Source organism: Fistularia commersonii, chromosome 29 (assembly GCF_037954325.1).
Source record: "Fistularia commersonii isolate RoL2024-O1a breed Wild chromosome 29, RoL_Fcom_v1.0, whole genome shotgun sequence".
Lineage (NCBI taxonomy): Eukaryota > Metazoa > Chordata > Actinopteri > Syngnathiformes > Fistulariidae > Fistularia > Fistularia commersonii.
This window is the reverse complement of record NC_141312.1, coordinates 1,575,410-1,636,357: the sequence shown is the minus strand read 5'-3', so window position 1 is coordinate 1,636,357 and position 60,948 is coordinate 1,575,410. Positions and strand designations below refer to the sequence as shown.

Below are 60,948 nucleotides of genomic sequence, written 5' to 3'. Positions count from 1 at the left end.
AGAGCGACGAGAAAAATTTTATTTAACTGATTCTTTTCCCGATATTAGTTTTTACGAGTCGGTGGGAAGGTTTTTTTAAAATTATTCAAATTATTTTTTATTTCCTTCTAAATTTTTTTTTGTTCTGCTCCGCGAGTCCCGGGCCTTCTGAAAACTCCCTTAAAAAAAAAAAAAAAAAAAAAAAAAAAAAAAAAGTGCGCGTGGGTAAAAATAGAAAACCTACGCGATGATATGAAATATGAACACACGCGTCCGATTTTTCAGCGCTAATCTTACGGAGGGCGTTCATTGATTTCCCACCCGACATCCGTCAGCTCCTCCGGCGCAGCTCGGGTTCGGTGGAACTGATGGGCGATAAGAAGAAGGAGGCGTCGGTGTCGGCAGGAGGAGGAGGAGGAGGAGGAGGACATCCATCTCAGGTCATTAAAAGGCATCTCGGCCTTCAGATGGATGTCCTCCCTCAGACGTGGCTCCGATATCCCGCTATCAGCCGCAAACAGGTGCCCGGACCATAAAGGAGGCCGTGAAAGAGAAGCTGCCCCGGCGGCGAAGCGGACGGAGGAAACAGGTGGGTTATTGGGGGGAAAACGTTGAAAATCCAGGAGGCGAGCGGCCGTCTCGCCGAGCACCGACGTCACGGAATCTGTAAATCTAAGCGCCGGAGATCCGGGTGGAGGAGAAGATCTCGGATTCGCTCGTGAAAACGTCCCCGAGAGTGATTCGGTTTCTATTGAGTGCGGCTCTGGAAGTTTCGGAGGAGCGGAGAAAGAAAATGGCGGTGAAAACGGTAAAAGATGGGGGGGAGAAGCGGCGTTCCTGTCCTCTGGACTGGAGAAGATCGGATCTTCACGTCAGAAGGAGGTGGCAAACGGGCCGACGATGGAAACCGCCGTTTTCCAATCAGACTAAGATCGCTACGAGCGAAGGATTTTCAACGACGAAAAACGACGATTCTTACAAACTCAACTCGCCGATTTTCTCTTTTGATTCCTGATTTTTTGGCGAAACTCCCGCTGTTTGGCGATTCGTTACGCTTTTTATTGCTGATTTCTGGAAGGTTTTGAGGTTTCTGGACAAATCTTCTTGACAAGGACCTCTGCTCCCGCCGGACCGTAAATCCGTCAAAATAAAAGATACTTTTTCATTCAAAATCATCAGGAGCGTTTACAAAAAATACGAGTGTTGATTATCTTGTAAACAATATAATGATCATAACAAAGGATTATATACATAAATGCCGCTTTGCAAAATCGCCACCAAATATAAATTCACTAATAAATGAAATGTCTCTAAAAAAAAATTAAGAATACGTCTCTAAAAAAATGAAAAATACCCACGTCCAAAAGTTTTGTATAATTATATAAGAATTAAATTTATCATAGACCCCTGTATATCCGTCCCTTTACTTATTTACTTATCTATTTTTTCATTTTTTTTCCTAATTATTTCTATCCTGTTATCATCCTATATTTTAGCTGGATAAATATACCTTTATAAGTATGTAGGCGGCGTAAATATATTCGCTCTGGTTAATATGTTTTTGTGGAATCTTAATCTCAATCTTTCTATTATGGTCAATAAATATAAAAAAGATTAAAAAAAAAATTAAACAAAAAAAAAAAAAGCATGGGTGAACGTGAAAAACGAGGTGATTTAGCTACATTAGCGAACAGCATCGCATCGTCAGCATACACGCATTTATCCTGCAAGGTTAGCGCTTTATGCTCTCACGCTGAGGCGTATGCTAAGCTAAATGTAGAGGAATTTGAAAAAGAAATACATCCAGGAGCTGCTTAGCATCGCTTGTCGGCTCACGTGACGGCACAGATCCAGCGTCCCCTTTCCATTATTCACTCCGGCCCGCCGGGGTTTGTCTTTTTTTTCCCACCTGTCCGCCTCCTGGGGGTTTAGCGGAGTTCCGCTCCCGTTCATAACGAACGGCGTCTCGTCGGTAAACCCTAGCGACGCCGCTCCGTGACGGGAGGGATATCATGCCGGCTGCGCGAAGACTGGATGATTCATCCTGAGATTGCGACGGTGAGTTTCGCGGGTCTAATGCCGCTTGATGCCGTTTGAAAGGGAGCTACCTTAAAACCGAGATAATGCAGACTCCCGCCGCCCTGCGCACGGCTCTCAGATGGATGCTGGATTAAAACTAATTGGCTCTTCTGCCCTTTTATGACTGAGAGAATGAAATGAAACGGACGGCGAGCCTTTTGCGATGACTTTAGGCCCGATGCCCCGAATGAAAGCGTGGCATGTTGTCTTCAAAGGAGCGCTACCTTAGGCAATCAGTATTTAACAACCTTGAAATTAATTGAAAAAAAAAAAAAAAAATGGCGCGCGCACACAGAAAATGGTTTCGCAAAGAAAAGAGGAGAATTTCAAAGCTTCTGGTGTCATTTCAAAAGCTGCATCAGCAAGAGGAGAGCTTAACCGAGGAGGGCTTAGGAAACCAAGGGGCGCAAAGGCACAAATTATTTCCCTACGAGCTCATGACATACGATCCTCAACTTATGGTGATGTCATAGAAGACCCGTCCGCCATTTGCGTGTTATCTAAAAAACATAAATACCCCGGATTCCGGACGCATTTACAATTCAAAACCAAAAACGCACCAAAAAAACATACCGGCAGCCGCCCCAGTCATTTATATCCCCCCAAAAATTTACACTTTCTAACAAGTCCTGCTTCTGCAAATCAGGAAGCGCCCGTACGAGATCATTAAGGCTTCTCGGAGGAGCTAGCTCGCCGCCGCTGAGGGGGTAAAAAAACAAACACTTCATTATTTCGTGCAACTGATAAAGATATCGTCGCAAAAAAACCCCGGACTTTTCTCTTTCGGAAACGACTTCCTGTTCGAGATTTAAATGTGCAACAACAATCTGGGGAATCTTTGAGCAACTAGGCAACTATTCACTCCTTCATCATCTGCAATGCTAATCCTGCAGTCAGGGATGCTGGAGTCCAGAAACATGAACTTATTCACCATCTCATCCACACGTCTGGATGATTCGGGGTCTCCAGTGAACCTCCTGGAAGAACATGGAGACGCACCGAAATCCCATCAGAATTAAAGCGGCAACCTTGTTGCTGTGAGGCGGCAGCGCTAACCGCCGCGCCACCGAGCACCAAATACGGCCGAAGCCCTCGGATCCAGCGAGACCCAGAAGTCACGCCGAAGTCCAACCACGAGAAGACGAGTCTGCACCTTCTCTGCAGAAAGCCGAGCACAAACGGGAACGTCGGTTTTCCCCCGTCGGCCGAAACGGCCGGCACCCTCAGATGAACATCTTCACAGGGACGCCGGCGTTGGGAACGGCGATGAGGAGAAGCCACGGAAAATGCGCCAACGCAGACCTCGCTGTTTGGAAATCACAAACCCGAGACGGATCATGCCATCAGTCCGCGCTTTGAAGATCCCAGATAAGACGCGAGCGATAAGACGTACGAGACGCTCGGCTGAGCGGGATGCTAATGTGTTGTCGCGCTCATCAGCAAGCAGAAGACGAACCAGGCAGAGCCATTGTCGTCGCCTCCAAGATTCTCCTGTCCGAATGCTAACGTGCTCCTAGCGCGGGCGAGCTGCGCTAGCAGCTCCTTTAGCGCTAAATGTTGCTATTATCACAGTTTGTGCTGAACCTTTCGTGGATTCGCCCCAAACACCAGGGTAGCCTAAGTGGGTGTGGTTTTTAGCTATTTGCCTTTGGACGTGCAGCCAACAAGTAAATATTAATTTATTGCTTTGTATGAATAAACACAAAGCTGTGCAGAAAAAGGGATGCTATTCAGCCGGTCCTCTGGGGACTGCTGATGGAGCCGTCTAGCGGTTGTTGATAAATGTCGGGTAACTGAGCCGCCGCCGCCGCCGCCGCTCCCCCGAAGCGCCCGCGGCAGCCAGTCGCCTCCTCGTGGCATCGATTGCAATTTACAGACGTCTTCAATATTTGGGTCCCGAGCTGACGAATAGCCGTGTCCTCTCCCACCGCTCGATCCCACAGGGAGGCCCGGGGTGGCCATTCGCCCCAGAACAACCCGAAACCGAAGGGAATAGATGAGTAAAATAAAATAAACACAGGGCGGCGATGGTGAAGGCTTGTTTGTGAATGCATGTGTGTCACTATATGACGTGTGAACCAGTGAGTGAATGATTGCACGTATGTCCCGGTATGACGCGTGAATGAATGAGTGAACGGTCGGACATCTCGATACCACATGAATGAGTGAGCGACAGGTTTTAAGTTTGTTTCCATTGGATGGATGGATGAATGAATGAGTGAATGGTCATATTTCTATAAGTACTTATGGATGAGTGAGTGCCAAGTTTTAAGTTTGTTTCCATAGAATGGGTGAATGAATGAGTGAATGGTCATATTTCTATAAGTACTTATGAATGAGAGACAGGTTTTAAGTCTTGATATGATGTGAATGACAGGGTGAATGCATATGATTTGTCCCCATATGATGGGTGAATGAATGAGTGAACGGTCATACTTCTCTAAGTACTTATGAATGAGTGAGTGACAGGTTTTAAGTCTCCATATGAGGTATGGTTTGTCTCCATGTGATGGGTGAATGAATGAGGGAATGGTTGTATGTCTATATGACATGTGAATGAGAGGGTGAATACATGTATGAACTGTATGATGTGTGAATGACGGGGTGAACACTTGTTTTTCTCTATATGACGTGCGAACAAGAGGACGAATGCTTGAAAGTGTATGAATGAATGAATGAATGAATGAACGAACGTGCGAATGAATAAATGAATGAACGAATGAATGAATGAATAAATGAATGAACGAATGAACAAATGAATGAATGAACGAACAAATGAACGAATGAACGAACGAACGTATGAATGAACGAACGAACGAACAAATGAATAAATGAATGAATGAACGAACAAATGAACGAATGAATGAATGAACGAACAAACGTATGAATGAATGAACGAACGTATGAATGAACGAACGAACGAACAAATGAATAAATGAACAAATGAATGAATGAATGAATGAATGAACGAACAAATGAACGAATGAATGAACGAACGAACGAACGAACGAACGAATGAACGTACAAATGAATAAATGAATGAACAAATGAATGAATGAATGAACGAACGAACGAACGTATGACTGAACGAACGAACGAACGAATGAATGAATGAACAAACAAATGAATGAATGAATGCAATATCGGCTCCTTTACTTGACTGGTCCCCGAAGACACCTCACGTTTCCTTTTTCGTCGTCTCCGCCGACCGCACAACCGCACAGGAAAGAAAAAGAGGAAGCCTCTCGGGCACTTTCCACGCTAAAGCGGCAACTTTCCCGCGTCACACTCCCCCTGCAGTCATTTTCCTCGCAGTTTAATGTTTGACCTTCACCGGGTGGAGCCTGAGTTTAAACACTCGGGGGAGGGATTTCACATGTAGTCGCAGCCAGCCGGCGCTCTGAAGCCCATCGGACCGGCGGGGGAAGCCGCTCTCGGCTCCAGACGCGACACTCGACCGTTCGGTCGACGTATTTGCACATCCATGTTGGGTTTATGACGAAACGGGAACATTTGGACACGCTAAATGTGATCCGTGGTACTTCTTTATGTCATCAGTGTGATATTATTCGACGTCGCGTGTCAATAAACCCCCTGTTTTTTGCACTCCTGCTATTTTTGCACCGCTTTTGTATTAAATACTGACCGGAAACCTTTGCTACTCTTCCCTCTACCTACGCCTACATTTATGTATACATTTTGTTTTTTACGCCTGTCAAACTCCAATAAATTGCATCTGTGTTTAAAGTTTATCGTGCACTTTATTATTATTTTGTTAATTTCCTGTCACCGTGAGATCGTGAGGAAGGTCTTCTCCATCCCTCTGCATGTCTGACTTTGACTTTTACCGCTTTGATTTACACCCTTTTCCCACTTGCTGTTTCTCTGCAAATCACTCACATTAACATATGAATGACGGGGAAAGGAGAAGGAAAACGCCACGGACTCATCCGGAGTCCGAGCCGTCCGCCCGCCTTGTTATCTTTTTCCCTCACGGTGCATTCGAGGACGCGGGTAAGACGGCTAATCAGCCGAGGCATCTTCCTCGACGACACGGGATCTGCAGACAAACACCGACTGGAGCGGCGCCGCTTCTTCTTTCACACCGAACTTATCGCGTCTTCAAGAGCGGCGTCAGGTAGATGAGGAGATAAACCCGGGCTCCCGTCGACAGCGGCCGCAGAACCTTTCCGGTCATCTGAGACGCGTGGGGATTTTAAAAGGCACTTTGGATTTTTACGAATCCGCCCGATTGCTTAGCGCCTCCGGGGACACGTAAACTATAAGCGAACAGCGGCGGGATATCGAAGGCGGCGAGACGCATCGGAATCGGCGAGGCAGGTCGAACCACGAGAAACAGGCAGCTCTGGTCTCATCTTGTCAAAATAAAATTAGCGGGCCCCGGCCTTGTTAGCGAGCCTGAATTGCTAATGTCTTATTTACATTTTGTCATTTGGACTTAAATTTGCATTTTCCCTTATTAATGCGAGCCGTCTTTCCCGGATCTTCTTCTTCTTCTCCTTCAAAAAAAAAAAACGGGACCCCATCCAGTTCCCCTTGAGACGGAATCCCATTAATTAAATAAGAAGACGGGCTACAACACAACAGTTATGTAACGACCGTGCAATGTTACGGGTCCGGCTTAAATGATACGTCCTCCACGGAGAAACATCATAAAATAAAAGTTTCACAATGGCGACCGAGGTAGACCTCGGCGAACGACGGCTCATTTCAATTTCGGCGGGGCTTAGCTGCGAAATAATTTCATCATGCCGAAAATAGGTAGACTGGAGTGGATTTGCATCGCGAGTCATGTGATGTATTAAATTCGGTCTATATCTGCATTTCCCAGGCACCCCGCTCCTTTGCAGAGGCTGCAGCTTCTGCACTTTATGGAGGAAACACAGTATTTCTGCTATCTGCATTTGGCAGACTCTAAATCCCCCTGTGTTAAAGAAAAATCCCCCCCGGTGTCAAAGGTTATCAGCCGTCCCGAAGTGTCCTTGACAGTCTGCATTCTTCATCGGTGAACATTTGTTTTACAATTAGCCGGCTTTTCGCACTCCGAGGCGCCCGGATCAGACCAGACTCCGAACGGAGGCCTGTCGTCAACAAGCCTGCAAATTATCCAAATACCTACCCGCAGCTTTCAACTAGGACAATTTACCAGCACGACCAGGGGAGAGTGTGTGTGCATGTGTGCAAATATGTGCATGGGTGTGTGTGTGTGTGTGCGTGTGTGTGTGTTTGAGGGGGGGGACTTGTTGGTTTGAAGTCGAGACAGAAAAGAAAGGCAACTCAAAACACCGGAAGCTGAAAGAATATCTCGATTCCAAAATAAAAGCACGGCCGTTCCCATTTTCCACGTTGGGTTTCAAACCAGCGCGATGCTCCGTGCAGACCGAGTCATTAGGAACAGATGGTGCAAAAAATATATAAAGAAACTCCGCTTCCCCAGCAGCGTGGGGAGAAAAACAACACAAATGCAAACACCAGAAAACAGATTTCAAGAAAAACAACACAAATGCAAACACCAGAAAACAGATTTCAATCATGGGGATGCAGGGGGGTAGAGGAATATTTGCATTACCCAGCCACATAGCAGTATTTCCATACCACAGCGTTGCATTGAGAAAACATTAAAACACGTATAATTTCAGTAAATGGGGTGATTTCTGGTAAATAAGTAAAAAAATAAAATATAAATTTTAAAAAAAAAAAATCCCGGTGTTTTATTTTGTAGGAGCTAACCGGAAGTGTCTTACCTGCTGCCGTGTGTTGTCACCGTTGTGGGCGGGGCTTGTGGAGCCGTCGGACTCGGGCTGCGGTGCGGCAGTGATGAGGCGAACCTCGGCGGGCAGCCTGCCGCAGACGGCTCACCTCCAGCCGGCGTGACCCGCTCACACCACCCGCTGACCACCGGACGGCAATCCGCTTTCGAGTCAGTTTTTCGGTTACAAATCACCAATCGTGGTGGGAGGGAAGAGCGGGGAGACCCGGTGCCCCGCGTCTCCGCCACCTCCCGTGGATTCTTCCTCCCCGGAACGAGCCGGTGCGGCTCCGGAGCTTTGGGGGGCGGATTCGAAGGTGTAGCCGCGGCGGCGGCGGCGACGGCGGCGGCGGCGGAAGGGTTATCCGGTCCGCCTGAGGCGCCCCGGTTGCGGCTTCCAAGCCCGCTCGGTGGGCGAACAAAAGGGGAGAAGAAGTCAAGTGGAGCTCGGAGCTTTTTCCTCTTCTTCTCCGTCTCCTCCTCCGTCCTCCAGCCGGGGACCCAACAGGTTTCAGCCATGCCGCTGACGGAGCTCGGTGGTCGGTGAGAAGCCCCCCCAAGCACCGCCACCCCAACCCTGGTGCGGTTGTTTTTTTTATTTTTAAATCATTTTTATTTCATTTTTTTTAATCAATTTGTCTACATCCACCCGGACGCACTCCGTCCACCCGCCCAGCTAGCCACCTCATTAAGAAAAGTTGGGGCACCTGGGAGAAGTTACCACCCGGCGCTTCCGGGCGGCTCCTGCCGAGCGGAGTGCGCCTTCGCCGGCCGCGGCGGGTGAGAGACTCGGCGCCGGGACGCGACCACCACCTCCCACCATCCACCCGCTGGAGCCGTGAATTGAGATTTCTACGACGGCGGCGGCATGGAGGGGTCTCCCCGGAGCGCCGTCCTGCTGCTGGGCTTCGCCGCCCTGCTCTGGACCCTCCGGACATCCGCGGACGAAGGTGAGGCTGCGAGGCGGACCTTCGCTCCCCGGCCGCCGAGCGCCTCCGGCGGGCGCCCGGCGGCCACCGGGCCGGGGGAGTGCTATCAATGTAAAACCCCAATTTTAACAATTTATTTAAAAAAAAAAAAACCGCATGCTTTATAAATTATAGTCTAAATCTGACGGGATTAGCGTGTTTCTCTCGTTTATTTCGTAAGTGTTTCAGTCACCCAGTCGGTGCTGCGGGTTTTGACCCCATGAACCCGCCCGGAAGTCCGGGGGCCTCCGGGGGCCTCCGGGGGCCTCCGGGTCCTCGGCGCCGGGAGAAGGGCCACCAGCGTGGTGCTTAATTATCATGGAAAACGTCATTTGTCGAGGTTTTTTCGGGTTTCTGTGCGACCTGCTGAGCTGCAGCGAGGTTTATTATTATTATATGTATTTTTTTCATTATTTTATTCATGCATTGAAATGCCTTTCCTGCTGCATGGTGTGTGTGTGTGTGTGTGTGTGGGCTCAGGTTCATCTGGTAGTTGCTGTTTTGCACATGTAGCCCCCCCCTCCCCTCCCACCCCAAGACATTTACCGAAAACAAAACACAAACCAGGCGGCAGCCGCTTTGGCCCCTCTCCAGTGTTTTCCTGCTCGTCGACGCCGAAGACAATGCCTTCGCAGGGAGAACAAAACAATGAGCGTCGGGGAGACCGTCCCCTTAAAAACATGTCGATCAGTAGCGGCGAGGGACGGGAACACGGGGAGCATGCATGACTGCACATGTTCTGTGGCAGGAACTCAGATCTGTCATGTGTGGAACCCCTCCTCCACGGCTTGGAGTGGAAAACATCTACCCCATCTTCCATCCCCACTATGCCGCCGCTTGGGAACACCCAATTTCTTAGCACGTCCGCCCCTCTTTTTTTTACGGACCTGCGCGGCCCCAGCTGCCGAAGGCTCCGGTTCCCCGCAATAAAAGTTCTGTTGACTTAGTAACTCGGCCGAGAAGCTGGTCAAGTCCCCCCCGAGAGCGTCTGGAGGGGGTTCCTCTCTCGCTGCCGCTGCACATTTTCCTCCACCGAGCTGGGTTTTAAGTTTTTGGAGACGGCGGCGGTGTGCAAACAGGTGTCGCCCCGGGACGAAGAACCGCGGCGCCGTCTTCCCGCCATTGTGTTCTCCACCTAGCAGGGGGATCGTGGAATGAAGCTACGATGAAGCTCGCAACTGCAAGGGAGGGGAAGGGGGGAGGCTCTCCTCTTCTTTCCAACCCGATCTTAAAAAGCCCGTTCAGCCAACACCAACACGCTCAGCGCGGATCCCTCTTGATCAGATAATTGCTTTGGCTGGGAGTTAATAGCGAAGCTCCAGGTGGAGGGTTTTAATGAGGGACGCGCATGGATCGGCCTCTCGCTGATAAACAGCCGCCCGGCTTCGCGTCCGAAACCGGGAGTTACGATAGCGCCGTTTCCGGATCGGCGCGTCCCCACGCGGCCGGACTCGCCGACAGCCATTCCGTTAAAGTAAAGCGGCGCCGATCCGAACCCCGATATGTTTAGCAATGGAATAAACCCCCCAAAAATGTTTTGTTTTCGAGTCACTAATTCTCTGCTAATTGGATCGGAAATTTCCCCTCTTAGTTCTCCGCATGCTTTTATTGCAGTATTTATTTATTTATTCCTCCGTTGCCGGAGAGGTGGCGGTGGCGGTGGTGGTGGTGGTAGGGGGGGGTTCAGTTAATTAGCAGATGCAAATGGAACCCGGGCAATTTTCTCATGATTTTGAATATAATCAAAACAAATTTGCCGGGGAGACGGGGTGGGGAGAGTGATTGACACCTTTGAGAAGAAAAGATCCAGGATGGAACATCAGAGCGAAATTTATTCATTCATTCACACGTTGATCGTCTTCACCGCCTCTCCTGCTCAGTCGGCGTTCGCCCTCGACCCGACCGCCGCGGCGCCGCGTTTACAGACGTACAACCGCTCACCCTCTCATTCAAAAGTCATATAGAGATAAAATTCACCCTTTCATTCACGTCATATTGTAGAGACTTGCAACCATTCATCTGGTTCAGGTTGCATGGGATCAAATTCATATTAGTACTTGTAAATCTCAGCCATGTCAATGGTCACACACACACACACACACACACACTGGACTTAATAAATTACCCATTCTATTCCACTTCCTGTGCCCCCTGCACATACCGTCACTCTTGAGATGCCTCTTCCTCCTCCTCCTTTAGCTCCAACAACACCCTCACCTTTGTCTTAGTCCGTCGAGACAAATGCGTCCATTAGGACAATTAGGTATTCAGTTTTATTTCATCTGGCCGTTCGGCCGCTGGAAGGCGGAGGAGGTTCCTGCCGGAGCCGCCGCTCCTGAATCACCTGTGTGATCATCTGAGCCCACGGTAAACAGGAACTTTAAAAGCCCCGCCAAGCTCTTTGTCGCGCGTCTGACGGCGAGCCGGTGGAAAGACTGGGAGGCTAATGGGGCCGCCGCTTGATGTGTTGATTTCAAGTCAAAACGAGGAAGCCCCCCGTGTGTGTGTGTGTGTGTGTGTGTTGTTGCTGCGAGGCTTCTTTGTGCCTGAAGTTCATACCCGCTTTGAAAATCCGTTTCTTCTTCCCGGCACCAACGGGGGATTACACGTTTCACGGCACGCCGCGCCACCACAGCTGTTAGCCGCTCTCTATTTACAAGTCGTATTCTCGCGTAGTTCGCTACAAGGGAGAGCAGCTGACGGCGTGATTCGTTAAGCGGCGCCCGTCTCATTGGCGGCGCCCGACGCGTCGACAGATATGCCTTTACCTTGATAAGGAGGTGAGGTGTCACGGCAGCTTCTCCCAAACTTGAAGATCTTCTGCGCTGGTCTCACCTTAGATGCTCTTTTCGCAACATCTCGGACCTTTTCAGGAACGAGGCGGTTTCTCAGATACGTTATCACAAGATAACCTATCCAGCGCAGTTAGCGCACTGCTAATGAATTAGATATATAACATTTTTTCTGTACCATTTTGTTGTGTGACTCAGTGAGTGACGGGTGTCCGGCCAATCACGCGATACGATGCAATTACGCTACGCAGCCAATCACGGCTTTGACAGTACTTGCGCACGTGCTCTGCCCATATACGCTATATAACAATAATAACAGCGTGGCGGACTTAAGTTTGTTTGTTTATCTAGGACAGTGTACAATTACATTAAGCACAGAGGCAAAGATGTTTGTACCTGATTGTAGCTCATAGCTAATTTCCATCTGTAGTGTGACGCTAACATGTTAGCCCCCTATCATGGCGAAGCTAGCAGTGAATGTGATACGTTCACTCACCAAACCAAAGGAAAAAAGAAATGCGGTAAAGATGGAATGGCTGTCGGAGTAGGTGCTAATAGAGGAACCAGCGGTGAAACTGGCTGAGATGTTTTTTTTTTTGTTTTTCGAGTGAGAAAGGTCTGTTCTGCAGAACGTGCAGCGAAACTAAAGTAGTAAGAGTTTTCTGATGGAAAAATATGGACAAGTTGTGATGCTACCTACGTTTTGGCTGAAATAAGTGCGGCGTTAGCTAGCGGCTAACGGGATTCTTCACACACCGTACTCATCACTTCAACCATCTGATAGTCTTATTCTTCTCGCGATGAAGAACATGATTCCATGTTGTCACCCCGTCTTCTTCTTCATCCTTAGCGGTTTGTTTTTGAGAAGGTGCGTCTCACACCGCCGCGTGCGGTGTAAGCATCCAGTTAGCTAGAGGCTAACGGGGTTTTGTGAAGAGTTCAACAATAGAGCCTGCAACCTCGACCGAAGGCACGCCGGTCCTTCTTCTCGCACACTAGAAGAAACTAGAACTTACATCTTCTTCGGCTCGCCAGTAGTTTGGATATCTGGTTAATTAAATACGAACCTCGCGACGCGTCTCGGCATGTTGTTTTTTTTCCGGCAGCGAATTTACCCAAACGTTTCGCCAAATAGCGGGGGAGAGAGACACGGGCGGATTGAAACTCGACTTCAGAATCAGCAGGATACTTCAAAAAAAATCAGAAAATAAATTACCCTGGAAATTGTCAGAAGTCTGCGAGACGCCGACTGAAAATCGGCAAGAAGTTTCAAGAATTTCCATTAATAGGAAAAAGAAAATGATCAGGAAGGCTCAAGAGTCAATGAGGGATCTGAAAATCCGGAAGGAAAGTTCTCAAAGTTTTGCTCACCGGGACAATTATCAAGAAGAAGTTCCTTCCAAATAAACAAGAAATGGCCTGAAGCCACCAAGAATTTACATTTGAAACTTCTAAATGATTGACTGTAACATCAGCACTTTCAGAGAGAGAAGTTCTGATGAGAACCATCCAGGAAGGAGCCTCCTTCTTCTTCTTCTCCAGGGAAACCTTCAGGTGTAGGACATGCATCCGTGTTCTGCATGGCCTGAAAACCAACCATGGACTCTCTGATGGGTTGATGTGTTTGCATCTTCTCCCTGCACTGCTTGGCCGTTAGCCGTTAGCTAAATGTTCCTCTGCAAGATCTGGAAACTTCTCCTCCGTGGCTCCATCTCTCGCCACTTCTGTCCATCGTCGAAAGCTACAGATGTCGCTCCACAGTCGGTGGGTTCCACCTCGCCTCGGAGCAGGAGCTGAGATGGTTCTGGGAGCTGAAGTCCACGTTCCTCTGCTGCTCCCTGACAAGGTTCTTGGAGCCGCATAAAGTTCCTGCATTGCGAAAGCGTCTGTTGTGATGTCGTAAATCACGCCGTTGGCGAGAGGAAACGCACTTTGCAGTTGCCTGGCGCCGACATCCGCGCTGATCCCGACACACACACACACACACACACACACACACTCAAAGATCCAGCTCCATAGGAGGAAGGAGAGTGAAGACACGTTGATGAACGGAAATGGGTTGGAGCTCATCAACGGTTTCTTCCACACGGCGCTCCCTGAAATCTCGAAGAGCCGATGCTTTAAAACGTGCGCGCGCCTCCGCCGTGCACAAATGGCGGCAACAAGTACCGAGGTGGAGGTGGAGGTGGAGGAGGTCGGATCGACGCCTCCTTCTCCGAAACCCCCTGAAAAAGGATCTTATCTGCTCTTTCTTTCACCGCGTCGCGATCTAAACTCTCCGTTTCCACCGTCAGGAAATGCAGAAAGGATGTTTTTATCAAGGAGGCCTTTCTTTTTTTTTCTTCCTTTTTTCCCCCTTTCCTTGAGCCCCAATCCCTTCTTTCACAGCCGTGTAGCCTTTTCTTTCGCTGCTCTTTCCACATCCTCCGTCTCCTTGATGTCTCCCCGCCGCTTCCCCCTCGCCGACTGTCTCCCCCGCCGCGGAAATGTGGATCGTTTCCCAGAAATCCTTTTAAACGGAACCGATTTTTATAAGAAAGGGATTTGCATTTAAAGCAACCCCCCCCCCCCCCTTACACCCCCCCACCCCCCCATGAAAGCCCATCATCCCCTGCACCTCAATCCCATGATTAGCTTCCTCAAGAGTTAAACAGGCATCCGAGTGCCACGAGTACCCTCGGCCCGTTGCCCCTCCGCCGCCAAGTGGATGCATATTGCAGCTGAGAATCGCAGGTGGGTGACAGTCTGGAGAGCTCCACCCGCCGCCGCCGCCGCCCTGCACGTCCTTGTCAGGCTCGCGGTGGAGAGCGCCGGTCCGTCCTCCACCCACATGCTACTCCCAGAGAGTGGGACACAATGGGGACGGGCTGCGGCGGAGTGGGAATGAGGCCACAGCCTATCAGCCGTAAGCGCCAAGGAGAATGGCACTTTTCGAGGGGCCGATTTTTCGGGGGGGGCTTTGAAGCGAGTCAAGGAGAGATGGGAAGACGGAATAGGAAGAGCGAAGTGTGGCGAGGCGGCGCCGCATAATGAGCGGCGTATGTATGTATGTATGCGTGTAAGCCCGTTTTTGCATTTCGGTAATGGCGTGCACCTGGGGGCCAGATGTGGGAGATAACACGCCGCGGCGGCGGTGGCGGCGTGGGCTCGGGCGTCTTATCGCAGCGGGGATTAAAAACCGAGGGGGGGGACAAAGGAAAGGCACGTCCGCCGTTTCTCTTCTGTTATGTAACGCTCCCGGGGTTGTAGGGAAGGCGTTTTTGTCGCGCAGCTTTTCCCGTCACCTTCGAAAATAGACTCCCGACGGGAGGAGCGCGAGCCGCCGCCGCCGCCCCGGACGTGGACGGGTGGATCCGAGGGAGGAAGCAACCTTGATGTAAGAAACGTCGCCGCCAAGACGGGTCGACCTACATCCAGCGGTAGAGTTTGTTTTTTTTTTCCAGCTGGAACACAACTGGAGCTGGAGCTCACGTTTGCGCGGAGCGCCAGCGTCTCCGGAGGCGTCCCTGCTTTCATAGCGCCGCTCTGAACTCAGCTTGAACACACACACACACACACACACACACTTGAGGTTTGACCGGAAGCTCCTAGGACTCTTGCACGCCGTCACAGCCAATCCCCACTTTTGTAAGTTCAATTCTTTCCTGGATGTCGTGGGGGGTGAAAAAAAAAAAAAAAAACTCGCAAAACGACGATACACACAAACACACACACACACACACACTGGCAGAGGAAGGCAAATAATGCTCTTTGTACTCGAACAAATGGCGCCGCATCCGAAGATGAGTCTATCTTTATCCCAGATATCGGTCACTGCCGCAAAAAGAGAAAACGGCGTGCTGGTGGGAGCGACGCATGGGGCTGATGAGAAGAGCGAAGCCCCGCGCGTCTGCGTTGTTTGAATAAGAAGCGAGATGCGTCTATTAGTGTGTGTGTGTGTGTGTGTGTGTGTGTGTTATTTTTCTACGGCGAGCCTGTTCTCTTGTATTTCTACATCGTTGCGTCAATCTTCAGATGGTTTATTTAGCTGGAGTCGGCAGTGTTCGCTTCAAGATGGCCACCTCCCACAGCAGATTAGTCATTGAACTGTGTGTGTGTGTGTGTGTGTGTGTGTGTGTGTGTGTGTGTGTGTGTGTGTGTGTGTACACACACGTGTTAAGAGGGAATTTCTTCCCTCCCAAAATACATTTTACATTCTGCTTTTAGTGAGAAATCTTTGATGGAGAACTTTTCTGGAGAACAGCACTCGACGTTTCTGGGGCTCGTCGCCGGCCCGTCGTAGCAGGAGACGGAGCCGCCGCGTTTTTTTTTTTAAATTTTTTCATTTTTAATTTAATTAAAGTTTTAAATTTTTTTTCTATTTCAGATCAGAGCGATCTGAGGTCATTTCGGCGCATAATTACAGTTTTATGTAGCTTTTGAAAATTGAGATTTGATTGAACGTGGCCTCTTTGTGTCGCCTGAAGCAGCTAGCATACAAGCTAACCGAACCATTTTGTTATTTTATAAACCGTCCATTTTACTCGGATGAGTAACAGGAGAGAAAAAATGTGACCTTCTGCAGTGGATGCAGATGCTTCTTTCTGAGATTGTGCAACACGAATTCCATTTTGCAATGGTTTTTTTTTTCGTTTTAGCCTCTTTTGTTTATTTTTTTTCCCCCCGCTGGAGTTAGCGTACGTCGCTAACTCCAGCCGTAAACACCCTCGATAAAAGGCGCTTTCCGATAACATTATGGCCCCAAAACGGCCGTTTCCATGGCAACCGTACCACGCTATGCGGTTCTCGATAAAACGAGAACCAGCCACATTTATTCACACCTGAATCTTTACCGCAACTTGAACCGCTTTCCGTCCCTCTCAATGTCGTCGTTGTTTTTGTTTTTTTTTTAAACACGGCCACCGTCTCATTTAGGAATTATCGCGACCGATTTTCAAGTCGGTGAACGGAGGACGGCGTCGCAGGGCCTCCGTGGATGCGGCGACCGGAAAAAAAAAAACAGCCGGGCGTTATCGTCAAAAAGGAGCGCAGGCGTTCCCACGTAATGGTGTTTACGTCCTTTATCGCTGGGAATTGAAGGAGCGTCCTTTATCAGGGTGCCCTCTGCTCTTGTCTTGGTCTGTGCGGAGGGGTGGGGATCGACGGGGGGGGGTTTCCAATGTCAGAATCTCGGCGGAGGGCGAGAGGAAACGCAGAACAAATAAGGGGGAGAGGAGACTTTGCCGCAGAGGCGGCGAAATGGCCGGCGAGTTTGGAAAATCAAAACCGTCCTTCGGGTTACAGTGGAAATGAAAAATCTAGTGTTTACAAAATCAATCCATAACTTCTTCATTTTGGAGCTGTCGTTTTAGCTCTCAAATCCTGTTGCTTTTTGTTTTTTTTTTTTCCCATTTGTTATTCAAAGGCTCATTGCTCGTGGAGATGCAGGATCTCGGAGAAGTTTCTGTGCACCCTCACAAAAAAAAAGTACTCTTTATTTATCTATATATACAGCTCAGAAAAATAAAGGGAACACTTGAACAACACAATGTAACTCCAAGTCAATCACACTTGTGTGAAATCATAGTGTCCACTCAGGAAGCAACACATTTTGACTTGTTTTAAGGACGTTACATCAAAGTTGGATCAGCCTGGAGTTTGTTTTTACACTTTAATTTGGAGTGTGATTCCTAATCCAGACCTCCACGGGTTGATACAATTGATTTCCATTGATCATTTTTGTGTGATTTTGTTGTCAGCACATTCAACTGTGTAAAGAGCAAAGTATTTCATAAGAATATTTCATTCATTTAGATCTAGGATGTGTTTTTTAAGTGTTCCCTTTATTTTTTTGAGCAGTGTATAGAGGTCTATAGATGCCTGTCCTGTGGTTCTTCTTAAAATAATCCTCCAAGCCAAGTTTAAAAAAAAAAAAAAATCATGTCAAGTGAGTTGATTTAACCCCCCCCCCCCAAAAAAAATCTTTTTTGTCAAGAAATGACAGAAGAAGGTGACTATTTATAAGATAGTTGCACATTTTTCCACCTTTCCGCTGTAATCGTTCGCTGGAGAAGTCTGGTTCCTCCCCAGTGGCTCGGCTTGTTTATTCATTTATTCATCTCTGTTTGAAGACGGCTCGCGTACGAGAAGCTGGCGAGACCTGCAATATGGTCTGGTTTGGAGAAGATGAAGATCTGGAGGTCGGTGGATGGAGAGGATCCGGGAGGAGGACGTCGAGTAGACGAGAGTAGATGGCGGGTTGGAGGCAGATGGCGGTTCGAGAAACCTTCCCCGATAACGGGAAGCGGCGGGAGGTCGGATTCTTTTAACGGCGGATCGATATTTCCACGGAGACCCATCAGTCACGGCCGTGGGCGGCGGCGGCGGCGGCGCCCCGAAGCGCCGTCCTCCTCATATCTATCAACTAATACCGGGATTAAAAACAGATTTCTGCTCTCGCCGGGTTTCCCGTAAAATCCCGCCCCTCCGGAGCCTGGGAGCCGGGAGAAAACCCGTGTTTGTTTTAAAGGGGAAATCGTCCGCCGTCTTGGCGATCCGAGAAGCGGTTGACACCGCGGGTCAAACCTCATTACTTGTCGACGGCGATATAAACAGGGCGGGACCGGCGGCGGGCCTCATATCCTCTTAACCTCCGGTTAACCTTTTATTTCACGCCGCCGTCGGAGCTTTCAGACGCTATTAAAGTACATATTTGAACGCGCGTGACTTGAATAATACCGGACTTTGACTTTTTTTTTTTTTTTTCTTTTTAAACCCCAATCCCCCATGTGGAAAGCAATTAATTAGAATTTAAAAACACAAACAGGGATCACAAATGGACTGGTGATTGCTTCTACCTGCCTGCCGTTTCCTTCCAGCGTGAGAAGAAAGCTTTTATTGAGCTATTTCTCCTGTAATTATCCAAATTAGTCATTTGGCCGTAATGAGTGTTTTCCCCGGACGGCGCGGTGGTTAGCTCTTCTGCCTCGCTGCAAGGAGGTCACCGGTTGGTTCCTCCGGGTTCCTCCCACGGTCCAAAAACACTGCTCAAAAAAAACAAAGGGAGCGCTAGAATAACACATCCCAGATCTGAATGGATGACATGTTTTTATCGAATAACATGGTTCGAATGAGCCGACGACAAAATCACGCAAAAATTATCAATGGAAATCAAATGTAGGTCCGGAATCAAAATATAATGTGGAAAAATAAACCGACGTTGTTATGATGTCCTTAAAATAAGTCCAAATGAATCAGTGTTGCTTCCGAAGTGGACACTTTTATTCACACAAGTGTGATTGACTTGGAGTTTCATTGTGTTGTTGAAATGGTCCCTTTTTTTTAATTTATTTTTTATTTTAGTTTGCTCATTTTTAAAATGTCATTTTGAAGATGATGGCGATTTTTTTTTTTATTTTTTTTTTAAGATCCAAATAAAATGTGTTCAAATACTTTTGGGTGACAGCACACACACAGAGGGGACGGCATTTTTGTTTTTCTGCCGGTGGATCATTGAAGTTTGGCTTTTTTTCTATTTATTTTTTCATAAATACACATTGATTATTTCGCTTAAAAGTAACATTCAGCGCTTCTTTCCAAAATATTTTGTTGCATGCAGAAATTTCATTTAGTTTTCTCTGCAGTTTTTCATTGATTTAAAAAAACAAAAACAAATATAATTTCTATGCTTCTCCAAAAAAATAAATTAACACATCCTAGATCTGAATGAATAAAATTTTCTTTTAAAATTCTTTGTTCCTTACATAGTTGAATGTTCTAACAACTAAATCACACAATCACTATCAATGGAAATCAAATCCAGATTCATTTATCAAGTCAGACTCCAAATAAAAGTGTAAAAACACACTCCAGGCTGATCCAACGTTGATTTTATGTCTTTAAAACAAGTCCAAATGAATCCGTGTTGCTTCCCAAGTGGACCCAAATCTTCTTGTCAGAACCGAAGAAGCCTCTGTGAAGAAGGCTGAAACGTCTTCAAGCCGAGAAATTCAAGATTTCCATTTTAATCATCGGTTCGGTCGTTGCTTATCGTGCACGCTGGACCAGCTGTGATTGGGCGAGAAGGCGGCGTGAGAAACGTTCAACCGTTTGCGGGGAGCTCGCGACCAGGAAGACGTTTCCGCCGACCAGTTCAAGGCGACGGGGTTCAAAAAAACGTTTGTCCGTTCACAATATTTTAATCGGAAAACAACCATTATACTTTTTAATACTGCATTTTAGTACAGTAAACCCTTGTTTTTCGCGGGGGTTACGTTCCAAAAAGAACCAGTGATAGGCAAAATCCGTGAAGTAGAAACCTTTATTTTTTTTTTACAATTATTATACAATTAAATACTCTATTACACATTGAAAAGAAAGAATCTGTGAAGTAGAAACCTTTATTTTTTTTTTTTACAATTATTATACAATTAAATACTCTATTATACATTGAAAAGAAAGAATCCGTGAAGTAGAAACCTTTATTTTTTTTTTTTTACAATTATTATACAATCAAATACTCTATTATACATTGAAAAGAAAGAATCCGTGAAGTAGAAACCTTTATTTTTTTTTTTACAATTATTATACAATTAAATACTCTATTATACATTGAAAAGAAAGAACGAACCATTTTACAGGCTCAATCATTTGTTTCACTAATAAAAGTACTGTACTTAAGAAATGTTTTTTTCAACAAATAACTTCTGTACTGTACTGTCAAATAATTTTAATCATCAATGTGAACAGAAGGCTTCAAATTGCGGAGATTAGCACCGCCCACCGCGACCCGAGTAATTGGATTAAATGGGAGAAAATTAAAAATGATTATGAAAAAAATTGCGGACAGTTGCAACCCTTTTTTGCATCCTTATTAAAACTTATCGCTGCTGTCGTCCTTATGTTTTTTTCTTCCTTCTTTATGGAACGAACGGAAGATTCATTCATTCCGTAATGCCGACCTACAGCCGCATAGCTTTTAGCTTCCCTTAGCATGTCCAGAAGGTTAGCTTTATCTGCCATAGATAGCATCTTCCGCTGCCTTTTGGGCCCTGCAAGGTGCTTTTGTCGCTCCAGAGCGTTTTGTCAACATTATGGGTTTGAGAGAAACTCCAAATTGCAAGAGAATTTGCACGTACGTCATGTAAATTTCTCAAGCTGTTTTACGTACGTGTGCATATTAAACTGCAACGTTATTGACGCACAGGTAGAGAAGAAGCGGAGTGACTTTTTAGCCAATCAGAATGCAGAACACAATGCACGATGCAAATCCGTGAAGTAGCGAAACCGTGAAAAGTAAACCGCGTTATAGCGAGGGATCACCGTATGAACGAAGCGTTAGCACTTTACTACAAGGCGTTGTGGGGGCGGAGCCTGTGTGTCACCTGGTGCGATGAACTCGTAACTTAGGTAGGAATCTTAATTTTCTTTTAAAGGCGTCTTTCGTTTCGCCGGCAGTCTGCTGCTGCTCGATTCCTCCCGAAAAATCTCCTCGCCGACTTTTGTTTTTTTTTTCCTCGAGGGCTAGCTCATGCTAGCTTGTGCTAGCTGATGTGTGAAATGGCGCGGCAGTAAGGCCAACGCGGAAATGCTTGTTTTTCAAAATAACATCCGGAGGGTCGAATGGAAAAAAGAAAACACGGTATTTTTTGCGCTATAAGGCGCACTTAAAATCTTTAAATGATCTCAAAAAGAATGTATGAATTCTTGTTGTGCTAACAGACCTCCAATCAACTTTATGTGGCGCGCTGCGCTCGAACATCCGTCAAAATGTTTTAGCGTAACGTCATGATAACTAATAACGTCATGCTTGAATACTGGCTTCAGGTGTCCGCTATCGCTGGTGGCTAACAACCAATCAGAGAACAGCATGCAGCACGCTTCCCTCCGACACTTTTTGTAATAGCGGTACGTACTGTGCCTCAGAATGTTATTGAGGAGCCCCAAAAATGGCACCTGTAAAGAGACAAGCGGAATTCAAACTCAATGCTATCAGTCGATGACGGGAACAGAGCGGCCGCCAAACTACTGAACTGTTTTGTTTTGCTTTATACGCCGTATGTTTCATCATGCGCCTTATAATGCAGCGCGCCTTATAGTCTGCAAAATATGGCATCATTCGTACCAAGAAAGATTTCCTTTGCGGACCGCGGGTCGGGGACTATTAAATAAAATCGTCTTTCACTTTTCCGATCCAGGTGGATGTTTTTCAGGGCGTCTCTTCCCGTCCCTTTAAACCGATGAGCCCAGTTTCCTCTGAATCCGGCCGACACGAAAGCGCCGGATGTGCCTCTTTTGAAGCACCTGTCAGGGACGTCTCTTGTAAAAGCGTGGCCCGGGTTGCCTCCCCGTCCCTGGCGGCGGCGGCGGCGGCGCGCTGACACAGCCGTTCCGCGACAGCTTGGTGTAACTTCAACGCGTGCCAGCGCGACGTCAACGAGAAGGGTGGAGCAGATGGCCGCCGCCGCCGCCGCACTTTCTTTTCCACTTTGCAGTTTTTCCCGACGAGCTCTGAATCGGCAAACGCGGCTTCCTGGCGTCTGACCCCTGGAGGCGTCCACTGAACATCTCAGTATTTACACAACGTCCGCTAGTTTTCCAATCACTCGGGCGATCCCGCCGATCGGTTGTCGATCGATCGCAGGGCGCATCAAAAAAAAAAAAGCATCCTTTTCTTGTCGTCCCAACCCGTCAACTGCAACGCCGGTGGAGAATTTTTTCTCAAATTCAGGCATTAGAAGCCGTTTCTCGTCCTGCGGAGCGTCAGCATCTACATCTGAACCCAACCAGAGTTTTTATGATCTTTATCTTTCTGTTCGAAAATGAGAACGTGTTCAACGGCTCTGAGATAGAGGTTCTCAGATCCAGTTGGGAAGCTAAAATTAAAAAGGCAGATTCTCCGGTTCTCTCTACAGTGGATTCTCGCTACTTCACAGTTCAGCTTTCGCACCCTCGCTACTTTTTTTTATTATTATTATTTTTTATTATTTATTATTTCCGTACTCGCGATTTATTTTTTTGCATTTATTTGTGGTATTTGATTTTTTTTTTTGGTGATACAATAGCCATACTCTAGCCTAAGGAGAAAAAAAACATGTCAAAATTAGAAAAAATATAGTCAAATTAAAATGAATTTCATACAATAAATAAAATCAGAGATCTCCTTTCTTAAACAATTGCGAACTCTTGCTAACATTAGAAAGACCGCGACATTAAGATTCAGTAAAACGGCAAAATGATGACGAGACAAAGCCACTGTAAAATTGGTGAGTAGTTTACAAAACAATTTATTAAAATATTAATTATGATTTTTGTTTCCATAAATGATTTCTATTTGCATTTCATATAATAATAATAATAATAATACATAAGATATACAATACATTGTATAGCGCTTTTCATGGTACTCAAAGACGCTTTACAAGTGAAAGACAGAAGACACAGGACATACACACAATATGATTTTTAATTTACTCATCTACTGTGCATTTTGTATTGTTTTTAATGTTTATTGTACGTTACAACGATCCAAAAGTGTGCAAAGCATAATCCAGTGGGCAGGTTGATAACAGCAGGAGGTTGGTTGAGGGTTAAAATATCTGTAAACACCATCAAAATGATCACACCTCTGCGCAAATTCACTTTTTGGAATTTAACTCTCAGCTCTAAAACCCAGTATGAAATGTTTGCAAAAAAAAAAAAAAAAAAAAATCCCCAAACTGTGGGAGGAACCCGGAGGAATCCGCACGGAAACGTGCAGTCCGAACGGACCTTCTCAGACCTTCTGGGACCATCTTCTCTTCGCCTCTGCAGGACAGGACGTTTAACCGCCGCCGAACCCGTGACGCCGTTTGTTTAACACGCAAGACATAAACACAGATACAAAATATGCTACTTTTTTTTTCATATCTTATAAACATCAATAACACAACACAAGTGTTTGAAATAGCACGATGACCTCCACACACACACACACACACACACGTGTGCACCTCTGGTTCGTCCAGTGTTTATCCAGCAGTGTGTACACCTCAGCCAAACACTCCGAGGTCAGGTATGCTACATTTACTCCTCGCTGCTCCACTCTGTTGATGTTCTCTGGTTCCGTGCCCGGTTTCTGTCCTCTGCTAACTGGGTCACCCCCACCTCCACCACCTCCTCCACCTCCTCCACCTCCTCCACCACCTCCTCCACCTCCAGCAGCAGGACAGAGATCAACCACGGCGCCTTATTGATATGCGTCCCTGCAGCCCAGAAAGCAGAGTGTCAAATATTAACATCTTTCAAGTCACCCACCTCCTCGCTCCGGTTCAATCCATTTCCGTTTTCTGAGGCCGCCGAAGCCGTCCACACGTGCCGCAGGAGGTCTTTGTCACGCGGCGGGGGTTTTGACGGGCTGCGGGGGCGGGCGGGGGTCCGGCGGCGTCGCGCCTGGTTACTGTGAATGATTAGCACGCCGGCCGCCGGCCTACGCCAGGACCCAGACGCAGGAAGGGGAAGGGAAGCGACGGGAAACCGAGGTTTAATCTCGCTAGACACAACTCCGAGAAGGACGCGCAAACACAACACGGCGGTGTGTAAACAAGAGCTGCGCAAAAAAAAAAAAAAAAACGGGAAGAAAAAGTTATTATTTGTATTCTCTACGCGCGCTGCAAGAGAAGCTGTGCGGCGGAGATTTTCAACAAAACGCCTCGGGGGTATTTTCTGTTACCTGGAAAATAAAGCTAAATGATCCCTTGCAAACAGAAATGCCCGGGATGGTCCTACACCGAGGGGAAAGCCAGGCTTGGAGAACGCTTGGAGATCATTTTAATGCCTGCTGATGTCGCGGCTGCACATCTACAGCTACTTTGGGAAGTTCTAACAAGTGGAAATTACCCTCCTCAAGGGGACCGTAGTAGCTTAGCATTCCAGCTCCAAGAAGATGGAATGGTCAAGACGGAGGTGGAGGTTCTCCTCGAACCCTGTTAGCCTTTAGCTAACTCCAGACTTGTTTTAGCCCAAATTGTTGACGTTCCCCTGCGAGCCCTGAAAGCCTCGGACCTCCTCTCTGTCCGTTTTGTCACCAAAAAACGCTCACCAGAGACCACCATACCTGGGAAAACGGTCCATCAGAGTCGGCAAAGGTGTCGAATGAGGTCCTATGGACTCCTAAAATGGAGTAGGAGCTGAAGATTCATGGTTCCCGGTTCCTCTGCTGCCCCAGTGGACCAAGAAAACGCTTCTAGGAGTTCCTTCAGTGGCAAAGACTACGGGCCGTCAGGAGTGGACGTCAAGGAACTTCATATTAGGCTAAATACTAACCCCCCCGCCGGTTGGTCCTCTTGTCTTCACCTGAAAGTTTTTTCCAGATGTGGAGATCAAGCGGCATTTTATAATCTTCTCCTTGAACCCTGTTAGCCCTTAGCTAACTCCAGACCTGAACTCCAGACTTCTTGTAGCCCAAATTGTTGACGTTCCCCTGCGAGCCCTGAAAGCCTCGGACCTCCTCTCTGTCCGTTTTCTCACCAAAAAACGCTCACCAGAGACCACCATACCTGGGAAAACGGTCCATCAGAGTCGGCAAAGGTGTCGAATGAGGACTAGGAGCTGAAGATCCATGGTTCCCAGTTCCTCTGCTGCCTCAGTGGACCAAGAAAACGTCCCCTGTGTGTCCAAAACCACGGGGCCGTCAGGAGTGGACATCAAGGAACTTCATATTAGCCAAAATGCTAAACCCCCCCCTCCGGTTGGTCCTCCTGTCTTCACCTGAAAGTTTCTTCCAGACGTGGAGATCAAGCGGCGACATTTACCAGCCTCGGTTGTCGGCGCCCCCGCAGCAGCCCTCCCTCCCTCCCCGACCCCCCTTTTTTTCATTATCGCCGTTTCCATCTGTCCCCATTTGCGTAGGTGCGCGGGGGTAATTGGCACTCTATCTCTTTAATTAAAAATCGGGTCTAATTGCAGCCGAAGCGGGGCAAACGTTCACAGGCCTGTAATTTCCCGGTGGCACCGGAGTCACGGTGAAGAAATCGGGGCGAGGTAGAGGAGGCGTGGGGGGGGGGATAACCCACACAAGCCAGGAATTGTGAGTCCCGGCGACGGCGCCGGCGGATTCAGACGGTCCCTCCGTCAAATTTGAGGTCAGATACCTAAAGCCCGGAAAATGAGCGTTCCCCCGCATCGGCGGGGAAGGGAGTCGAGGGGAGGACGGGTTTTACATTTCAAAAGATCGCCGTCCACAACACCGCCATTGTCTGCCTCCCTTTCAGACGGAGAACCCGACACCTCCCCGCCGCCCCCCCAACCGACGGGGTTTGATGATGAAAACAACATTTTTCGCAGCGCAACCGCAGGTATCTCGCGGCAAGACGAAAGGGGGGGCGAGGTCAGGGGCCCCGAGCAGGACCCGGGCTCGGAGCCTCCCGGTTTATCTGGTTTTGGTGTTTTGGGCAAAGCAGGAACAAGAAAACACAACATTTGAAGCTACTTTCTATTTTTTTTTCCTCCCCTGTGGTTTGAAGGTGTAGAAGGTCCATGATCTTTGGATTTGTGAGGAGGATGGAGAGGATCAGGAAGGAGCCCGGCAGAGGGATGTTAGATGTTGGGGAGACAAAGTCTGAGACGTTTCGGACGAGACTTAGATGAAGACCAGAGAGGAGCTTCATGGATGTAGCAATGGCGTCAGATGATTGGCTGTGGCGACTCCCGAAGGGAGAAGAAGGCCGTCGAAGGCGTTGCTACTGTGTCTTGAACCTCATTCTCCAATCAGAAGGTCGGTGGTTTTGATCCCCGGCGAGTCTCCGAACCCCCTGCTGGAAATGTGAGCACCTCTTTTTGCAGTCCAGTGCAGATCATTTTCAGAGTGGAGACCGTTTACCGGTCACATATTATTGATTTTTTTTATTTTATTTTTTATTATTATTATTTTTTTTTTTTTTTTTTAAATAATTCTTCAGAATCAGAACTTTGCCAAGTAGTTTTCACACACAAGGATTTTGGCGTTATTTAGTTGTGTCTAGACAATCTAGAATAAATAGTAATACAAAGAAAATGTCATTTAAATAAAAAAAAAACTAGAATTAAAATTCAAAACAGCGGGTTCATCTATTATTATTTTTTTTTTGCAGATTTTTCTGATATATTTTCTAATTTGAAAATTGGGGAAAAAAAAAAGCTGTACAAAAATCGCTAATGGCCCTCACCAGAGGACGGCCCCCGATTGGAGGAATCGATCCTCCAACTTTCCGTTAAACGGCCAATAACGAAAAAATCAGGTTGAAAACCCAGTATTTGGGTTTAAAACCGAGGAAATATCAGATGGAGGAAACGTCGGAGGGCTGGAGGATGATACAGTGCTTGGAGATCGAGACGTCTGGACAAGGATGCCCAAATACCGAAAGCTAATCGGATATCTCTTCTCATGAACGACTGCTCCGGAAGCTTCTACCTCGTCTCTTAAGATCTACCAATCAACCCAGAGTTCGGCCGCTAGCTGCCGCCGCCGGCCCGGGAAGATTGATCGCCAATGCTAACGAAAAACCCTTCATGCTAACGTCTGCAAGCAGGGAGGTCGTGGTTGTGGAGCAGAGCGTCCACTAGGGGGCGACGTCGAGCTCAGACTTCACCTCACGGTTGCGTTTCAGACAATAACAAAGATGCTGCCGGCGATAATTCCAAGAACCAGACGGCGGACATTCGATACGTGGCAGCTTTTCTCGAACCCGTCCACGTCGCCGATCGCAACGGCGCTGAAAAGGTGCTGAAAAGGCACAGGAAGCGAACGCAGCGAAGGCTCCGCCTTATTGGAGTTTACCGGTTCAGCACAAATGAGGCCTTTGTTTCCCCGAGCTTCACCTCAGGTAATGTTTAACCTAAACCCCAGACCGCTGAGCACCTCTCTTCAGAGTACGCCGACGCTTTTTCTGGCATGTTTTCTTCAGATATTAGCATTTTCCCGCCTGGATCAGCGCCCCGTCAGCAGCATGCGGATCAATTTGGACTATTTTGGTTTGAGCCTCCGCAGACATTGTACTGTAATTACCGCACAATTGTTTGTTTGGGGTGTAAAATACGGCCAGATGACGAATCCTCATTGTTCCTGCATTTTTTTTTTTTTTTTCTGGAGGGTGGGTGGCCATCGCTGGAAGAATGTAAAAAGAGGGGGCGGGGGGGGAAGCGCCGGCTTCCTCCGACGAGGGAGGGAGGGCGGCGGCGGCGGCGGCGGCGGCGGCGGCTGCTCGGGGCTCGAATCCTCCGGAGCGAAAGACTAGAAAGGCCGCGCATAATAGAAACACTCAGCATTGCATAGAAACACTCACGCTGCCGCATCCTGTCTCATAAACCTTAATGATAGAGCAGCGATAAACAGTGATTACCATCCCGGGGTGGAGGGGGGGGGGGGGGGGTCCTCTCCCTCCAATCAACATGAAAAAAGATGCAGGTGTGCATATGAAAGAGTCAGGCCGACACTCGCGAGGGGATTATGAGCGTTTTTTTTTTTTTGTTTGGAATTATTCTGAAGTGAACTCGAAGCCGTCTGAATGCAGGGAGAGGCAGCGGCCTGAACTCTGCCACCCAATTATCCTCTCGATCTGCCTCCTCTTCCTCTCCCGCTGCAGTCGCTCCTATTTTTTTGCTCTTCATCATCACCTAGAATTGTTGTCGGAAAAGCGCGAGTTTTATTTTTGTTTGTTTTTTTTTTTCGACGCCCCCCCCCCCCCCCCCCCCCCCAAAAAAAAGGGGGTCAAAGGTCATCTCATTTGGGTGAAACCATCCTGGATGGCTTTTTTTTTTTTTTTTTTTTTTTTTTGCACCGCTTATTTTTTTGACCCCCCCAAAAATGGGTCAAAGGTCATGTTTTTTTTTTTTGTTGTTTTTTTTTTGTTCCCTCATTTACATTGCGTTAAAGTATGCAATTATACGCGGCTGGTATGGAGGAGATGAACGCCGTGCCTGCTAGAAGCCTAATCTAGTTCCCACCGCACATAATTATCCTTGTTTTATTGAGATTGTGATACACACCTCCTCGTGTGTGTGTGTGTGTGTGTGTGACAATGCGGGTGCGTCTCACTTTACACACCAGATTAATAACTGCGGGGCGTCTCAGTGAAATACTAGCTAGCGGTCGCCGAGCGGCGCTGGAGTGAAATCCAGACCTCCTGTTCGCTCCAAGTATGGGAAGGACAAACACGGCGTAATTAGCCGGCACTGACCACTGGAAGTCATCACTGTGTGTGTGTGTGTGTGTGTGTGTGTGGGAAATAGATGCTTCCCATATTCCAGGTAATTTGGGAGCGTCTCCAGCTACATTAAATCAGACATTTTATTCAAAACTAAAACCGACATCTCGTCCGAACGCACGTTAGCATTCCTTTTTTTGTTTTTTGTTTCATTTTCCCTGCGCGTTGCGAACCCGAGATCATAATTGTTGATGTTATCTCTGGAATTGTACACCAGAATGATTGGAATTTGACACATTGCCGGCGCTATCAACCCCGATAACGGAGTTATTAAAGAACCGAAGGTGTGGGGGATTTGTAGGGCGGAGCCTCCTGGTCCTCTCGCAGCAAATATGGATTAAGAAACAAAACGTTTGATTTATATTTCAAAGCGCTTGGGATTTACGCGTCCGTGCACCCCGAACGCGAAGGAGGCGCAATTAGCAGTTTTTTAAACAGCTGACGGAACGGCCGTTTGACCGCGGGATGCATTTTTAATGGCGACGAGATGGATCGTCCTCCGGAGTGTCGGTGAGTTGCAGCGAAGTGAGCCGGCGCCAACGCCCGGGGACGCCATGCCAGGTCAACAAAACCAGACTCCATTTGCACTTCATCACGGCTGAACAGCGTTTTTCATCGGAACACGTGCTAACGCCGCGTGGTTTGCACGTCCGCTTCGGGACGGTGAAGTTCTCAGCAGTGTCCTGCTCCAGTTCCTTTTCAAGGAAGTAGCCTCCTCTTGGGGAACTTACTAGCTTCTCCTTCCACCTCTGGGAAGAACTATCAGACGGGTTTGGAGTGTTTTTATCTTCTCCTTGCACCGTTGCCAGTTGAAGAACCCCGTTAGCCGTTAGCTTATTCTGGCCAAAATGTTGATGTTCCGCCGCGAGCCTTGTAAACCCCTCTGAGGCGTAGCGGGCCAGAAGAACTCGGACCTCTTTGTCGCCCCGTTTCTCGCCTTTTCTGTCAGTTTCTCGCAAGAAAACAGCCGAGCCGGGACCAGGAGAGGTTTTTAAAAACGATGCTGCGCCGTCTGCAAGAGGCACCTGGTAGCAGCTGAGGTCAAATGAGGAGCAAAAATTCTGAGGTTCATGGTTCTTCTTCGGTCCTGATGCACTAAGAAGAGGTGGAGTTCCCAAGTCGGTTCAGGGAACTGCAGAAAGAGCAGTGAGAAAGAGGCTAATGTTCACTTTTTTGTCGGGAATGTAAATGTAGTCGGCGATAGAAGACCAATATTTTATTTGCAGCTAAGAAACGGTCAGAAGACGGAAGCCGAGCGGGTCGGGTTGTGCGGAGCTCAGAGTTTGGGAGACGTCGGGCTCTCGGCGGCTAAAACAAGCCAGATATCGACGCTAGCTTGCGGCGACAATTTAACAAACGGCAACGTCGGGGTCCGTCTGGGACGGTAGCCACCGAAAACCGATCGGCCGCTTTATTCATAGGTATTGATCGAGGAAATACTGAAACCACTTGAAAGGCCAATAAATCAATGCGCCGATTGGGCTCAAAGCTCTTCATCCCTGAAAACTTGACACCCGTAAAATTAGCGAATATTCAAATATTGACACACTTCAGTCGCGCCTCGGAGACCCGAGGAAACACAACAGCGGGGGGAGGGTATCGAATCCGAAATGCAGAAATAGATGTTTGTATATATGTCTCCGTATGTGTGTGTGTGTGTGTGTGTGCGTTTGTTTCGCTCACTATCGGCGTGAGTGGAGTGTATTACCAGGCTTATGGGCTGACAGACTAATTCAGCAAAACATCTTTATAACCCCAATGATAAACTCCCACTGAAACTCCCATTTCTGCCTCCATCCATTTCCATGCAAGTGCTCCTGTTGATAACGGCGCACCAGAGAGACGCATTAAATCCTGTTTATTGGTAAAAATCAAACTGCCCGACCCCGGAGATGGGCTTTCTGCGGGGAACAAGCCGGGCTCTAAAAGCCGCTTTGTGACAGAAACCCTCATCCCATCCCTTTTTTTAAACACCAGTTAGGATTCGGCCCGAGACCCCCCGGGGGGGAAAACTGTCCCGGCAGATGAAGTCCGTTCACCTGAAAGAAACTACATCTCCGGTTCCTTCCAGGCCAGGACCCGGGTTCAATTTGGATCCCGGATTGAAGTCGACCCGCTCCAATTGTCTCCAGACAGCCGGAAGTACAAGGGAGTACAAATCCGAATTGCGGCGTGCGGATATCGGCCACAAGCCGCGGGTAAACGCGCTTCGTATTTTGGCAAAACCACGCAATTAGCTCCACGTGCACCTCGGGTTCTCCACGAATCCGACGTAATTTCCATTAGTCGCTTCCCGAGAGTCTTGTTCTGAGACGGTTCTGAGAAGTGTCCGGTTCGACTTTGGTTCCAGGAAATAGCCTCCTCCAGGGGAAGCTTTTTGGTTTTCGCCACGGGACCTCGGATAGGGACGCCACACCCAAAGACAAACCGCAACTGAAGGAGAAGCGCAAGTGGACAGCATGGATTGATGTTCTGCAGGGCGGGAGCAGTAACGTCAGATGGGTGTTTTTATCTTCTCCCTTTGCCCTGTGAAGAACCCCGTTAGCCATTAGCTAATACACACTTGTTAAAGCCCAAAATGTTGACATCCCTGCGAGGCCTGCAAACGCCTCAGAGGTGTAGCGACCCAGAGGAGCTTGGACCTCCTCGTCGGTCCATGTCTTGCTGCTGTTACCCGGTTATCTCATGAGGCTCTAGAAGCTGAAGGTCCCAAGGTTCCTCTGCTGTTCCAATGCTAACGCTTCTAGGAACTGCAAAAAAGCTCCTCCAGTGTGAAAGGAACGACAGTATCCCGGAGTGTATTTAGCACGGTAGTCTGGTGAGACCGTTCATTTTGGCTAATGTGACAACCAAAGTGCAATGTGCTAGATAGCGTTCACCCGTTTAATGCTAGCAAGGCGCCGCTTGGGGAGCAACTCGGGAGTCCGGTATGTTTCCCCGAGGACACTTTGACATGCAGACAGGAGGAGCTCGGAATCAAACCGCCAACTTCCCGAGCCACGGCCGCCCTGACGAAGGAGAACAGTACCGCTCCAGCGGGTTCCTGGTCATATATGGTCTAAACCGCAGTCGGAGGAAGGGGTTCTGATATTAGCGCGTTGCCTTATCGGCGGAGGGCCTGCGCGGTTTTCATCGCGCATTGTGGAGTTCTTGCTCACGGCTGCGTCGGCGTAAATCTGTCATTGGTCTTTGTTTCCCGCCTCTCCCTGGACAAAAGCTCAGTCTTTTCCGCAAGTCCGGCGTGACCCCGGCCTTGGCGCTGGGAACAGATGGGGCGAGACAAATACAAGACGCTACACGTTTAGCTTTAGCGTAGCAGGTTCAATTGACCGCCGTCTTCTATCCTGATCCGGTTCCTGTTCCGGTGATTTATTTTATTTTTCTTTCCACAGAGGTGCTGATGAACACCAAGACAGAGACTTCAGATCTGAAATGGACCAGCTACTCCACCGCCAAACCCGCGGTACGTAGCGCCGCCGCACTATCTGTATTCCCCAACAGACCTGGCGATGATGTGGAGAGATTTCTTTTTTTCTCTTTGGCTTCCAGCTGCTCCTTTGTTGTTTAGGCCCGAGACGAGTTCCTTATATGGCAGGTAACTGACAGAGTAAAGGGAAAACGCCGGGCCGAACGTTAAGATTCAAAGCATATTGGAAACAGATGCTTTGATATTCCCCATCAAACTCCGAGTTGGTGCGGCTGCCCGCAGTTTTTCAATGCCGCTGCCAGAAAAAGACATATTTGTAATTTGATCAACGGAGGAGTGGTTGGCGAGGTATGGACCAAAACTGCTCGACTTGCTGATTTCTTAAAAGGAAAATGGTTAGAGGCTCGCTGGCGAGGACGTATCTGGGACAGGACGCCGTCTATAGATAGTTTGGGAGACCGCCATCGTTGCGAGCGGCGATCAGGCGCTCCCGCGGCGGGATTCTCCATAATGAGCCTGTCTAGCAGTCGTTGGACATGAAAGGGTTAATTTGCTTTTTAAACCGTACATCTTCCTGCCGTCCAAGATAAACCTGTAGCCAAAATTCACAAATACAACCCGGTATTTAAGCCCGTTCCATGGATCTACATTCGTTTCCTCTCGATTATTCACAACTAACCGATTCCTGAGTGAATTTGAGTGAAGCGCTAAGCGGTTAGCGCTTCCGCCTCACAGCGAGAAGGTCCCCGGTTGGATACCGTGAGGACGGGGGTCTCCGAGGTTCACTGGAGACCCTAAGTTGACCTCACCTGCTAGCGAGAGCTCTCCATATGATGGACCGTCCCGTCCGCCCTGCGACGCCACTGACTATTTTCTGAATCAGTATTAGAATTGCTTTATTCGCCAAGTAATTTTGCAAGTACCGGCTTCGGGAAACAGGGTTTGCATAGCGGAAGTATAGGAAGTTAGCATAGCGAGAGGTCAAAGCAGCTCGGGCTGCCGTGTTCCCGACCGTTCGCAGGCCAACTTTGCTAACAAGTTGCTACTTCGCTGTTTAGCATTTGCGTCCTCGCTACTTTGCAATCTGGTTCTCGCGATTTATTATTCTTTAGCGTTTTTTTCGGGACGAAATAACCACATTCTAACCTAATAAAAAAAACTGTTAAATGAAACTAAATATTCAATTCATAAAATAAATGTAATACAAGATCTCCTTTGCTAAACAATCGCAAACTCTCGCTAATATCATCAGGATAGCAACATGCTCTACGATGCCTCCGAAACGCCCGGCATCGACCCAAAAGTCGGTTATAAACCCCAAGCGAAGAGCAAAGATGCTGACTTTTGCTGAAAAGATAAAATTTTCCATCTGTTAAAGGAAGGCAGAAGTTTTGCCAACGTTGGCCGCCATTACAGCATTAACCAATCAACAGTTTGTTCCATAAGAAGCTAACATTAGCAAGAGCGACGAGACAAAATAATTGTAAAATTGGTGAGTACTCAAAATATAAAATTTGATATCTTTCCATCAATAATTTCTATTTACTTTAAAAAAAAAAGACTCATTTATAAGATAAGATAAGATAAGATAAGATAAGATAAGAACAACTTTATTAATCCCGAAGGAAATTGTTGTGCCAGAGTTACAGAAAATATAACAGTAATAGATAATAAAAAGAAAAGGCAGAATTAGAAATAAAATAAACTATAAACTATTGTACATTTGTACATTTGTACATTTTGTATTGTATTTCAATGTTACAATGATCCAAAAGTGTCCAGTGCACCGTTTAAGTGTGGGAAGAGTAAAACAGTCGATGGCGGGTTTATAACAGTTCGTGGGAGGTTGGTTAAGGGTTGAGAGAGGTTGGTTAAGGGTTAATTTATCTATAAATACCATCAAAATGATCACGTCTCTCTCGGAAAGTAACTCCCGCGAAAAGCGACCAATCAATAATCATCGCCGCGTTGCGAAGCGCGAACCGCCCGCGAAGTAGATTAGCATCGGCCGCTTCAGTTCACGGCGGAGATTAATAATGTAGGGGAAATCGAGATGACGGTTTGTGGGGTTCTGACCCGGCGCTAATCTGCACCTCCCCGTAGGGAGGAGGGCGCGGCAGCGGCGGATGTAAAGAACACGGCCGTTCAAAAGTGCTATTGAGATGTATCGCTCTTTCTGCTCAGGTTTGGAGAAACGCGTTTGAGATACTGAGCGCAAATAAATGGAGTGCGCCTGCGGTCTAATGAGGTGTGGTTTGATTTCAGACTCGTTTAAATGTTTGCGAAGAGGCCTCTGAGCGCGGCGCTCGGCAAGCGTCCACATACCTGACCTTTAAACACACTCGGCCGTCCCGTTCCCCGCTCAAAAAACTGCGTTTTGCTTCGCCCTCCAGCTCGGGATTTCCGATACTTTCCCCGTAATTGCTTTCAATTTTACCTCAGATGTGTTTTTAAATTGATAAAACAAAAACAGAAACTACATTTCGTGAATGCATTTTCCCAGCAATCAATTGTCTTCAGTGAAAACAAACCAAAGAAAAGCCGGATTTTGAAAATGAAAGTTATGAAATTAGCAAAGATTCGCTCACGTCCCACGGCGAACGCCCAGATATTAGCCCGACAGTCGATAATGTCTGGATCTGGATCGACGAATGATTTCCCCCAACCCTCCTGTCTGCGCCCCAGCGGCCTTGTTAGCTAGCGTCTTGCGTGAGAACGGCTAAATGCTATCGAGTCGAAGGTGTGAAAACGCTCTATAAGTGGAGACCATTCACCGTTTTATCCGGAAGAACACTTAAACGCCCCGCAGCGTTCCAGGTGATTGGTTTTGATTAGGTCATTGCCCTAATAGCTTTTCGCTAGGAGTAGACGTTTTCACCGGTCCGAGCGCCCGACGGGCTGCTTAGCGCCTCGGATGGCTCGTGTGAACGGGCAATTGCGATTCCGGTTCGAAAGATCCATAGGAAGGCAGAGCGCTGACCGCGAAACAAAGGTCATACCGAAACAGGTCATTCCCAAACTTTTCCCGAGTCCCAGAAGGCAGACGGCCGGCACGTATCGCGCATTTGGCGGCTCGCTGCCGGGATGACAAACTCACTTTGAATCCGGCGAGCCGAGCCCTTTTTACGACCCCGTATCGTTTTCCGCTCCACATGCATGATGCATGATTTGAAACCGCGGATCAGCGCTCCGCCGCCGCCCCTCCCCCGCCCGCCGTCTTTCTTCACCACGGTTCCTTTAAAATGATTTTTGGCAAATCCCGATGAGTCCCGCGGGATATTTTTTTCGCATCACCGTTTGTTTACAGAAATATGCACCGCCAACGTCCCCGTAATATTCCATTTTGGATTAAAAGAGAATTTGTCCCTTGAAAGAAAGATTTAAACCTTTTCTCTCCGCTCCGCCGTACCCTAATTCATCCAGACGAGTATTCGGCCTCACGTCGTCGGCAAAAGATTTACATATTTACATAACGGGAGTTTCTGAGCTCCGCGTTCAGCAGATCTGGTGAATAGTGCCCCTGGTATGCTAATTTCCTGGCTGCTCGCTGCTCCCGGGAACACGCCGATGGTGAACTTGTTTGTTGTCGACTCAGAAGCCGAACATGAAAAACAGCCCCGCTCCCGTCGCCCTCCTGAAAAAAAAAAAAAAAACGCGGATCTCCGCCGAGTTGTTTTTAACTCGGCGCATTTCGGTCGTATCTTTTCTTCCCGAGTCTGGGAACGTGTCTGGGGGGGTGAAAGCCGGGTCTGTCCTGACGCCGGGTGCAAGAGCTGTGCTCTGTTTGACAAGTGAGACTTGTTTTGCCAGCGGCGGGGGGATGATTTAACAACCCGCGGTTGTGAGTCCTCGGCCGGCCCATGCGTGTCCCTGCGGGGGGGTGGGGTGGGGGGGTGATAGGCGCCGTAAATCGTCCGAAAAGATAAAGACTTGTAATGTTCTGATGAAAAAGGAAATTTTAATACCGGCGATTATGAGGTGTACAAGACAGTGGGGAGACCAGCGATGATGTATGGACTTGAAACTGTTACAATGACGAAAAGACAGCAGGCAGAACTAGAGGTTGCAGAGATGAAGATGTTGAGGTTCTCTTTGGGAGTGACCAGGATGGAGAGGATCAGGAATGAGTCTATCAGAGGAACAGCACATGTTAGATGTTTTGGAGAGAAGGTCAGAGAAGCCAGACTGAGATGGTTGGGTCATGGACAGAGGAGGGATAGAGAATATATTGGTAGACGGATGCTGGAATTGGAGCTGCCAGGAAGGAGGTCTCGAGAAGAACCAAAGAGAAGATTTATGGACGTAGTGAGAGAAGATATGAAGGTAGTTGGTGTGAGAGAGGAGGATCCAGAGAATAGGGTTAGATGGAGAAAGTGGATTCGCTGTGGAGACCCTGAAGGGAGAAGACCAAAGGAAAAGAAGAATTTGTCACAGGGGTGCAGGACATGTATGACCGAGACAAAGTGATGATTGAGATGGTTTGGACATGAACAAAGGAGTGCTCATGGTGAAGATCTGGGTAGAAGGTTGCTGAAGGTGGAGCTGCCAGGCAGGAGGTCTCGAGGAAGACCAAAGAGAAGATTTATGGACGTAGTGAGAGAAGATATGAAGGTAGTTGGTGTGAGAGAGGAGGATACGGAGAATAGGGTTGGATGGAGAAAGTTGACTCCCTGTGAGGGGAAAAGCCGAAAGAAGAAGAAGAATGAGGACGTTTTTTTGTCGTTTTGCGTTCCCGGTCGTTCTGGCCGTCTCACAAGCCTCTCTTGTCCTGCAGTGGGAGGAGGTCAGCGGTCTGGACGAGGAGAGCAACAGCGTGAGGACTTATCAGATCTGCCAGACCAACAGCTCGTCCAGCCACTGGCTGCGCAGCGGCTTCATCCAGCGGCAGGGGGCGTCTCAGGTGTACGTGGAGCTTCGCTTCACCATCATGGAGTGCTCCTCCACCAGCACCCACCACCGCAGCTGCAAGGAGACCTTCAACCTCTACTACTACCAGGCCGACTCCAACGAGGCCACCACCAACTCCCCGCCGTGGATGGAGAACCCCTACGTGAAGGTAACGCCGCCGCTATCCTTCGCAATGAGCGCACTTGATTCTATTCACTCGCTCATTCACACATCATAAAGTCTTCCAACCGTTCACCCTCTCATCATAAACGGACAAATAATCACTCTCTTATTTACCGTATTTTTCGGACTACTACTCCGGAGTACAAGTCGCACCAGCCAAAAATGCATAATAAAGAACGAAAAAAACATGTATAAGTCGCACTGGAGTATAAGTCGCATGTTTGGGGGAGAAATTTATTTCATAAAATCCAACACCAAGAATAGACATTTCATCTTGAAAGGCAATTTAAAATGTAAATAGAATAGAGAACAACAGGCTAAACAAGTAAAGCCTAGATGACGCATAAACAACGAACTGAGAAGGCGCCTGCTAGGCTATGCTAACGTAACATATTACGCTAAGAGTCATTGAAATAAATATAGCATATAGCACATGCTACAACCAAACAATCGGTGTCACTATTAATCACTAAATCCATCGAAATTTTCTTCTTCTACGTCACTTCTGAACAACTCCGCCAACTCCGAAGGTAGACAACACGCCGCTTCCTCATCTACCGCTACGTCGCTACGTCAGAGTCATCGTCACTTGCAGTTCCAATTATTCCAGCCTTTCTGGATCCCGACAGGACGGCGTTCTTGCTCTGATAGAGGCGATTACGTTGCATGAAGCGGTAACACCAGGAAGAACTGTCCTGTTGGCAAGCCTCTCCATGTGTGAACTCATTCCGCTAGCCGCGGCCAGCTAGCTTTTAGCCCGCGATTAGCTTTTAGCCCGCGATTAGCTTTTTTAGTTCCCTTCATTTCAGTAAAAGTAACCTCCGCTTTTCGCCAGTCCCTTACAAGTTTCTCACTAACTTTAAACTTTCTTTCTGCTGCTCCGTTACTGTTTTCGGCTGCATATTTCACTACTTCCGGCTTTTAACCTGCAGAATATGATTTTCTTTTCAGTGCCTTTTTTGTTCAGTTGTTTTTATAAGTTAGCGCGAATGTTGAAATGATCAATTTTCATCGGTACGCAAGTCGCTGGTAGCATCTTTTTTCACAACGCACTTCCGCCATGACCCGCCCCCGCTGAACTTTGATTGGTCGGCGTGTGTGTGTGACGATCGCTGTTTTATTAAACACACACACACACGCGGACACAGACACACACACATCAGAGCAAGGGAGCTCAATTATTTCACACATAAGTCGCTCCAGAGTATAAGTCGCACCCCGAGCAAAACTTGGAAAAAAAACGCGACTTATAGTCCGAAAAATACGGTACACGTTGCATATAAACAACCTGACGCTCATCTGGAGACGCACAAGACGTACAGCTTTTCACTCACTCATTCACTCATTCATACTTCATGAAGACCTTTTCATCCCCTTATTCACATTTTAGATGCAAACAACCATTCAGTCACTCATTCACACATGCAGACTCATTTCACTCATTTGTTTAGAAGTTTATTAGGACAGTTTACAATTCCATTAAGCACAGAGATGTTTGTACCAGATTGTAGCTCAATGCTAAGTTCCATCTGTAGTCCTGGACAATACAAATATAAAACTGTACAAAATAGACAATCCATATAATATATCCAGATAGGCAATAAAATAACTATACAATATATAAACAGGCAAGAAAATATGTATTTTGCAAGATATTGTTGTGATATTATTACTTTGGTCGTCTGATGGCAACCCCGGACTCACGAATTCACAATATCGACACACTCGTTCATTCACTCACCATATAGACAAACAACACATATAGAGACTTAAACCTGTCACTCACTCATTTATAAGTCATATAAACACAAACAACCATTCACTCATTCATTTTATCCACATTTGGACACAAATAATCACTCACCCTGTCATTCTCAGGTCACCTAGAGACTTAAATCTGTCTCTCACTCATTTGCTAGTCTTTGTGTACCTTGAAAAGCGCTATACAAATCGTATGTATTATTATTATATTATTATTATATCAAGACATGCGACCGTTCACGCATTCATTCACGTCACATGAAAAACACGCAACCGTTCACCCCGTCATTCACGTCGCATCCCGGTACTTCCTCTTTCCCAGACCTGTAAAAGCGTGCAGGTGGAATTAAAGCTGTGTTTTTTTTTATTTTTCCCTCCCGCTCTCGATCTGACACGATGCCCTCCTTTCCCGAGGACAATTTAAAAACAGCGGCGTTTCCAAGCGGAGGGTCTTCTCAGAGGCGTGACATCCTATTTATTCAATATCCCAGAGCCGCGTCCTCCTGTACTTAATCAATTATTAATGAGATGCCGACAGGCTGGACGGGCGGGTCAGGTGGTGTTATTAGCGGGCGCGCTCCCTTGACGTTAGCGCCAACCCAAAACACACAAGTGCCCGCTCGGTCGATATGAGTCGCCGCGTCAATCCCGGGGAAGATCCTATTTCAGCCCCGGAAATCGAACCTCTGCAGCGGCGGAGGTCCCAGAGCTCTTAAAGCAAAGATATTGGAATTTACCCGGGGGCGCCTCGGCGAGGAGGAGACGTGACCCAACACGCGCCGCGTACTCGCGCGCCGGGAGACGTATGAAATTTTTCTTTAGGAAAGCATTTAAGAAACGTCAGATAAGGTATCTTTAAACGGGTTTAACAGGTGCTTGTTGAACGCGGCGTCTCAAAATATGGACTTTGACACGATTCATACAAAGAAATGCACAAATGAGGCTGTTTTTGTATGGAGACCTGTACATATATATATATTATATATTTATACATACATACATATTGGCGGTTCTCATGAAGAGTAAATCAATCCCAAGCTGGTCGTACAGAAACGGTTTTAAACCTGTTGCCATGGTTACCTCACTGCGTAATGTAACCCATTCTAACTCCGCCAAAGTGGGCCCAGCCTTTCAGAGCATCGCAGTCTTCAGCAGCACCTATGTGTGTGTGTGTGTGTGTGTGTGTGTGGGTGTGTGGGTGTGTGGGTGTGTGGGTGTGTGTGTGTGTGTGTGTGTGTGTGTAGAGAGAGAGAGAAAATGTATGTATATATATATGTGTATATGTATGTATATATATATTATGTGTTGATATATATGTATGTATATATGCATATATATATGTGTGTGTGTATATATATATAATGTGTATATATATGAATATATATGAATGTATTTATGCATATATATATAGTACACATATATTATGTAAACCTATATGTTTATACACACTCGCACATGTGTTTGTGTGAATGTGTATGTGTATTTATGAATATTTGTATATATATGTATATACATACATTTACACATGTATACATAGATATACATATTTATGTGTTTGTATGTGTATATATGTATGTATGTATGTATGTATATATGTGTATGTATGTGTTTGTGTGTGTGTATGTCTGTGTATCTATGTGTGAATCTGTGTGTGTGTGTGTGTGTGTGTGTGTGTGTGTACAGGTGGTCCCTATTTAACGACAGTGTTACGTTCCAAGGGTTCTGTTGTTAAGCAAAACAGCGCGTCGACCGCACAGTATTTGCATTCATATCAGCCATTTCTCCTGTGCTATTTTCCCTTTTTTTTCTCCTCAATGTTTATATTTGCATGAATATAGGCCAATTATAAGCGCGTACAATACATACTCACTCACAACTCCACCGCCAGTGCATTCCCTGCGTATTTATATATAAATATACATGTATATGTTGCCGTACCACATTAAAAACAGTTTCAGTTTCTCAGTGTTCCAACTTGCAAAGATTCATTCATTCCTTTTACATCCAGAGAAACTCAAGCGTTCACCCTCTCATCAACCTCAGGGTTTCTGTGTTAAATTCCACATTTTGATCTAAATTTGAGACGGTTATTATTTGTTTTCCTACACATTTATTCCCCCATTCTTCAGTGTTTGTTTTTCTATAATCCCACGCCCCTGGTGTGTGTGTGTGTCTGCGTGTGTGTGTGACATGAGTTTTTCAAAACATGCTACGCTTATTTGTTTTGGACTCCAGCGCTACAGCGCGGTTGTAAACACTAAACAGTTCAGTCGTTGAATTCATTACAGTCGACGCTGTCACTCTTTCTTTTTTTTTTTTTAATTTGATTTTGAATGTATTTGTTTGGTGTGTATGTGTGTGTGTGTGTGTGTGAGCCGGGATCACCGCCGCGTTTGATCTGCCTCCCGGCGCCGCGGCGCATTGTTTTGTCGTCCCGCCGCTAACGCGCCCGGCCCTCTGCGGGCGTGTGATGTCGGTAGCGCCCCTTTAAAAGGCGGCGGCGGCGGCGGCGGCGCCGAGGGGTTTTCAAAGCGCCGCCTGCTCCCCGACTTCATTACCATTTATGATATTAGAGTGATAAATCTGACAGGTGATGTGGAGGGATTAAAACACGCCCGGCATGAATTGCAAATTTTTCGGCATCCCTGCGAGCCACGCGTTATCCTCCGCGAGCGACGCTTACGTGCAATATCTGACGTGGCCCGTCTGCTCCGTCCCAGGTGGACACCGTGGCCGCCGACTTCCTCCTGCGGAAGGACGGCGAGCGGAAATCCAACGTGAAAACCCTGCGCCTGGGCCCGCTGCACAAGAGGGGCTTCTACCTGGCCTTCCAGGCTCAGGGCGCCTGCATGGCCCTGCTCTCCGTCAGGGTGTTCTTCAAGAAGTGCCCGCCTCTCGTCAGCGCCCTGTCGGCGTTCCCGGTGACGGTGCCGCGCACGCTGGTGCAGGAGGCGCACGGCGTGTGCGTGGAGAACGCCGCCCAGCAGGGGCCGCGACCGCGGCCGCCAAAGCTCTTCTGCGGCGAGGACGGCCAGTGGGTGGGCCAGCCGACCACTTCCTGCGCCTGCCTGCCCGGGTTCGAGCCGGCCGACGGGCACACCAGCTGCACAGGTAGGCGCGGCTAGCTCCCGCTAGAAAACAATAGCCCGAGCCGGGGCGGGGGGGCGGGGTTCACCCGGGGTCAGAGGTCACGTGGTGCCGCACTGATCTCACAAGAGGTCGAAGGAGCGGCGCTGGGATAACTCTCGTGGAAAATCACCTCACCTGGAGAACAGCGACGCTAACGCGGACGGAGAAGGAAGAAGAAGCGGGCGGGTTCTCCGCCGCCGCCGCCGCCGCCGCCGCCGCTGCCGCTGTGCTCTAATGAGGCCAATTAATACGAGGCGGCGGCGCCGGATACGTTTCAGACGCTAAAAAGAATAAAAAAAAGCAAAGATACGCCACACACGTCTGATGACGGATGTAACGAAAAATAATAATTTCCAACATTTTCTCTTCTGGGGAAGAGAAGCTGGTGGTCGCTGGGGAGAACGGCGAACACACACACACACACACACACACACGAGCCCATAAAGGGAAATTGCCTTTATAAGAAGATTGAACAGTTAATTTGCTTTAGCGCCCGGTCATCTCAGGAAATGAAATTGACATCTTGTTTTAAATTAAATTGATTTTTTTTTTTTTTGCCGTTATCTGTCTCATATAAGGTGCGGGTCAGACGCCGCCGCCGCCGCCGCCGCCGCCGCCGAGCACAAGGACTAGCAAACGCTGTCACGTTGATTCAGCGCGTTCGATGAGCTCGATTAGAATATTTAAACAGCGTCCTTAAAGTAAAGCTCCGGTGTGGTTATAAATACGGCTTCTCCAGGCAGGGCTTATTTCCCCGAGCGCAAGTTCATCGTTACCGAGCAATTTAGTGCGCGCAGGATTGCACGACGCCCCGGATGTGCGCGGCTCGACCGCCGCCGCCGAATTTCTGGATCCGATATTAGAACCGGGGCGTTGGACTTTTAAGAAATCAGCATGTAAGAGAACAAAAACACCAATGATGGGAGATGGTTTGGCGTTTAGCCTTTTGCACGCTAATGGCGCTAACCGAGATCGGAAAGTTGGAGGAATCGATCCTCCAACTTTCCGATAAACGTTGCTTTATGACCAGTAACTAAAAAATCAGGTTGAAATCCAATATTTGGGTTTAAAACCAAGGATTTAGCAGCCGGAGGGAATGTGTCCTTGTAAAATCACGCTTTGAGACGTCTGCATCAGGATGCCCAAATAAAGTTGACGTAAACAAAATTAATCATATGTTTCTTCTCCTAAATTACTGTTCTAGAAGGTTCTTCCTCCTGTCTTAAAATCTACCAATCGACCCAGAGTTCGTCCGCTAGCTGCCCCGGGAGGAGTGATAGCCACTGCTAATCTTTCACTGTAGAGTGAGAATGTAAAGTCTCCTTTTTGCTAACGTCGTGTTAGCTAGCAGGTACGTCGTGGTTGCGCAGTACGACCACTAGGGGGCAGCGCGGAGTTCGCGTCCAAGTTCCGCGTTTGTTTTCGACAATAACAAACACCGGTGGAAGAGCTCGTGATAATGTGCAATCTAAGAAAAACGCAGCCTTGATCACACGGACGCCGCGTTCCCGTCGACGTTAGCATACCGCGCTACACGGCCCCCTCAAGGAACGCAGAAGGCGTATCTGTACTTAACGTCCAGCATGAATGAGCCTTTAAATTGTTGTTCGATCAAATTTATGATATACAAAGCGCTTTCACACCTCGTGATTCCAGAGCCGTTTAAGAGAAGATTGACTTTATTGATCCCGCGATGGGGTTGCTTAATTGTCACAGCAGCATTGCAGGGTTGAAAAGAGTGCAAACAGTAATAATAGAATATGCAAATATGATGGTTTCGCTGCAGAGAAAATAATAAAAAAAATAATTATGATAAATACAATAATGAAAATAAAACAATTTAAAAATGGGCTAAAAATGCGATGAACTAATACAAAAATGAAATAATAACAGAATGCAAATAACCCATAATAGTATATGCAAATATGATGTTTTAGATGCAGCAAAAATAATTGAAAAAAAATAATAATAAGAAAAAAAAATATGATATAAAAAATAAAACTATTTAAAAATAATTTAAAAATGAGATAAGAACGCACCGGACTAATACAAAAATAAAGGATATGGATAAACAGACTGTACAAAATGTATACAATAGCAAATTTAGAGAAGCTCAAGAAGTTCTGGTGTTCGAACCGCCAACCTCGGCGCCGTCCGCCCAACCGCCTCCAACGCTCCCTTAATAAAATGGCCGCCGGCGACCGCGTTAACCAGTGCCGTTACAGCAGAATGGTCGTCGAAGGACCACTCCGACCGTGAAAAATCAATTTCAGATACACACATATATTCGACGCCGAGCTTCCCCAGCAGCGAATTTACTCCTGGAATCAATAAAGAGCTAATAATCAGAGAACAAAATGGCCTGGAGCGCCCTGGAAGCTCATTAAAGCTAATGTAAAACCGCGCTCGCTCTTATTTGGGCGCGACCCGTCAAATGTCTTTCGATTCATTTGAACAAAAAAAAAAACAGAAAAGAATTCGGCATCATGGCGTCGCGGAACGCGTCGATCCTGTCAAACAAGTGGGTTTGGACTCAAACAACACGCCACGCCGCGTGAAACATTCATTATCCGTCTCGTAAGCCGGCGCCGGATTATAAACAATGTATGTTTCGCCGGCTACGTGTTCGACATAAATCAAGAATAGAGGCACTTAAGGCACCGTGTAGCCGGCGAAGGTGGATTTTATGAATTTCAATTAATTGATTAACAGGCGTAAACCCTTCAGCTCAGGCTGCGGCTGCAGCTAACGACTAGTCAGATTATGAACGGCTTAAAGAAAAAAAAAAAAAAAAACACAGCTCTGATTTACATCTGTTGCGTTCCCTCAAAGAAAAGTGCATCGCGGAGCGTGGCGATGTTTTTCGAAACAAAAGACCACATAAAATCGTGATTTCTCAGTCGCGTCGCGTACGAAACTTCGCCGTTAGCGCATCAAAGATAGGAGAAAAGTAAGAGGTATCACTCTGAGCTATTTTCGTTGTTTATTTTGTCGTCTGTTTTTCCCCGCAGCCTGTCCGGAGGGTCAGTTCAAGCCCGGCTCCGAGGGCCCCTGCACCGGCTGCCCGGGCTTCAGCCACGCCTCCGTGCGCGGGGCCTCCGTGTGCTCGTGTCGCCCCGGTTACCTCCGCGCCGAGTCCGACACGCCGGACACGCCGTGCACAAGTAAGTCACCCTCAAGGCCGCGCCGACGTCCGTTTCTAAGTGATGATGCGTCCCCGAGGAGCGGCGAGGAACGACCTCGAAGTCACGAGGAAAATTGATGTTTCCCTCCAAACAGCTGCTGCTGCGGTTGGGATTTTTTTTTTCGTCTCATGACGCACAGGCAGAAACGCCGCCGGCTTCTACGTTCTCGCCGTTTCTGGTTTTTCCTAATCTGCCTCGCCGTCTTTTGTCCCTCCGCCGGGCATTGAGATGCGCCTCTTTTGTGACAAGTTGTGAAAAAGGGGGAGCGGGGAGGGGCGCCACTCGAAAATGAAGTGGGCGCCGGCGGGCTCGAGTGACGCCCTCGCGCCGCTTCAATCCCACTCCAGCCGCATGTCGGAGGTGTGAATGGGAGGGACTCTCTGAACGGGGTCTTTTCAAAATGGCCGCTCCCGGGCGCCGACGGCCTCCGTTTTTGTCGACGTTAATGAAATCTATCTCATTTCGGGCTTTATCTTAATTGTCAGACAGTCAATTAGCGGGTTGCCGTTAGCGGGTTGCAGCTCCGCCCCGCGCGCTCATAAAGAAGTGGGGATTAATGGAGGACAGGAAGTTAGCTGGTTAGACGGAGGCGGCTGATTGGCTGCGGTGGAGAAGGAGAAGGAAACGGGCGCTACACGTGAAGATAAAGTAGCACGCGCTCTTTGCATATGTCTGCAAGATGGCGGCGCTGGTTTTGATGCTTAAAAGGATTCCTCCAGAAATACCCGCTGAGCTCGCGCCGCCGGAATCTGGCTCCTCGTTACGGCGCCGTGGCCGAGGCGATAAGCCGTCTCAGCTTGTTGCTCGCCGTAATCATTTTGCACACGCCGCCGCTTTGGATCCCCGCAGCTGACCGCGGCGCGGGCTCAGTAAACAACACGGGGAAAAAGCTAGCGCCCCTGGGGCTGATAAGAGAATTGAAATGTGCGGATATCGATAAAGACGCCATGTTCGTTTCCATCCCGAGTAAAGGCGGTGGCGACCCCTGCTAGCGAACATCTCGGTCGCGATCGTCGTAGAAACGCGCCGCCGCTACTAGCTTGAGCCAACTTTTCAGCTAACCGTTAGCTTGAAAGGTTCGTTCGCTCTTGCAGGACCTCCATCCGCCCCGCGCCGCATCACCAGCGAGATCAACGCCACCACCCTCAGCCTGCAGTGGAACGAACCGCTGGACAACGGCGGCCGCGGCGACCTGAGCTACGCGGTGAAGTGCCTGGTGTGCCGGGCGCCGGCGGGCCCGTGCCTGTCCTGCGGGGATAGCGTTAGCTACCAACCGGCGCAGCACGGCCTGAGCGGGCGGCGGGTGGAGGTGTGGGGCCTCCTGCCGCGCACCATCTACAACTTCACCGTGCAGGCGCTCAACGGCGTCTCCCGGCTCAGCGGCAAGGAGCCTTCCGGCGAGAGCATCAACATCACCACCAGCCACGACGGTACGCCCACATCTGAGAGTATCCGCTAACGCCCGCGGTGTTTAGAATCCCGCCGTTCACGATCCCGCCGTCTGCGCAGTGCCGTCGCTCGTCTCCGAGATCCGGAAGAGCGAGTCGACGGAGAGCAGCCTGACCCTGCACTGGTCCGTCCCAGGACACCTGCACTACACCATCCTGCAGTACCAGCTGCGCTACTGCGAGAAGGTAAGGGGGGGGTCGGCCCGGCGAGGGGTCAAAGGTCGCCGGACGTTGATGAATCCGCCCGACGCTTCATGGAGTCTGGTTTCAAATGAAAAAAAAAGAAATTAATTGGATTTGTCGCCCGGCGTGAGGAGGAATAGTTCGACTCCTTCTCACCTTGATTTTTTCCTAATAACTTTCAGGCTGCGTTTTTAGTTGTCAGTTTTGTTTTTTTTTTTTGTTTTATTCGCAAAAGTTTTAAATGACGAATTCTTTCCTGCTCGTGCACAGAATCTGAATTAGATGAGGGGGGAAAAACAAGGGCTTTTTTATTTATTTGTTATTTTTTTAATTTGACAGACATTTTGATGACAAAAAGTTATTATTCTGGATTTGAAAATCCTGAGAGATAATTTTTTTTTTTTTTTGAATAAAAGAAATTAACTGGTGAAGTTCAATGAAAAGTATCTTTTGAGTGCAAATCACTGATAAATAGAACCACTTCATTTTTTTTTTTTTTTACATTTTTTTCTAAAATTGGCAAGTGAGGCACCGGCCTCTCCTGCCTCCCCTGACTGCACCACACTGTAACGTACTACCAATACATCCATGAACCTTAGGTCACAGTGTGTGTGTGTGCGTGCGTGTGCGTGCACATGTGTGTGTGTGTGTGTGTGAGACAGATGGAGCGGGTACAATGTGACCGGATCTCATCCCACCCTGCTCTCCTTCTGCCTTCCTTCTTTTTTTTTTTCCCCTTAAACGTCCTCATCCATCTCTTGTCATCTCCTCATCTGTTCCCTCTCTGCGGCCGCCGGTTCCCACAGGAGCGTCGCAGCGAAGCCGAGTGCTTCTACAAGGAGAGCACCAGGAACCAGGTGGTGCTGACGGACCTGCGGAGGGCCACCCAGTACGAGGTCCAGGTCCGGGCGAGGACCGTGGCCGGCTACGGCAGCTTCAGCCAGGCCACCGTCTTTCGCACCCTTCCGGACGGTACGACGCTTTATTTTCGAACGCGCACACATTTCGACAACGTCCCTCCTCGCATTAAACCTCCGTACGCGACCCTCGACCCTTTCTCTTCTCCAGGACACGACTCTTCCTCGCAGTTCCTGGTGCCCGGCGTCCTCATCGCCGTCGGGATGCTGCTGCTGGTGACGTTCATCTTCGTGGCCGCCTACTGCATTCGGTGAGAACGCCGGAGGGGGAACGGCAGGAAGCGGCGAAATCGGGGGGAAGCCGCGGGTCAGAGGGCCGGCGACGGCGGCGGCGGCGGCGGCAACCCCCGAATTTTTACAGCCGCTTTGTTTTTATGCGTAAACACGCGGGATGTTATCGGGGGGGGGTGGACTCTTCTGCTTGCACAGCTAAAACTTATCCTGCTCGCTAGAACACTTTCCTCAGGCCTCATTGTTTTAAGTAAATACTGTTGGACGCCATCAGAGGTAATGTGTGTGTGTGTGTGTGTGTGTGTGTGTGTGTGAGAGAGAGAGATGACGCTAGTGGTAGAGGCAGGGAGAGACAGGATGCAGGCGTCCCAACCCTGTTTCCACAGGACAGGAGAACAATGGCTGTGACCTTGTGACATGCTCACACACACACACACACACACACACACATGTGCGAATCAGCGGCTAAGGCCCCAGATCTGCCCCCCTCCTCCGCTAAGGGTGGTGCATTTATTGCTATTTTAGGCGTATGAAGTGGGAGAGGGAGTGAAACGGAGGAAGACGGGGATCCAGCAGCCACAGGGCTGGAACAGGGTTGCGGGACGGTGTGTGTGTGTGTGTGTGTGTGTGTGTGTGTGTGTGTGTGTGTGTGTGAGAGCAGAATTATATCGGGAGCTGCTGGTGTCAAAGAGCAGAACCCAAGGCACAAGTGTGTTTAGGTTATTAAAGGTTTCCAGATGAAGACACACACACACACACAAATATCCGTGCAGGAGAAACCAATCATGTGTGTGTGAGTGTGTGTGTGTTTAACCACCATCGAAGAGAGATGGCTGATCGGCGGAGGAATTGCTCAGGGATCCGATTGCCTAAGGTTTCAACCTGGCCTGGAAAATCTGGAGAAAAAAAAGAAAGTATTTTTCCAGTTCCACAAGATGGCGGCGTAGCGGGTGAACTCGTGGCTATTAGCATCGCGGCTAATTTTATTACATATCACAATTAGCAGTGTATCACTCACCCGTCTGCCTTCAGATTTGTTTTTGTTTTGTTTTTTTGACGTGCCGAGGCGTCGTCGCGCAGCGGGACGCTTCGCTTTCTCAACAAACAATAAGCGCAGAGATGACTTGAGTCGCGAATCAGCCGGGACGTTTTGAGAGTCCGTGAAAACAGCAAAAGCTGAACATGAGGATTATCCACCGTTTCCTGAAATAAACGCACAGGTTTTATTCACACGGCGCTGAATCACAGCGCTTTTGACGCTTTCCACGAAGAGAATGTCTTCTGCCTCAACCGGCGGGGGTAGAAACACACACAGAGGCGCTAATAATAACAGTAGCGCTAACCACTACATGCCGGTAGCTCAGATTATGGCGGACACGTGGCGAGACGCCGCAGCGGGTGAAGATGAGAAGATGTGAGGTCGCCATCATCCGCCGATGAAGGGAGGCGAGGCTTTGGCTAGCCTAGCGCTAACTGTTAGCTTTCTCCAAAATAAGGAGAGGATGCGGGGGCGCGACTGTGACTCCCGTCAAATATTAGTGGACTTCGAACGCCACCGTTGTCAATTTCCGCCGGCGCAAATGAGATATGGATCCCCGATGAGTTCACGGCCGCGTGGCTCGACGTCGGGAATATTTTTCCCACGATTTGAATTCGTATTCCGGTCCGATCGCTGGCGTTTCGCGGGAATAATCGATCGGCGGAGTCAGAAAGCGGTGTTTCTCTCTCCCTGCAGCAGACACAGCCGCATCAAGGACCCGGAGCTGGGCGACAAACACAGCCAGTACCTCGTGGGCCAAGGTAACGCCGAGCCGCGATAAGGAGAAATCACGGCGGGGGAAGTTTTAATCGTCGCTCACGTTATCATCTTCCTCTCCCACGGCCTGCAGGGGTCAAGGTTTATATCGACCCGTTCACCTACGAGGACCCAAACGAGGCCGTGCGCGAGTTTGCCAAGGAAATCGACGTTTCCTTCGTAAAGATCGAGGAGGTTATCGGAGCCGGTGAGCGCCGCCGTCTGCCACTCCCTCCCAGGCTTTTTTTAATTTTGTTTAGTTATATATTGTGCTATAAATTAACCTCTCCGGGCGCCACGTTATTAAAAACACATCTAATTAACCCAATGAAAATTGATTCGGTGACATTTAAAAGCGCTCCCCCGCACAAACGTATTCATCAGACAAAATTCAATACGCCGCCGTGAAGCAATTAACTGATAAATATGTTAGCAATATTATCACATTGTTCAAAGCAAAGGGCGGAAATAGCTGCGAGCTAACTTTCATTTAACCGTGGTAAACAGCCCAAACAAACAGCCCTGAGTGTGTGTGCTTTTTTAAATGTGTGTGTGCGCTGTAGGGGAGTTCGGGGAAGTGTGTCGGGGACGGCTGAGAGTCCCCGGGAAGAAGGAGAACTACGTCGCCATAAAGACGCTAAAAGGCGGCTACACCGACAAGCAGAGGCGGGACTTCCTGTCCGAGGCGTCCATCATGGGGCAGTTCCAGCACCCCAACATCATCCACCTGGAGGGCATCATCACGGCCAGCTGCCCCGTCATGATCCTCACGGAGTTCATGGAGAACGGCGCCCTGGATTCCTTCCTGCGGGTCGGTAGCCTAGCGCCGCCGAGCGAGCGAGCGAGCGAGCGCGCTCCCCCGCGTCCGCCGCCGCTAGGCTAACGCGTCTCGCTCTCCTTCGCAGCTGAACGACAGCCAGTTCACGCCCATCCAGCTGGTGGGGATGCTTCGCGGCATCGCTTCTGGCATGAAGTACCTAGCGGAGATGAGCTACGTGCACCGGGACCTGGCCGCCCGCAACATCCTGATTAACAGCAACCTGGTGTGCAAGGTGTCCGACTTCGGCCTGTCGCGCTTCCTGCAGGAGAACTCCTCCGACCCGACCTACACCAGCTCCCTGGTGAGCGCCGCTTCCGTCTCCTTGTTCTCGTTTTCATGCGATCCTCCGTCATCTAACGAAGATGATGGAGGACGCGCATCTCTCCGTCTGCACTCACGAGGTCGTGGTTTAATCTCCCGCAGCTTCTCGCCAGGCGTCCTCTGTTATTATCTCTTTTATCAATTTTAACGCTATTATTGTATAATTCTAGCTGTTAGCATGTAGCCATTAGCACCACTGAAATTAGTCATAATGAATCATGAGTGCCTGTCCCTCGTCTACTTCTGTTGGATGTTAACGATCTAATATTTTCTTCCTTCGTTAGAAAGAACGTGTTTTTACATCTTGGTCTTATTTACCTTGCGCCTCGACCTGTTAGCATGTTGCCCTCAGCGCCACTAGAATTAGTCATAATGACTCATTAGCGCCTCTCGCTAGTCTACTGTTCGATGTTGTTAATCATCTAATATCTTTTCCTTTTGTAACAATGCCGTGTTTGTGGGAGCGCAAGTTTTTACATCTTAGTCTTGTTTACCTTGCGCTTGGACCTGTTAGCATGTAGCCATTAGCGCCACTGGGATTAGTCGTCATGAATGATTCGTGCCTGTCCCTAGTCTACTCCTGTCAGATGTTAACAGTCTGAAATATTTCCCTTTGTAACAATGCCGTGTTTGTGGAAGCGCAGGTTTTTACACCCTGATCTTGTTTACATTGCACTCTGACTTGTTAGCATGTAGCCATTAGCGCCACAGGAATTAGTCGTAATGAATCATGAGTGCCTGTCCCTAGTCTACTTCTGTTAGATGTTAACGATCTAATATATTCTTCCTTCGTAAGAAAGAACGGGTTTTTACATCTTGGTCTTATTTACCTTGCGCCTCGGCCTGTTAGCATGTTGCCGTCAGCCCCACCAGAATTAGTCATAATGACTCATTAGCGCCTCTCGCTAGTCTACTGTTGGATGTTAATCATCTAATATCTTTTCCTTTGTAATAACCCCGTGTTTGTGGGAGCGCAAGTTTTTACAACTTGGTCTTGTTTACCTTGCGCTTGGACCTGTTAGCATGTAGCCATTAGCGCCACTGGGATTAGTCGTAATGAATCATTCGTGCCTGTCCCTCGTCTACTCCTGTCGGATGTTAACGATCTAATATATGTTTCCTTTGTAAGAAAGAACGGGTTTTTACATCTTGGTCTTGTTTACCTTGCGCCTCAACCTGTTAGCATGTTGCCGTCAGCGCAACTATAATTAGTTGTAATGAATCAGTAGTGCCTGTCCCTTGTCTACTTCTGTTGGATGTTAACAATTCTAATATATTCTTCTTTTGTAAGAAATAACAGGTTTTTACATCTTAGTCTTGTTTACCTTGCGCTTGGACCTGTTAGCATGTAGCCATTAGCGCCACTGGGATTAGTCGTAATGAATGATTCGTGCCTGTCCCTCGTCTACTCCTGTCGGATGTTAACAGTCTGAAATATTTCCCTTTGTAACAATGCCGTGTTTGTGGAAGCGCAGGTTTTTCCCCCCATGGTCTTGTTTACATCGCACTCTGACCTGTTAGCGTGTAGCCGTTAGCGCCACCAGAATTAGTCGTAATGAACCATTAGTGCCTGTCCCCAGTCTACTCCTGTTGGACGTTAATGATCTAAAATATTTTCCTTTATAACAATGCCGTGTCGGCGGAAGCGCAGGTTTTTACATCCTGGTCTTGTTTACCGCCGCGCTCGGACCCCCGCCTCGCCGTGTTTACGTGACGCCTGCCCCTTGCTCCGAGCAGGGCGGGAAGATCCCGATCCGCTGGACGGCACCGGAGGCCATCGCCTTCAGGAAGTTTACTTCGGCCTCGGACGTGTGGAGCTACGGCATTGTCATGTGGGAAGTCATGTCTTTCGGGGAAAGGCCCTACTGGGACATGAGCAACCAAGACGTAGGTCTCCATCTTCCTTGTAGTCCTTTCATACATCCGCGTTGTTTACCCCATGCTAACTGTTAGCGGGCTGTTTTTTTGTTTAATTTTTTCAGGTCATCAATGCCATCGAGCAGGATTACCGGCTTCCCCCGCCGCCCGACTGTCCCACCCACCTCCACCAGCTGATGCTGGACTGCTGGCAGAAGGACCGCTCGTCGCGCCCGCGATTCGCCGACCTGGTCAGCGCCTTGGACAAGCTGATCCGCAACCCGGCCTCGCTGAAGATCGTGGCCCAGGAGGGAGCCGGGTGAGGGAAATCCGAAAATCCAAATCCCGACCCCCCGGCTTCTCCCACCTTTTTGTTTTTTTGTGTGTTTTGGTCGACCTCCAGGTCTTCCGGTTGCGTTTAAAAGTACGACCCTCCCTGAAACCACCACAACTTTATAATTGGCAGACATCTCATTCCCCGGAGTCAGGATTCTTCTCTCTTTTCCTTTCCCTGCCACTGGCAATCAGAAACGTCCGGGTCTTCACCCCCCCCCCCCCGAGTGTCGCCCGTCCACTTTAAACCCCCGACGCGCGGGAGTGATTGACGGGCCGCGTTTCCTGTTAGAGTAAAAAAAAGACAAAAAAAAAAAAAATCGGTGTGAAATTGAGCAGAAAAAAAAAGAAGAGCATGCACGTCCTCCTCTTACCTCCTCCTGATGTCTTATTTACTGTCCGTTCCGACGGCCTCCCCTCCTGCCGCCCAATCTCGTGTCTTCCCGCTGTGACCTGTCGGCCCTCTCGCCGTGCCCATTTCCCTTCCTCCATATTCTCCCCGTCGCTGGATCCCCCCCCCCTCTTTCGCTCTCCGCCCTGACAAATCCCATTGTTCGTCCCCGTCAGTCACGCCGCCTGAGATCCTCCCTCCGCTTGTCCGCCGGAATGCGGCCGCGGGACACGTATAGGCTTCTCGACGGCGCGTTTTGATTCGTCGGTTGTCGTCCCCGCCGCCCGCAGGCCCTCCTACCCCCTGCTGGACCAGCGAGCCCCGCCGGCCCTCTCGTCCTGCGCCTCGGTGGCCGAGTGGCTGAGGGCCATCAAGATGGAGCGCTACGAGGACAGCTTCCTGCAGGCCGGCTTCACCTCCCTGGAGCAGCTGGCCCAGATCTCCACCCAGTGAGTCCCAGACGCCTGGCCATCCCAATCCAATTACTGTCGCCCACGGTTACGGTGACATACTTGGAATTCTTTTTTTTTTTTTTTTTTTTGAACATTTATTAGAATAGGTTCTTTGGCAGAGTCACAAACATTCTTAGAAAACCTCATGACAAGATACATATTATACAATGTTCTTTATAGGTGTAATTATTTCTGTTATTTATTTGGTAATTCACTTATTTCCTCAATAGCAAGCGAAAAAAGAAATAAATAAAATAAAATAAAATACAGCAAAGAGTAAGAAAAAAAAATAAAAAATAAAAGAAAATACAGCAAAGAGTAAGAAAAAAAATAAAAAATAAAATAAAATACAACAAAGAGTAAGGAAAAAAAAACAAAAAAAAACTAAAATACAACAAAGAGTAAGAAAAAAACAAAAAACAAACTAAAATACAACAAAGAGTAAGAAAAAAAAAACTAAAATACAACAAAGAGTAAGAAAAAAAACAAACAAAAAAAAAACTAAAACACAACAAAGTAAGAAAAAAAAACAAAAAAAAACTAGAATACAACAAAGAGTAAGAAAAAAAAACAAACAAAAAAAACTAAAATACAACAGAGTAAGAAAAAAATAAACCAAAAAAAAATAAAATATAACAAAGAGTAAGAAAAAAACAAAAAACAAACTAAAATACAACAGAGTAAGAAAAAAAAAAACAACTAAAATACAACAAAGAGTAAGAAAAAAAATTAAAATACAACAGAGTAAGAAAAAAACAAAAAAAACTAAAATACAACAAAGAGTAAGAAAAAACAAACAAAAAAAAACTAAAATACAACAAAGAGTAAGAAAAAAACAAACAAAAAAAACCAGAATACAACAAAGAGTAAGAAAAAAAAACAAACAAAAAAAAACTAAAATACAACAAAGAGTAAGAAAAAAAAACAAAAAAAAACTAAAATACAATAAAGAGTAAGAAAAAAAACAAACAAAAAAAAACTAAAATACAACAGAGAAAGAAAAAAAAAACTAAAATACAACAAAGAGTAAGAAAAAAAAACAAACAAAAAAAACTAAAATACAACAAAGAGTAAGAAAAAAAAACAAAAAAAAACTAAAATACAACAAAGAGTAAGAAAAAAAAACAAACAAAAAAAACTAAAATACAACAAAGAGTAAGAAAAAAATAAACCAAAAAAACTAAAATATAACAAAGAGTAAGAAAAAAACAAAAAACAAACTAAAATACAACAAAGAGTAAGAAAAAAAAAAACTAAAATACAACAAAGAGTAAGAAAAAAAACAAACAAAAAAAAACTAAAATACAACAAAGAGTAAGAAAAAAAAACAAAAAACTAAAATACAACAAAGAGTAAGAAAAAAAAACAAACAAAAAAAACTAAAATACAACAAAGAGTAAGAAAAAAAAAACAAAAAAAAACTAAAATACAACAAAGAGTAAGAAAAGAAAAAAAAACTAAAATACAACAAAGAGTAAGAAAAAAAAACAAAAAACTTTGACGTCACTGGTCCAGGGAAGGTGGGTGGGGTTTGAGACACTTAACTGGGATAATTTTATGTGCAATTAATAGAAGAACTCTGAGCAAAAACACCTGGTTTTTCCTTAAATCACTTGTTGATGCTGCTCAATTGGTCTGTTTAATTTTAAAATCTCACTTATTTGTTTTTTTTTTTTTACCTCTTCCCAGAATTTCGTCAGTTTAGTCCCAGAAAATGTGGGACGAAATCCCCCGTTATGCCACAGCTTCAACACGGGGGAATAGTTACTATCATAAGAAGCTATTATCAAGGGAGTTTTAAAATATCTTATTCTTAACTTCCAGCTGAACTCCCTCCAGGTTGGGCTGCTTTTTTTTTTTTTTTTTTTGAACATTTATTAGAACAGGTTCTTTGGCAGAGTCACAAACATTCTTACAAAACCTCATGACAAGATACACATTATACAATGTTCTTTATAGGTATAATTATTTCTACCATTCATTTAGCAATTCACTTTTTTCCTCAATAGCAAGCGAAAGAAAAAAAACAAAACTAAAATACAACAAAGAGTAAGAAAAAAAAAAAAAACTAAAATACAACAAAGAGTAAGAAAAAAAACAAAGAAAAAAAACAAAATACAACAAAGAGTAAGAAAAAAAAACAAACCAAAAAAAACAAAATACAACAAAGAGTAAGAAAAAAAACAAACAAAAAAAACTAAAATACAACAAAGGGTAAGAAAAAAAAACAACAAAAAAAAACTAAAATACAACAAAGAGTGAGAAAAAAAACAAAAAAAAACAAAATACAACAAAGAGTAAGAAAAAAAAACTAAAATACAACAAAGGGCAAGAAAAAAAAACAACAAAAAAACTGAAATACAACAAAGAGTAAGAAAACAACAAAATAAACTGAAATACAACAAAGAGTAAGAATTTAAAAAAAAACTAAAATACAACAGAGTAAAAAAAAACAAAACTAAAATACAACAAAGAGTAAGAAAACAACAAAATAAACTAAAATACAACAAAGAGTTAGAAAAAAAACAAACAAAAAAAATCTAAAATACAATACAATATTCTTTATAGGTATAATCATTTCTACCATTCATTTAGCAATTCACTTATTTCCTCAATAGCAAGCGAAAAAATAAATAAATAAATAACACAACAAAGAGTAAGAAAAAAGAAAAAAAAAAAAACTAAAATACAACAGTCCGAGATACCTGGAATTCCGTTTGACTGGGAGGGTTTTTCTTTTTAGTAAAATAGCTTCTCCCCGCTTGGATCTTCTTCTCCGCGATAACAGCAGCGTCTATCTTTTTTTTTTTAAAACGCTTTGGAAACCCTGGAAAAACATAGCGCCGTCTGCGTTTTTTTTTTTTATTTTTTTTATGAAAGACACCCGGCGGGTTTTGACGCGTATCTGACACGCATGTGGTTTCCGTGAGACGCGTTGCCTTCGGGAAGGAGTATCGCCGGGATTTCCTGGGGGATTATCGGACTTTCGGAGCGATACGTATCGGCGGCGCAGCGCGAGCGCCTGGGAGGTGCGAGGAATTCATTCAAATTAGTTCAGGGATGAATAATCCGGGCAGCCGAGGCGGTAAGTGGTTATCATTAGTCTCCCAATTAGTCACGCGTTTGTGGGTTGTTGCGGTTGTTTTTTTTTTTTTTTTTTGACTCGACGCTACTAAAACCAGCGGTCTAAACAAAAAGCACAGCAAATTGCGTCTGATCCCGTTCATCCCGGTCTTCTGAAAGCCGCCCCCGAGGGGGCAGAACGCCATCGAGCCGCAACAGCAGCTAAAGAAAAGTAACATCAGGGAACCTCCAATATCCTGTGCAGCAAAGCATTAGAAACCATTATATTTATTCAACTGCACAGTTCAAACTTTGCACGTCCGTCCGGGGTCGTGCTCGTCTGCGGACGCCTTTGTCCTGATTAAACTACAGTATTTTCCGGATTATTGAGCACACCTGAATATAAGCCGGCTAAAAATAATGAAAAAAAATCAATGTGTGCATATGCTTGTCTATAAGCTGCAGGTTCATGTTGTAACATGAGATATTTACACTGATTTTTTTTTTTTTTTTTTTTTTTAATTGCCGCTAATATCCACAAATATGGGCTGGATTTTTTTTTTTTTTTTCTGCAAAGTGCCTGTAACAAGGCTGATGAAAAAAAGGAAAATTTTCCATTTTCTATACAACGACCTGAGAATTTAATTGGTCGGATGTGACGAGGCTACGTGATTTAGCGGCGTGAAGCTCGTGCATGAGCCGCGTTGTCGTTTAAGCCGCGGCGTTCAAAGCGTGTAGAAAAAGTAGCGACTTATTGTCCGGAAATGACGGTAAATTGAACCTTACTGTCATTACACATATAATGAACATATATTTGTGCATTAAATGTAGTGGACTATGGATATTATTTACAAGTAGAAACAGGCTATAAGTTATACATATACAAAATTACAGTTGAAATGGATGTTAAAATAGTAAGATAAGATAAACTTTATTGATCCCCATCTGGGAAATTCTTTTGTCACAGAGGTGTAACAGTTATATTATCAATAAATATAAATATAGAGAAGCAATCAGAAGATAGCGAAAGGCATCCACGAGTAAACAGACAGCAGAGAGAGCAACAACGTCAAGGACAGAAATGGACGGAAAATAGACCACAGAGTGATAAAATAAATCAAAATAAACAGCCGAGTGAAGGCTCGACACGTGTGAGGCGAGGCGGTGAGGTCGCGGTTGCACGGACGCCGTCCAGATCGATGTTCTCCGGTCTGTCGGCGGCGGCAAGGAGGTCCAGCAACGCTTGACCTTCACCCTCCTCGCCCTTTGAGGACGGTCGGGTTAACTCCTCCTCGTCACCCGCTTGTTGAACCCGTTGACCTCACCCGTCTCGGCGCCGGCCACTCCGAAAACTAGCTCCCGTCGACCGGTGAAGGTCTTGAGGAGCCACACATGCCATCTGTGACAGTACACAAATAAATACGTAAATATGGCTCTGCAAGTAGTTCTCGCTAAGCGAACCGGCGTGAAGTTTGTTTTCTTAGCTAATTGCACCTGCTGCAAGCTAACCCCGGGGTTTTCTCTCCTCTCCGCTCAGAGACCTGCTGCACATGGGAGTGACTCTGGCCGGCCATCAGAGGAAAATCCTTTCCGGCATTCAGACCATGACATTTCGGAATAAGAGCTCCGCAACTGTGACCTTCTAGCCCCCCCCTCCCCGCCCCGGCTTCGTCTCCCAACCCACCACTCCGACCGCGACCCCAGGCTTTTTCATCACGGATTCCCTAAAGACGTCGGCGAAATTGATTAACCGCCGCGGGAGCTAAGAAGGTTTTGAGTCGTCCTCCTACACCCGCCCAGACCGGGATGCCCCGGTCACACGCCGTCACCGCTTCCTGTCAGCGGGACTTTTATTTTTTTTTATTTTATTTTTTTTTTTTTTTTTACGCGTCCATCCACCGGAGATAAAGACCCAATTAGTGCACTAAACCGAGAATTTTTTTTTTTTTTTGGGAAACCTCCATCTTCCGGAAAGTAAATGTCACTTGCGCCAAAGGGGAGGAAAAAAAAAAAAAAAAAAAAAAAAAACAAACAAAAAAATAAATAAATAAAAATAAGCAGCGCCAATCCAGTGAACTGCATTCACCCTCGGGTGCGTTAATCCAGCGGGGTCTCGTTCCCCCGGAGACGCCGGCCAAATCCAGACTGAACTTCTGAACTGTGTTATATTCCACTTGTTTTTTTTTATTATTTTTTTTTTTTTTTTTATTATTATTCCTTTTTTTTTTTTCTCCCCAGCATTACCTCCTCTTTACTCAGGTGTGTGTAACGTATTATCCACGGGAGAGAGCGCTCCGCTCTGCTCGTCTTAATCGCCCCACCCTCCCTCGCCACCGGCTCACATGGAGACGAACAAAACACACACACACACACACACATATCGGCACTTTGTTGCTTCAGAGGGGGAATTGTAATCTTCGGTAACACCGCGTGTTTCTCTTGGAGCGCCGCGCCGGTTATTCCCGCTGCCTGTGTTTCTGCTGGCAGCTCACTTTTTATTATTACCGAGACCGAACAAGAGGCGAGAGGACCCGGGTGCCGGGGAAGCGCCGTCAAATTGGTTTTCCTTTGTAGAAACGCACCGGCGAGGCCCGTCGGGAGCCTCCAGCTTGATCCTCTCCTGCTTTTTTTTTTTTTTTTTTTTTTTTTTTTAATTCTCTCGCGACTCCAGCCGGCCACCGTCTGGCTGAGGAACCTCCGAGGCTTCCTCCTCGGAAAGGGATTTTAAAGGGACGTTTTGTGGATATCGGCGTCCCCTCTCTGCGCTGGAAGGAGGGGGACGGAAGGTAAACAAACGCGGGGTTTTGACGATTTGAAAAAAGGTATCCATTGGTTTCAAGGGTGGAAGGGCAGGAATTTAAATGGAGCTGCTGTTTGATTAGCAGCCCAGCCAAACCCCCGGCAGAAGAAGAAGAAGAAGAAACCCAGACTGGGATTCAAAGACGCCGTATCTTTACTTTTTTTTCTTTTTTTTTTTAAATAAAAACATCAGCGTGAGCAGCTCCTGCTTCGCCATTCCATTTCCCCGCCTTGACGTCGGAGTCCGACCCCCGAAACGTGGGTTGTTTTTTTTTCTTTTCTATTTTTTTGTCGGAGCCGTTACCGAAAAAACCCGGAAATGGCTCTCGTCGGGTCCGAACTCTTTTGGTGTTTTTCGTCTTCCCGGGCGAAACGAACTCGGCTGGCCTTCGACAAAAAGCACCGGTGCTGTGATACAAAAAAATCCGAGACATTCCTTTCGGCGGATCTATCGAGGGGGGAAACGTGGTCTTCATATTGAAGGCCTCGACTTTGAAATAATGAATAGATCAAGTATGTTTTGATTATCGTCCCGTGTGTAGGCTAATCTGTATTCTCTATTCATAATAAAGATACTCTCAAGTGTTCACGCTTTTCTTTTTCTCTCTCTCCGGCTTATTTAACGCGATAACCCGATTTCCGGATATTCCCAAACACAATTCCTGTCATATAACCCGCTTTTTAATGAGACGTTCTCTTATTGTATTTATCCGTTAAAGTTTAATAGCGTAACACACATGCGCAAAGCGTAGAAAGGAGCGATTCCCAGTCTTCGTCCTCGCCGTCGCCCCCGTTTTACTAATGAGAAATTCGCCAAGGCGAGACGCACGTTTCTCCCGGCTTTCTTTTCCCCCCTTCTTGTTTCTCCGGAGAGCTTTTACCCCCCGAGGGCCCGAAGCTTGTCCTCTGTTTCCCTTCCTGGTCCTCAGCCCTTTTAATCATGTGGAGATGTTCTCGTCTCCTCCTCCGCCTCGGGCCGA

At 47.1% G+C, this 60,948-nt stretch overlaps 1 protein-coding gene across 2 annotated transcripts; it reads left to right on the top strand.

The window, feature by feature from the left end:
• Positions 1–7,859: 7,859 nt before the first annotated feature.
• On the top strand, positions 7,860–58,846 carry LOC147216586 (ephrin type-B receptor 4a-like). Of its 2 annotated transcripts, none has more exons than XM_086177268.1 (17): positions 7,860–8,778; positions 32,179–32,249; positions 36,988–37,269; positions 41,765–42,155; positions 45,185–45,337; positions 46,453–46,788; positions 46,868–46,992; positions 47,796–47,961; positions 48,058–48,157; positions 49,876–49,937; positions 50,027–50,140; positions 50,496–50,743; positions 50,838–51,053; positions 52,811–52,960; positions 53,056–53,249; positions 53,945–54,103; positions 58,707–58,846. In XM_086177268.1, the coding sequence occupies exons 1-17, from the start codon at positions 8,697–8,699 to the stop codon at positions 58,813–58,815; spliced, it is 2,958 nt and encodes a 985-aa protein (XP_086033394.1). In that variant the 5' UTR covers positions 7,860–8,696; the 3' UTR covers positions 58,816–58,846. The 2 variants fall into 2 exon arrangements, with proteins under 2 accessions (XP_086033394.1, XP_086033393.1); XM_086177267.1 differs by having other exon boundaries at positions 49,873–49,937.
• Positions 58,847–60,948: the final 2,102 nt, after the last annotated feature.

What these genes read in the sequence shown, in the direction of transcription:
- LOC147216586 (XM_086177267.1), top strand. Translation starts at nt 8,697, where the DNA reads ATGGAGGGGTCTCCCCGGAGCGCCGTCCTGCTGCTGGGCTTCGCCGCC. An exon ending in CCAGTACCTCGTGGGCCAAG is followed by an intron (nt 49,938 to 50,026) that starts GTAACGCCGAGC and finishes CACGGCCTGCAG; the next exon opens with GGGTCAAGGTTTATATCGAC. An exon ending in CGAGGAGGTTATCGGAGCCG is followed by an intron (nt 50,141 to 50,495) that starts GTGAGCGCCGCC and finishes TGTGCGCTGTAG; the next exon opens with GGGAGTTCGGGGAAGTGTGT.